The sequence below is a fragment of the Diadema setosum genome, chromosome 1 (genome assembly GCF_964275005.1).
Source record: "Diadema setosum chromosome 1, eeDiaSeto1, whole genome shotgun sequence".
Lineage (NCBI taxonomy): Eukaryota > Metazoa > Echinodermata > Echinoidea > Diadematoida > Diadematidae > Diadema > Diadema setosum.
This window is the reverse complement of record NC_092685.1, coordinates 10151913-10205175: the sequence shown is the minus strand read 5'-3', so window position 1 is coordinate 10205175 and position 53263 is coordinate 10151913. Positions and strand designations below refer to the sequence as shown.

At 37.5% G+C, this 53263-nt stretch overlaps 3 protein-coding genes across 3 annotated transcripts in view; 1 reads left to right on the top strand and 2 right to left on the bottom strand.

The window, feature by feature from the left end:
* The first annotated feature begins 1204 nt into the window (after positions 1 to 1204).
* Positions 1205 to 10418, top strand: LOC140235854 (vitamin D 25-hydroxylase-like). Its single transcript, XM_072315854.1, has 5 exons — positions 1205 to 1308; positions 5929 to 6182; positions 6905 to 7764; positions 8740 to 8986; positions 10231 to 10418. The coding sequence occupies exons 1-5, from the start codon at positions 1205 to 1207 to the stop codon at positions 10416 to 10418; spliced, it is 1653 nt and encodes a 550-aa protein (XP_072171955.1).
* Positions 9476 to 31281, bottom strand: LOC140226677 (WD repeat-containing protein 27-like). Its single transcript, XM_072307120.1, has 23 exons — positions 31141 to 31281; positions 29936 to 30077; positions 29136 to 29260; positions 28054 to 28167; positions 27188 to 27239; positions 26581 to 26651; positions 25758 to 25875; positions 24685 to 24925; positions 23960 to 24063; positions 23379 to 23473; positions 22719 to 22915; positions 21890 to 22090; positions 21319 to 21411; positions 20792 to 20898; positions 20056 to 20145; positions 19243 to 19421; positions 18614 to 18747; positions 17793 to 17890; positions 16854 to 16975; positions 16264 to 16361; positions 14407 to 14509; positions 13283 to 13381; positions 9476 to 12665 (listed from the first exon to the last, which is right to left on the bottom strand). Exons 1-23 carry the CDS (start codon positions 31279 to 31281, stop codon positions 12615 to 12617), a joined length of 2775 nt encoding a protein of 924 aa, XP_072163221.1. The 3' UTR covers positions 9476 to 12614.
* A 12654-nt stretch (positions 31282 to 43935) lies between these two features.
* The window catches only part of LOC140232364 (alpha-(1,6)-fucosyltransferase-like), an 18761-nt gene continuing 9433 nt past the window's right edge, over positions 43936 to 53263 (bottom strand). Inside the window, exons 4-7 of the mRNA XM_072312493.1 lie at positions 47812 to 48058; positions 46472 to 46648; positions 45706 to 45856; positions 43936 to 44904 (exon numbers count right to left, since the gene is read on the bottom strand). Of these exons, the coding sequence (XP_072168594.1) occupies positions 44572 to 44904; positions 45706 to 45856; positions 46472 to 46648; positions 47812 to 48058 (908 nt within the window). The 3' untranslated portion in view covers positions 43936 to 44571. The remainder of the gene's footprint in view (positions 44905 to 45705; positions 45857 to 46471; positions 46649 to 47811; positions 48059 to 53263) is intronic.

Here is a 53263-nt window from a genome sequence, read left to right as displayed (position 1 = left end):
AAAAGAATAAACAAATAAACAAACAAACAAACAAAAACGGTAAAAAGAAGAAGGGGGGAGATTCGGATCACGTTTGCGGCGGTCACATAAAATGTAGATCTCTATAGGACCTATATCTTTGTTATTGAACCACTGCAGCAAGGTCTGCAAGTGGTCATTTTTTTTCCTGCAAGCATAGAGTGCAGGGGTCAAAGCCATGACTCTTGCTTCCGCGGTAATATATCACATAATACAGCCTTGTATGGGCGATGAAAAGTATAACACCTTGGCCTCATATGAAATATATAAACAAAACGTTATATTGGCCCGTAAATTTCCATGAAAGCCCTAGGAGACTGGATGATATTAGTGGGTCGCTCTGCATTTATGGTGTCACGATTCGTGTGAAGAGACGAAGAAAGCTCTATTATGAAAGGTCACATGTGCTATGAGACGATAGCTTCTTTCTGTGTGTGTATAATTTTTTTATATTATGTCTGAAAATGTGTTAAAAATGTGTGATGGGGCAAGATGTTTGTACGCTACGGCAGATTATCTTTGCCATATCAATTTAAAAAGGAATACATTATTTTATACTTTGCCTAAGATGTGACAAATTTTGCTTGAACGTTATTATCAACCATAATTGATTATACTGGCAATAATACATCCATACCCGAGGTTCGATATCAGAAAGACGAAGAAAATCTGTATCAGCTGTGATATTGTGAGGCTTACGGAAACGTGTCCATTTCTGCATCTAATGTAAAGAGAAAAAGAATAGTGTGTGTGTGTGTGTGTGTATGTGTGTGTGTCTGTGCGTGTGTGTGTGTGTGTGTATGTGTCTGTCTGTGTGTGTGTAACAAGCACAATATCACTTTCTGCTTGAGACTTGGTGTCTTGTTCATCCCACCAACGGAGAATGTCAAATTTTCTCCTCGCCTCAGTTAAAGAGGCTCCGATGGTCACGCATGCTCTAAATTTTATGAACGTTAAAAAATGAGGTCAGCTGTGCAGGCAGTAACTCTCAGCCAAAAGGGAATTAGAACTTCTTGGCATTACGACTGTCTTGTTTCGTCACACTGGTATTCAAACACATGTGAAGCGACTACAGAATAATTTTCTTCCGTAGCTACATCCAATCTCAGACAGCTAGCCTTTTGCCTTTTCATCTGATCAGAAATCGTGGTCAGCCCGATGACTATCGACTAAATTACTAGTCAACATGTCACTGATCTTTTCACTTTGCTTCAAGACGATCAACTTCTCGCCAGTGGTGCTAATTCTTCTCCTGTGCCTTCTCGTTGTGTTAGGCCTCCATGCTTACAGGTATGGTTTAATCATTTCGCATCCCTCCACGTTCATGAACTTTGCATTGCGGCTGCACGATATAAAGATTGACGTCTAGTCGACTAATTAAACTATTAAAGGTCATGCACAAACTGTATCTATGAGAATAATATTGGCCTCTGGCAAAAACAAAAAATTACACTATAGAAACACTGGTTTTGTTATTGTATTTTATTGCTTTTGAAAACTATCGGTAATAAATTATGATGTTCGCTAAAGAATTAATCTAATGCATAAGCAAGTCTTCCTTTGCCCTTCGATTTTGTCTATGATAGGTGAATTTGATATTACGCCCGAAAAAAAGTGTGATTAGTGTTATCGACAAATTTATGCCACCGTACCTTTTTATTCAATTATCTTTTATCAAGACGTCTTCCAAAGCGTATTGACATGACGGTTCTGTTTAATCAGATGTTGCACATTACAGGTAGCATGAGTTAAAGGGTTTGGTATTTCTATCACAGTTGGTCGATTCTTGTGGCGCAATATAGAATCGTTGTCCTGGCTTCCAGACAAGAAACTGAATGTTTTAAGTGAGGTGAATTATTCCTGTATTTATCAACCAATATTATACTAATGAATGCATCGAACTAATCACTGTTAATTATTTCTTGTCTAATGTGTGTGTGTTGGATGGGACAAGTAATTTAATGACTCAGCCAGTGCTCACGGTCGCTGTACTTTAGTTCGACATTTACTGTTAGTCTTTGTACGTACATTGTACTTGTAAACACACAAGTCACTGTAAGCCAGTGGCGGATCTACGGGGGGGGGGGGGGGGGGGGGTCGGCTCCTTGGGCTGCCAAGTAACAAACAAAAACAAACAAATAATCAATCAATTATTTTATGACCAAAATGAAGATAAAGGCACTTTTCTTGTCTAAATGTTGTCAATTTCATAACCAAAAATGCAAAATTTTCGTCCCTAACGGAGCGAAAATTATAATACACTAACAATATACATTGTTATTACACTAATATTTACTTATGAGTAAATTTAGCGTATATCAAGATGGTAGCCTCGCGTCCTCTAGTGTGCCCCGTGGAACATAACTTTAGTAAACCCTACATTTTTCCTTTTCTTCTATGCTTTCTAGTGATATAAGAATAATTGTTATTGCTCGAACAATGCGATTACGTTTTAGCTTTTATGAATACATTTCAGACGAATGGCAAAGTGAGAGTGGCTCGCTCGCTCTGTCCGCACTTAAAGTAAAATGAATAGTTTGCATAAGTTATGATCATAGTCCTTCGCAGTGATTTTTTTACTATGTTTAATTCCTTAGAAATTTGATTTAAATGCTCTATAAACGCGACTTTTATACTCTGTTTTTACAAAAAGTCCCTACCGTGGGAAGGGGTATTCCCCTCCCACTTCCTCCCCCGCTCGGTCATTTCGCTCCCTCGCCGAGGATCTCACACCGTTACATAAAATAACGTACCCCGTATGTTATAATCATAGTCCTTCGCAATGATTCTTTCCACTGTGTAATTCCCTAGAAAATTGCTTTTAAATGCTCTATAAACGCGATTTTTGTACTCCGTTTTTACAAAAAGACCCTATACCGTGGGAGGGGGTGTTACCCCTCCCACACCCCCCCCCCCCCCCCCGGCTCGGTCTCTTCGCTCCCTCGCCGAGGATCTCACACCGTCAAATGAATGTGCCCCCCGTCGAGATTTTGCCCCCCCCCCAAAAAAAAAAAAACAACAACAACAACAAACAAACAAACAACAACAACGAAACAAAACAGAAGTGTTCCAGTGTGCAGCCCCCCCCCCCCCCCCAAATTATTTGGGGAAAAAAAAACAGAAAAAAGGGGCATGCAAGTATGCTTAAAATCGCAAGCCGGCAACCCTAAAAATGAAAAATCTCCCTACTGTGGGAGGAGGGATACCCCCTCCTATGGATACACCCTCCCCCCCCCCCCCCCCCCCGCTCGCTTCGCTCGCTCGGGCTCGGTCGCTACGCTCCCTCGCAATACCCAGCTCAGCCCCTGAAACCCCCTCCTTGGAAAAAAGGTTATAGATCCGCCCCTGTAAGCATATAAACATGATCATATTGTCGTGTATGAACTTCAATTTTGCATATTATAGTCATTATTTTATGATATCTAATGATGTATTGAAGAGATGGTTTTGTTTGAGATCAGAAGCGGCGATTTTGTGTAACGAGTTGGGGGCGGGGGGTTATAAGGGATGCACGTCAAGACTTTGACATACATCCCACGAGTCATACAGCCCATTAGTCATGCAGCCTATATGAGTCATGCAGCCCCCTAGTTATACAGCCCACGAGTCACATGGCCCATGACTTTGACACTAAGCAAAGAAGGCACATGAATCCAGACCTAGGCAAACAAGGCACACGAGGTCGACAATAAGCAATCAAGGCCCACGAGTTCGACACTATAGGCAAACAAGGCCAACGAGACCGACACCCGTGATATAATGTCGAACTCGTGGACCTTTTTTGTTTTTGTTTTTCTTTGTGTCGAATTCATGGGCCTTGTTTGCTTAGAGTCGAACTCGTTGACCTTATTTGCCTTGTGTCGAAATCGTGGGTCGTATGACTCGTGGTTGTCGGTCTCGTGGAATGACCCCGATCGACGGAAATAATGAAGGCGAAATTATTAGTGTATACTCTTGTGCTGGAAAAAAAAAAAAAAAAGAATGACTTCACGCAAGCGAGGGAGCGCAGCGATCGACCGAGCAAGGGATGTGTGTTGGTCGGGTCATCCACTCGGGGATATCCACCTGCCATCATTAGATGAGGGGGCTTTTGCCTTTTTAGAATCGAAATGCAACGATCTGGTGCACAATTTTGGTGGAAAAAAATTGCAATTTTTTTTTCAGTCAACAGTAAGAAAACTGAATTTTCAGGGGAAATGTAAATGGCTATCGTGGTATTATATATGACTTGTGACCTCTTGATCCTTGTGTGCGTCTTCACTGCGTAGGGCCCCAAAGTTTTATGGAGGTACAGGCCCTAAGGGTGCGGGGAGGGTGTGTCCCCCTCCCACACGTGGAAGCTTTTCCATTTTTAGAATTGAAATTCGAACGATCTGGTGCACACTTTGGTGGAATATTAGCATATTTTGAATCCAAAGAGTAAGAGAAATATGAGTATAGGAACAATGCACGTGTTGTATGAATGGCTATGTGCAATAGTAGTATATATGTCACTGCTCGATCCGCTCTTACATCTTCACTGTGTATCATATTGTACTACGTATTGTAAGTTTGTGAATGTGTCCCTCCCCCCCCCCCACACACACACACACCACACACGAGAAGGCTTTTGCGTATGATATTTATAATCGAAATGAATCAACGGTCTGATGTACACTAATAAGTGGAATATTTGCCAATTTTTCAGTCCATGAAGTAAAAAAGAAAACTGAGTACATCGTATGTACCAGAGTCATGTATCTGTCACCTCGACCCGCGTGTGCGTCTTATGGAGGTGGAACGAAGGTGATTCCCCTTCCATAACAGTATAGGGGGTTTATGTATTTAAGTATTGAAATATTCATGTTCTCATAATGTTCTCATAATAAAAACGAATGTTAGCTGCATGTGCATGTAGTACTGTATTCACGACCACCAACCTGGCCAACTTGAACTACAGAGCTCTATCATTATACCTACAAGATTGATTTCTAGCTAAGACAGATTGCCGATCTTATAGACAATGTTGTAATAACAAGAATTATTCACAAAAGGTACTATTCAATTATCCACTACCGTTTGGTCCGTGGAAATCATGCTGCTGCAAGCAAAGTATTTGCAATAATTACCTGCTGTTTATAACATATTAACAGATATTTTTATCACGACAACACTTCATGTTCAGACTTAATATTTCTGCTTGTGGAGTTATATTTTTGATCTCCGTGACATCATGACTGTGATCCTTGCGGAAGGTTGCATCTCGATAGTGACGCCACCCGTTTGTGTTACGTGCCTGCGAAAACTGTCGAGATGCGAATTCAACCTGAACAGAATGAGAAATATGCAATGTGGTTATACGTTATTAGGCCGGTTTTAATCTTATTTTCTTTGACAAAATTAGTTCTGAGTTTTGGTAGAATATTGATTGGATATAATATACCATGTTGATGATAATGATTTACTGTTATAATCAGTTGTTTTCCTAACTCTCTAAAGGTCGTATATCCCTTTTTTTTTCTTTTTTTTTTTTTGTTGCAAACGTCATGAAAGTTTGCATGGTTGAAGAATGTCCCCCAATATCGTGCATGAAATCTAATGGTAACATACCTCAAAGTTAAAAAAAAAAAGAAAAAAAAAGAAATGAAAAACTAACCCCATGGCACTCGAGAATCCGATCCCCTTTTTTACTGAGAATAACGGATTGTTTATTTTTATTTATTTTTTTTTTTTGCGGGTCAGAATAAATTCACTGGAAATATTGTTTTCTCCTTTATACCAGTAATAATTTTCCAGAAGTTTCCAGTTTTATTATTTTGAGGAAAGGTCTGACTTAGGACAACCCACCTATCTCTACAATATAGCCGCTTATGAAAGGAATCATGCTGGTTTTAACGATAGTAAATCCTCCATATCAAAATACTCCAAAAGGAGACGCCGTTTTCCCTGGGGTCCAACTGGCGTGCCAGTTCTGGGATATCTTCCATTCCTCGATTGTCGGCGGCTCCATCAAAGTCTGTTGAACCTCGGGACCCGCTTTGGGGACGTGTTCTCCTTGAAGATTGGTGGACAGACCCTGGTCGTTCTCAACGGCGCCGACGTGATCAGAGAAGCCTTCGTCAACAAGGCTGCGAGTTTCGACGGCCGACCCATATGGATGCTGAACAAGGTCAACGATGGTCGAGGTTGCTCCATGCTCTTTTTTCTATCAATTTATTACTTCCGATCGGGAAAACCAACTTACTCTTTAGAAGATTAGAGAATGAAGCAAAACAATTAATGCTCTATTTGATCAATATTTCTGCTTCTTTTCCATGAGGAAGAAGTGGTTTATAACCAGGGCTCGACATTAGCGGTGTCCCGATGGTCCGGAACCACTAAAAATTGATGTCGGGCTACCAAATTTCCATAACGGCTTTCTTTCAGTAGTCCGATGGGGTATGCCAGATAAAATTCAAAATAGATTTTCATATACACTGTACAATCCTTCTCTTGCGGGCCACCAAAATTTCATACGTAAAGATTTTATTGGCCCAAACGGGCCACTAGAGACAAAAAAAAAAGTTAATGTCGAGCCCTGTCATAACTGCACAATTATGGCAAAATCATGTTACAATCCCTTGCACAATGTTGCACGAAAAGCAAAGTTGTGCGTGGATGTGTTTAGAATGCCTTCTGGATCCTTATTGCTTGAAAATGAACGGTTCCGATGATAACAGTACACGTAATGTAGGCCTACTCAGAGCAATAATAACAATAAAGATAACAATAATGGCAATGGTGAAAATAATTATGAATCAACTTTGTCTTATCATATGTATAATTATGTCGAGAAGGTCAAGCATTACTCGCAAGATAGCCAATGCTTATTATCCTATCTGATATTGTTCATCCCCCTTTGCCAAAGGTATCGCCAACGAACAGCCGGGTCAACAATGGCGGCTTCATCGAAAAGTGTGGCAGAAAATGATGCGGCATCTCATGCAATCTGATGCGGGCATCGAGTCCATGATCACACGAGACATCGCAAACGTTATATCGCTTCTGGGAGCAAGCTGCGGTCGTCCAGTCAACATTTCAAGAGTTGTTCAGATGGCTCTCTGCAATGTTATCTGTTCTATATGCTTCGGGAAGAGTTACTCCTACGATGATCAAGACTTCCGTCATCTACTCCAAATGGCCGACAGATTCTTTCACTACCTCTCAAGCGCTAGTGCCGTGAACTTCTTTCCAATACTCTGGCACCTGCCCCTTAAGTCACAAAAAGCAGTTCTCGAGGGCTTCGCTGGCATCTTCGAATTTGTCAGGGCACTGGTTCGGGAGAGGCAGAGGGGGATTGGTAGAAAGACCCAGGGATTTGTCGATTTTTGTCTCATCGCTGAAGGCGGAAAATCATCAGGTGCGTCGCAGGCAGATGATATCAAACCTAAATGCATGGCAGAATGCGACGACAAGAACGAGATGAACCACTCTGTGGACAATCACGGGGAAAGGGAACATAGGGCGTTGTCTGAACTCGATGTACAGTGTGTGACCGAAGACGACGATGGTAATGATGATGATGATATCTGTGAGAGTGTGACGTATGTAGCCACAGACCTGTTCATCGGCGGGGCGGAGACGACACACGCCGGTGTCATGTGGGGCGTGGTGTTCATGGTTCGTCATCCAGAGATACAGGCGATGGTGCAGGAGGAAATGGACGCGCAGGTGGGGATCGATCGCCTGCCATCTTGGGGAGACCGACATCGTCTGCCGTACACACAGGTATTATGTATTCTACGATCATTACCAAAATGTAATTGTGCTGCAGCATGAGTGTACATATAACACAAAGAAAACGTGCAAAAGTGAATAATATGAAAAAAGCACTAAATTTCGCGGTAATCTGCGAAGACCTGCAAAAATCGCAGGAGGTACGATGGTAACTTTGATAATATAATAACAAACACATACATGGGAATAATAAAAACGATTTCTGCTAAGCTTTAAAGGAGACCGATGCTAGGAACCATGGAAGGTGGGATGATTGAAGGGAGCTCTTTGAATGAGATTCTCGTACACTCTCCTATCTCATCGAGGAGATAATGACAACAGTAATGAGTATCATATAGCATATGTATTGTGATAACAATTCAAACAACTATAGTGGCTATGGTGACATTGAAAAAAAAAATCGGCGCGTGCTTCATTTGCCGGCCGTGGAACGCCGGGGGTGGAACGTTCAAACTAGAAAAGAACTCGGACAGCGCAGACCTCCGCTAAGCACCTCATTTTCAAGAACATTCAGTTTTCCATTCCATACTGTAATCCTATACAACGCTGTGCATTCATAACCTCTGCAATATTAGATTCCTTGACCATAAAAATATACTCTTATGATTTGGAACCACATTGATACTGTTACATTTAAAGATATTCATAAAAGCCTTCACACACACAAAAAAAAAATACATAAATAAATAAATAAATCCTCGAGCCAGACGGTGATCCGGATCATGCTAAAAGTTAATCGTCTGCTCCTGGTGTCATCCACTTTTCCTTATGATTTCATCCAAATCCGTTCAAAAATGTTTGAGTTATTAAAATTGATATGACAGAACTTATAAAGCCTGTTGTATTTGTTACGCAACCAGCGTGACTGATTGTTAAAATGTCATGAGGATGAAATTGACAGTAGCATCAATAATGAATCCGTTTTGCATCAAATAAATACACGCTTTGATTTTCTATCGCTCAAAGGCAGTTCTTCAGGAGATTCTCCGTCTGGGAAACGTCATTCCCGTGGCCATTCCTCATGCAACCACCTGTGACGTCACTTTGTCCAACGGTAGCCGCCTACCGCTGGGGACCACGGTCATGGCTAATATATACGCATCGCACATGGATCCAGAAGCATGGAGCGATCCAGAGACATTTCAGCCCGAACGGTTCCTAGACAACGACGGGAAACTGAAGCGACTCGACGCCTTCATGCCATTTTCAATTGGTAAGCATCATAGGATTAAATGAATCTGTTGTAGAATTTGATGTACCTACGCAATTTCCTATGGACTAGATAACCTTTATTCAGAAGAGAAACAGAAAAAGAATGAATGCGGCATCTTTGAAGGCTTCCGTGGCGGTAGAACGTTGGGTTCGACAGGAAAAAAAAAATCACCTGAAAGAATTTTACTTCTGAAAGTCACAATTTAAGATGGTCTTTAATCCTTAAATTTGCAACTACAATGTCAATGAAGTCGAGATATTCTCAGATGTTTATATACCGTGTAAGTGTGTGTGTGTGTGTGTATTCAGATTCTGTATAAAAAGAGATTAAAAACACGATCGATCAGGATTATTTGCTGTGGCCTCTTCTTTGAATAGGTATACACTCGCAGAGGTAGTTAAAAAAAAAAAAATCACGACACTCGTTGCTCTGTTTCTTTTAACAACTGAATAAACAAATAAAGGAATGCAATAACAAGAGTGTTTCCCATAAGGAGATTTTACCATGCGTTTATTCATCGCCATTCCCACAGGCACGATGTTGATGCCAAGTTAGTTGCCCTCTCATAGAATAAGTCTCACATCAGTATTATTCCTCTTCCAGCATTGACTATCATAACTCTGTACACTAACTCGGTTCTTCGACGTGGCTGCATCAAGACGCAAAATTTGGTCACATATTAAGGCAGAAACTAAAAAGTAACCATAATACAGTAATACTTTTGATTGGCGAGTACGGAACTAAGACTGGAAGAAGAAAAAAAAAAAAGATCGCAGAAACGGCAGCCACTGTTACAGTCATTTCGAGGAAGAATTTGTTGATTTTGCATGGAATCGCAGACATTTTCATATCGCTTTCATATCATTAATCCTGGAAACGAATCCATTGAAACAAAATGCAATAAGACACTGGGGGGAAATATTGGTGTTGGTCAATTTGAAGCCTCGCAGATTAAAGGGGGTCTTGGAATCAATGGTGCTCCTATATTATGCTCAAAATGTTGTATTTTGTAATTGTATGGTTTTTACTTCACGGACTCACAGAAGAACAGCCATTGGCTGAAGTGAGTGACCCGTGGTGAAGTAAAATAAACTCAAACTCAAACTATATCTAATACGACTTCTAGCATTTTTAACTCTCTCACCCCTGTCTGTAACATGATTAATAAGTTTGATTGAAGCATTTTACGATAGCTGTTCTGAGAAGGTCAACATATTCTGTGAAACTCCTCTGTTGTTTATCAGGTCACCGGGTTTGCGTTGGGGAGCAGCTTGCACGTATGGAGCTGTATTTGGCCTTCACTCACATTTTCCACCGCTTTAGGATCTCCTTGGCGCCAGGCGAGCGGCCTCTTGGCAGGTGGGGTCGGCCCGGCATTACTCACAGTCCCTACCCTTTCAAAATCTGCGCAGAGGCGAGGCACTCCGAATGAAGAAGCGAATAGTAATCAACTTGTAGCCATATAGCTTACAAACAGTTACCATTATTCACAGATAGCCAGTTGCAACGCAGTGTTTAGTAAGCTCTGCCTTTCACATTTTGAAACATTGTCATTACTCTCTGTATTACAGGCTTGCAAATGTGTAAAGTACAATATAAAATCATGCTACATTTTACGAGGGAGTAAAAGAAAAGTATTTCAGCATAATCATAAACATTCTGACCATTACAGTAGTAAGTACCAATAGAAGGAACTGTTAAGGCCTAGTAAAAGTAGATAAAAATCTACAGGTACTCATCTCTATCTTGAAATCTTTGGTTCAAATTCAATGACATGTCAAATATGCACGATAGGCAGGGCATATTACTTGCTTGCTTGCCTAACTCTCTGAAAGGGACTTGTCCTAGGTACTTGATTGTTCCCTGTACATTATGTTCCTATATTCTGTATATGGCAGTCAATTTACTGGTAATTTCATCACGAATATATATGTAATAGATGCATCACAGGCAAGTCTTCTGCACAAAGCAGTGTACAATTCAAATTACCTCAAAATACAACAGTGCATCCTCAAATCAGTTGGTATCAAGAATTTATATCAATCACTTCCTTCTACAACTGTACTATTTGCCCTTCCTGAGATATAGACATTATTACTGTACTATATTTGGGATAGCACTTGTGAATATCCAAGGTTTTGTATTAAAGGGAATGTACAGTACTGGTTGAGTTAAGGGATTCATGTTTTGAACATGTCTAAGTGAGATAATGAGAAACCTCTTATGAAATTTGAAAGAGCATGTAATTTTAAGAAGGATTCAACATGTATTTGATGAAAATTGGTTTTGAATTGGCTGAGATATCAACAAAGTGATAATAATAAAAGGCGACAGGCCACAACTTTATTAGGATCTCTTTGTTTCACCTTGTTTTTGGATATCTCAGCCATTTCAAAACCGATTTTCATCAAATAAACTTTTGATACCCTTTAGAATTGCATGCTCTTTGACATCTCATAGAGTGGTTTCTGAATATCTCGCAAAACGTTAAAAGCTAAATCCTCACCTCGACCAGAACTGTACACACCCTTTAAAACAAATACAATCATGTAGTAAATGGTCTTTATTCCTGAAATGGCAGAAGATTTACCATTCAGCGAGAGATTGCACCATGATTTGTTTTTGTTTTGATAATACTATATGCTGGACCATGCGAGGTAATTAAACCAAATATTTCATCAGTAGAGTCTTGCAGTTTACAGCTGCAACCAATTAGCAGTTACAAGAATTCAAATGATCAAGCTGTTCTACTCTTTCATTTGCAAATAAGGCACATATATGATGGCAATGATACCTTAAATCGGCTTATCTCTCTGCAAAACAGAACAGAGTCAATGAAGTTGCAATGATGATAGTTGATCTGTGATGAGTTGATGGTGGAAACCCATGCCATTCATTCCCCAGTTAGACTACAGAGTTTGCATCAATAACATGTGGATATGAATAAGCCATATGGATGTATAGCATAAAGTGAGACACTTCACAACACTGCCAGAGTGTGAGTCAGAATTATCATATTTTAGCAGGGTTGTAGGAGTGCATCATCTTAAATGAAAATGAAATTGTAATCATTGTTTTAGTGTACAACATTTAATCTTGCCATTTTGTTATGTTTCTAAATGGTCTCACATTTGTACAATGATTTAATGGGTGGGGCTATTTTGCAGACCCTAGTGAGCTGATTAATGAGGGTCTAATATTCCAAGATTATCAAGATGGTGTGTGGTTGGTTGCAATGCTAATAATACTTAACAGTAGTCATGCTACGTGGTGGTGTGTCTGGGAGAGTTGTCATATGGCACAATTTAGCCACAATTCAATAACAACAACCATATGAACAGCACTGCAAGTGTCATCTGGGAGCTCCATCGTTTGAATTCATGTCACACAAGTGCCAAGGAATGAAAGATTAGACGTCTGTCAAAACATTGAACCATCTTCTCTTTTCCTCTCCGCCTCCTCCTCCTCCTCCTTGCTCTTCTTCCCTCCTCCTCTGCCTCTCACTCTTCTTCCTCCTCCTGTTCTGCTTCCCTCTTGCTCTTTCCCCTGATTATGATTATGACGACTATTTTCTGCTCGGTGCTACATGATTGATGAGCTCAGTTCTGGTGCTCCTTTGATGCTCCTGTCATCTGTCGCTGTAGAGTCGCAGTTTGCCATCCAAGGTGGCTGTTACAATCTATGGGCAGGTTCAAAATAAAGTTGCAAGGTAACTAATCTCAGCTTTTGCTCTGATCCTTTTTATAAGTTCTACTACTAAATTTCTGTTTCATCGTAAACCTGCTTTCCTTTGATCCAGAATCATTTGTTTCTGTGATGTTCACAAACAAATATCTCAATGAGGAGTTTCCAAGAACAATGCAATGAAACAAAAAAATCACAGAAATGAAGGTTATCAAGTCATCCGATTATTCAAAAGAATACTTTGCAAAATATGAATGACATCTTAAACTCAGGCAAGTTCCCTTCTTTCAATTTATCTGAGAGAAATAAATTCATATCAAACAATATTCTGCTAAGATAGTGAGGAAGATGCTATCAATATCAAACTCTATGAATTTGTACAACACCTTCAAAACTTATTCTTCACAAGAGAATTTTGAGTGATGATTGCATGCATTCATTCCTGAAGCCATTTACTACATTGTGTAGGCAAACACTTTTGTGTGCATTTCACTTTCCTGAAACTTTGCTCCTCATGAAATATGCAAAATTTTCATGCATACAAAAATTTATTTATTCATTTTACTTTATTTATTTATTTATTTATTTTTTAAACAGTATCAATATTCTTACCTCTGGGTATAGAGGATGAAAAGCCACATCAGACACAACCTCTGTGTGACCTGACAGCTTCCTGATGTATGTTCCTCCTCTAATGTCATACACATAGGCCTATAGTCAATGATAAAAGGTGGATGCCATGTATCACAAGGAAGTCTTTACAGAGACATCAGTAACTGATTCATGCTGTGTTGATCTCACTTACTGCCCTTAATGCAGTTTGAGATTCAACACGACAGGGGCTTACAAATAGGCATATGCATACTGTATCATGGTATACGCATAGAGGCAATTTTTGTAATTAAGTATTGGCCAGAAATCCTACTGAAAATGTGGTGCTTAATTACATTTCTGAATTTATACGAAAAACATGGGAACGTTTGATATCCTACAATTAATCTTCATGCCTCTACAGCTCATGCTATACTTAGCAAATGTACTGTACTCAGTAGTTGTATGCCATATTCAAATCCCATGTGAAATCTGGTCTGGTAAGTAATGAAAAAATGACACATGACAGGTGACAATTTTTAAGTGTTCTTTGAATGTTTGCAAGGCCGCCCATGGAGTGAATTTTTCTCTTGGATAAATGTTGGCCCTAAAATGGACCTCCTCATTCTCATAATGTCCATTCACTTTTACATGCATTGTATATCAACCTTTTTAATCAACCTAAGCACATGGAAGGAATTAGGTGTAAGAATGGTAATATAAACAAAGCTGAATCCATTTAATTTGGACCAAAGTTTCCTTCTGAAATGTCATTCATCCTATAACTCTATAATTTCCTTTGGTCCCTAGCAGGGTTTGTAATTCTAGGCTTTTCATGTTTCCCACTGACATTAAATAAGAAATTTATGGAAATCTGCATTTGTCGTGAATTATGACATCTTTTGTGATCTCCGTGCATTTGTCTATGAGATATGTTCTGCTAAATTAATCTATGTCATACTTCCAAGATCTCAGATGTAGGAATGCCAGCCTTTGGTCAAGGCAACTTGGGAATCATTATGATAACAGCAAGAAACAATTTCTTTACAGAATCCATGCCTTCATCTTAGCTTGAAATAAAGGTTGTAAAGGCTTGTATTTTATACAGTGTTTTGGTTCTGAAGACAGCTGAATACATAGCTTACCGATCTATCCTCTGCCCCAGTGGTGATGTACTTGCCACAGGGACTAAAGCACAAGCCACAGTGATGGGATCTGTTCATATGTCCCTCAAAGTGCTTCACACATCTGTAAAACAACATCAAACATATGCTGCAATCATTTGGGTTCACTATTGGATATGTGTCAGTGAATGCAATGTATCATTCATATTTGCAGAGTCAAAATTTGCATAAAAAGATATAGAAAAAGATATATAAACTAGAAATGTCGCTACGGCGACTGGTGTATGCCTCCGCCATAATGCATGCTTCTCCTAATAGGTCTATAGTACAATGTCTTGACAATGTGTGATGAAAGTTTCACACAATTGGCAAAATACTGAAATGACAGGTTTGCCACAAATGTGCTGAATGTTCACTTTCCTAGAACTAGGTTCAATTGGATGAATGATTAAAATGTCAGAGTGCAGGTATTTGGGGGAACTGATGATTTTTACTTGACTTTTGATCCTTTTATAAGTTTATGCATTGAGTAAATTTCAAGGTATTGAGAAAAAGTATAATTTCAGTATCAAATGGTAAAATAGTATTATCTAAACCTGGCCTTTGACCTTTGACCTCACAGTTCCAAAGAGAATCACTGTTAGGTAGAACATGCATAAATATGTAAGTTTCATGATAATACCTTGAGTTACTTTTGAGATATGGAGGAAGAAGTGCAATTTAGCACTTTCACTTGACCTTTGGCCTTTTGACCTTTGACCTTTTGGCAAGAAACTTCCCACAGAATATATATTGGGTTATACATGCATACATCAAGTTAAAAAAAAATCCTTCAGGCATTGCATATATATATATATATAAGGAAAGCAGTGATATTTTGAGGAGTTGACCTTGACCTTTGACCCCCTGACCTTTGACCCATGACCCCCAACTTCCCTAGATAATCACTGCCCATCGGTACATGCATATATACTAAGTTCCATGAAGATACCTTGAACCATTTGCGAGATATGGAGAAAAAACATGAAATTTCAACCTTTTTTTCACAAAATAACCTGTGACCTTTGACCTTTGACCCCGTGACCCTAAAATCCAAACAAAGTATTATCCCCCCAGGATATACCCTCATACCAAGTTTGATGCAAAACCACCTCACGGTTCTTGAGATATCGACAAAAACAAAACGGGACGGACGTACAGACGGACGGACGAACGGACGGACGACCCGAAAACATAATGCCTCCGGCCACTTCGTTGGCGGAGGCATAAAAACAACATTTGCAGCTGATTTTCGACCCACGAAATTACACAAGAGATAACTTGATATGTAGTCACAAAGAAAAATGTCATCAACCAGAAATTAGTCTCCCAGCATCAGCATCATCGAGGAAGGCCTTGAGCCTTGGTGATTAAGTTTGCTTTTTCCTTCCTTGGCAACCAGCGGTATGCACCTAGAGTCACCTCATTCTTTATATCATGTAAATACATGATTTTCTGTTTGCATTTTATGTTGAAATGCCAAATAAATAATGATAATAATAGAAATAGTAGTAGTAATGATGATGATGATGATAATAATAATAATAATAATAATAATAATAATAATAATAATAATAATAATAATAATAATAATGATAATAATAATAATAATAATAATAATAATAATAATAATAATAATGATAATAATAATAATAATAATGATAATAATAATAATAATGATAATGATAATAATAATAATGATAATAATAATAATAATAATGATAATAATAATAATGATAAAAATAATAATAATAATAATGATAATAATAATAATAATAATGATAATAATAATGATAATTATCATCATCATTATTATTATTATCATCATCATAATCTTACCTTTGAGTTCTCACGTCCCAGACCTTAATGCCACTAGTCACAGCTGCTGTGGCAAAGAGATCATAGTTGCTTGCTGCATGGCTGGCATAAATAGATCCCTGTAAGTCAAGGAGGGAAAGTAGAGCATGCACCATCAGAGTAAATCTTCACAATCCTTTGGTTTTAGTTCTGTATTTTGCATTTCCAGACTTTTTGATTCATGAGATTTAGATCATAAAGCACTATCATGTTTGTTTTAGAATAAAAGGCTACTCTTTATTAACAGAGAGGAATTCCGATGCATCAGTGTAATTCTCTCTTCTTCTTTACCTCTGCCAAGGAAGTTATGTTTTTTGTCCCAATTGGTTTGTTTGTTTCCAAAATAACTCAAAAAGTTATGTATGGATTTGGATGAAATTTTCAGGAAAAGTTCATAATGACACAAGGAACAGACGACCAAGTTTTGGCAGTGATGTGGATCACTATCTGGATCCAGGACTTTTTGTGATTTTTTTTTTTAAAATGGAAATCACAATATGGGTGGAAATGAGCTGCTTGGTGGAGATCTGTGCTCCTCTTCAAATGTTTTTCAAGTACTTTCTTCTTCTTACCTGATTCTGAGCTATGGCATGCACTGCCCGGGAATGTACCTCTGGGATTTGTGCAACCGTATTTCCCACATTGAGGTCAATGACTTCCAGAGACTTGTCTGAACCAGCGCACAGTACAATGTCTGATGAAGGTCGAGTGAAAGTTAAGTGAAACTATCCAGACAGATGTTTGCCTTTAACATATCAATCATGCAATGCACATATGACGGCAGCAACTTGTGACCGTACCCTATGCTATACGGTGATAACATGCAATGCGAAATGTAGGACTGTAGGTTGAAGACAAGTCATGTAAAGCATTGGAGTGTGTACTCTTGCCTAACAAAGCTCCTGTCTGAGTAGATCAGTAACACTCCTTGGTTAAAGCAGAGAGGTGGAAGAGAGTTTCTGTCACACAAGTTCATACACTGCTCTCATATGTATTTCACAAAATATGAAATACAGATATCAAATATATACAAAATAATTTCAGCAAATATAAAATATTGGTAACATAAAAAAAAAGATTTTATTGAATTTGAAATATGAACTTCATCAAATACAGAAATTTTTTTCATAAGGAATATGAAATTATGTATTTAATAAGATATGGATTTCATGAAGTATAAAATATTGATGTCTTGAAATATATTTCCTATTAGCAATGGCAATTTCTTATATTAAAAATTGGATACAATTCCAAAATAAATGGGATCTTTAAGTTTTAAAATGCTTCGTATGATTACACATCTTGTAAAAGAATACAAACAAAATGCCAGTACCTGGTCTAAAAGACAAAGCATAATTTCATTCAAAAGAGAATACCACATTCTTCGAAAAATAGTCATCATTGCTGCCACATTCAATCAAAACAAAAACAAACTTTTCGTAAAAATCTGTAATGAATATTGCCTTCGGACACAATCAGATGAAGCGGTGGTGCTTGAAAGAAAAGGATACATGAGTTGAAGGCATTGATGGCTGACACTGATGTAATCTGCTGGGCCTTTTGTAACTGGAATTTCTTGACAAGCTTGTAACGAGAATGGCTTTGATATCTGCAAAAACAGGAATGCGGAATTCACAGTTAGTTTTAAACAAAGGAAATAAAAGATGTCATACATAATATTGCCTTTCAACAATCACTTCAGTAATTTGTTTTCTTAGTTGAAAATATGGATGTGCTTGCCCCTGGCTGTGTTGAGCCAGATGAAATGGATCACAGACTTTAAATATACACAATTAAAATATGCATCTGCTTCTGGTTGTAATTGATGTGACAAAACTAGTCTCTGGTCTTTGATAACAAAGAGTTTAAATTACTTCTACGAAAAATAGATGGGATTACCATTCCTGTCTTTGCAAAAGTATGTGGATTCCAAGCTGATCTAGCACAAAGAATTACTTGATTGACAGAGAATTTGTCTTTCTCATGGAGCACATTAGAAAATGATGAACATCATACTTTTGTAAAGAATATACATAGCTGTGTATTTTTCATGCATTTGTGGTATTCATAATCAATATTGATGCCAGATGCATTTATGCCTTAAACATCATGGTGGCTCAGAAGATACCATTATAAAAAGCACATATTGCCATTGAAAAAAAAAATGTTGGAATTCACAGTGCGAGAATGAATGAGACTAACACATGTGCTCATGCTATTAGAGGTTTGAATTTGTAGCCTGTCCTAGAGAGATTGGACCCATGATATATGAGCTGTCCAACATGCAGCAAGCTGTAATCAAACATGAAACACACGAGACCGAAGTTCTCACCTCTTAATGTCATCAACCTTGGTGTCAAGATGATACTTATAGAGGAAGAGGGAGTCACCTGACGTCAAGAGAATGAAACGATCCACATAGTAGAACTGTGCATGGTGGATCTCTTTCCCATACTGCGCATTGCTCTAGAGTGGTACACAGCGAAAGAACTAGTCTCAATATTCACACTTCTGTAAACTTAATGTCTACATGATAAGACTAGTCAATGAGCCAACATAGGAATTAAAAATACTTTGTAATGATACATTCTAACAGATAAGAAATGGCTTTTCTACATGTACAGATTCAAGAAAATGCAAATGTTTTGTTCTTGGTTGAGAATGAAATACTATCTTCAGTACTGGTACGAAATCTGGAGAAAAGGAGTCATTGTCACAGATATGAACACAAGAATGAATGAGACAAAAGTGATACAGTTCTGCCATAATGTACAAAAATGAACAGTTCTGATGATAATACTTAAGACATTTCTATGAGTTTGGTTGCAATTGGGACTCTAAGGATAACGACATGACTTATAGGACATGCTTGACTTGCTTTACTTTACATAAAAATCCTAAAGCAATTAATAATTGTTTTTTGTTACTACAAAAATATCAGATAAGGAACATTAATCTCACCTTATCTGTTGTAGCTGGCTTTTCTTTGTCTGCCGTAAAGTTGTGTGTGACCCTGTCCAAGGTCATGACAGGCTCAGACATTCCTCTGGTCCAGACTTTGGCCGTTCTGTCTACTGAGGCTGTGATAACCCACTGACCACTGTGACTCCAGCGGGCACTCTTGACCACTCCGTTGTGACCTTAAAGAGATCAGAGAGGGTCAAGGGGAAGAAAAAAATATCTGTATCAGCATCTCTGTCAAATCACTGATATTGATCTCTCATCATAAATTACTTAGATTATCAAGAATCATTAGAACTTTGGTTTTGTTTAGCAAAGTTTGTTTGTCGTTTTTTTATTTCTTTGTTGATGTGTTGGAGAAACATCTCTTTCACATTTCACATTTGAGGCACCAACATCTTTGCAGAAAGTTCCAGGTTTAGCAGAAACTGTAGGTACCTGCAAAAATGAAGAAATTTACCTTGTGTTTTCCAGGGTAAAGCAAAAGAATTTTTCCACTGAAGCTCTGGGGCCTGTTTCATAAAGAGTGATCATAAGATTGATCTTACAATTGATGCAATTCAAAAAAGTTACACTTGATTTGCTATAAAATATGTGCTTTAAATCAAGCATACAATGTAAGTATCTTTATTGAAACAGAGTTACAATTAGTATTGGTCGTATAATAAATCAAGCGCAAAGTCAACCAGAACTCCTCTGGTTATTCAAGCCTCTAAATTGCTAGATTTATGAAAATTGATGGGTCAACTATACGTTGAAAATGATGATAACTCAAAGCACCAAAAAGTTTAATGATTTCCTGTATGTGGTTACCTGAAAATGCTGCTCCTTTGCCCGTCAGTGGCATTTTGAAGAGTTGTGCAGATCTGTCTGCCATACCACAGACGAGACTTTGGCCATCGTCTAGGAGGATATCATGCACATAGGAGTCAAATATTTAGATATCTCATAAATGTATGTCAGAGGTAGACACTTTTTAAAAAATACATTTCAGAGAAAGCAAAAGCACTATGGACAGTACAAATACAATTTTCTCGTTACTTTCTCTTTTGTATTACTATGTATCCATTATTGACATGCCGACCATACATCTTACCCGTCTGTCTATTCATTTAGTTTACACCTATCTACTGCATCGATCTCTCTATCTATCTACTGAAATCAATAAGTTGTCTTTCTCTACCATTAAATTCACTTTAAGAACAATTTATCATGAATGATGAATATTCTTTTGACAGTAATGTGAAAGAGACATCACTCCTAGAGTGCAAAAGCAAAGCATTACTGCAAACTAAAGAAAATTATATTGCAACATTATATTTTTCTACTGCATGTATATGATACAAGCAATATCACACAGCATGTATTCATATGAAGCCATAGGATAGCATGAACATTGCAGTAACAATTTAAGAATTCAAATGCAAATCTTTTGATTTGTTTATGTTTTTTATCATTCTTATCATTAAACAATGTTACCATGGAATGAAAATTATAGAATTTGGACTCCTGCTGAGGAGATGGAGGAGAAAGAGAATGATCCTCTGACCTGAGAACTGGACGGAGTTGATGGGAGAACCCTGCTCACTAACCACTAGTTTAGTCTGGAGGGTTTCAGGAGGCTCAGCATCACGTGGATACTCTCTCAACATTGAGCTTTGAAGTGGAATAAACACAAAAACAAAAATCTAATATGAGGGAACACATATCGCAGTGTATTAAGTTACTGAACTCAGTGACAGACATGAAACTACCCAAGTTATCATTCTGTCATAGATTTTCCCCATTCTGCAATAATCTTTAACTATCTACTTCATTTACACAACAGCTGTCATTCAACTTAACTTTGCTTTAGGGAAATTTATGCCTTCAGAGGTAAGCATCAAGATCCTCTTTGCCAAAATGATCGTGTAACCAAAGCAGGGGAGGGGGGAATGGAGATAGGATGGTATTTTTCTTTCTAACTTCCAAGAACATTAACAGATTCCTCTAAACTGAACGTGCAAACTGATCTCCTTGTGATTAGCACCCTCAGCTAACAAGTTACTAGTAGTTTTCAGATTACTCCATGAATACCTCATTCCAGGACCTGATCCTGCTATTTTGGACTTGTTGCTGCCCATTTTGGCTGCTGCAGGCTGCTTGGTTTGGGGAGAAAACATCTTGGCCCTGAAAAGAATGAAGAATCATGGACAGAAAGATTAGCATTTTTTTCACGAGAATCTTGCAAGATGTGACACACGGTAAGTCTTGCAGAGGCAAACTTTAAAAATAGAAATAAATGAAAACTATCAAAAAGGATATTTGTGTGTGATATCTACTTCACATGCTACCACAATCTCACACCATTTTATTTTGGCTGTACTGTGGTCTCACTCTTCAGTCACACAATTTTGCTCACTTCATCTTGACATGTAAAAGAATCAAAATATTAATTGAACTGTGGACAAACAATTACATTGTGACATGATAATTTTCTGCTTCACTGGCTGGTCTTGCCGTATCAAGGCTGATAATGCACAATTATTCACAAGGCAATCAAATGACAAACTCTAAAATGAATTAACACTCTGTCTGTGAAAAAACTTCCAAAAGTCTCACGATCATGAGATAAGTCAATCCATGAGAAAATGACAAATTTTCTCACCTTGGTGCAGATGAATAGCCAGAGGAATGGACTTTAGACTTGAAGGTGAGAGGTTGGTCCTTGATTCCCTTTGACCTCTCATGACCTTTGGCCCCAGCTGACCTCGGTTTCCTGCTCTTGTTGGCTGACAGCGACGCTGGCTGTTGGCTTGACTTCAGCACCATTTCAGCACGCAGTAATGAATGCTCTGTCAGTGGAGCGCTTTATGAATTTATGAGGCATACAGCCATTAGGAATGAGGTTTTTGCTTTTAGTTCATATTAATGTCACGCCAGTTTTTGTTTGTTTATACACTACTGACAGGAAGAGAAAATTTGAGCAATTCAATACCTGCACTGTGTGTAATGACACTGTTTAATTTTTCATGCCACACTATTCCACTTAACACCACAACAAAAGTCATGAACAAATCTTTAAAATTGTTAATGTTTTTTGATTGACATACACAAAGACAATGAGATTTTGCTGACCTTAAACATAAATATATAAATTTGTCATTGTACTGAAAAAGTGTAAATTTTCGTGGTGTGGAAATTTTTGTGCATTTCATGTGACCAGAAACTAACGCAAAAATAAAAGCACTCAAAAATTTTTGCTTGTTATGTGTACCACTATGAAATGTCTTGATTCTGCAGCATGAAAAAACACACAAAATTCATCTTTCTTGGCAGAAGGCAAAAATTACTCGCACGAAAATATCCACTTTTACAGTATTAGTTCTTCATCTGACACTTGCTGAACTAAAGTGATAAAACACACATCATAATTCATCATCATGATTTGGACAAAATAAAGTAGATGGGCGAAAAATCAGTCAAAATCCTCTTACTCTGGGACAACAGAAATGACTGCTCTGTTTTCCCCATCAGTGACTGAGGAGGGCGCAGAGATGGCCAGTGAAGCTTCCATGTGTTTGGACAGGCTGCCATCAGTGTCTCCACTGGAATGAACTTTCCTGCTGTCTTTACACGAAACATTCAGAATATTGACTGAGTTGTGAAAGAGGCCACCCACCAGGCATATCATCTGAAAAGTAAATGACAGTTGACACATAAACATGAATGATATTCCCACCATAATGATAACTGTTTTAAAATAATACTCCATTACAATAAACAAAAGTACAGTGTCATAATCTCTACTTTCTCAATATGTATGGTGCCCATTGAAGCACATCAAAGTTTGGGTGTTTGAAAAGTGAAAGGCATTTCTCAATTCAAATCAGCTTGCCATTAAACCATCATTAACCATAACATGACTTCATGAAAGAGGATTAATGCTAATATGAAGGGGCCTTACATTTTTATTTATTTTTTTTTACTTACACAAAAGTCATATCAAAGGAGACTCATAGTCATCCCCCAAAAAAGAAGATATTATTGAGTGTGATTCTGCATGTCACTTAGTCACTGGCAATTGACAAGAGTTTGATACAGACAACAACAACAGTGAGAATAAACACGAGAAAGCACTGCTGCATATCAACTACCTGTGATGGTGTAGGGCTTGGTGAAAATGCATAGTTCCCAGCCACTCCGATCTGTTTGCTCTCCTGGTCTAGGTGCTCTTCAGACTGTATATCATCTAAGGGATATAATATAGAATTGAACATTGCTCGACTGACCCTGGACATTTTCTCTATACTCCCTGTTCAATTACTTTATAACAGTGGAGGTAATTCATTCCACAAGGTTTTGCAGCAGACCAGCAGGTTAATCAGACCAATCATACACTGAGTCCTGTATAACCCTTTCAAATTTCATGTGAAGAGGTTAGGTCCTTGCATGCAGCTACTAGCGCAACTTCGCCAAACATGCAATAGCTGGTTACATTTCCCCCGAGGTCTTCAATTTAGGATTGCCACTACCTCACATTCCAATCTCTATCTTTGATCATTCTGATTATGAATCTGTCATTAGCATATAAGCAATCACTGTTATTTTTCATTCTTAATGATACCAACAAAAAGAGTCACATATATATATTTTTTTTCTCTCTCTCTGTTGCAAAGAGCACTATGCCAACTCCTGCCTCCAATATCAAGTGAGGAAGAATACATAACCAACTTACCTTGAAAGTCTATATATTGTTCAACGGTGCAGCTGGAAGCATTAAGCTGGAGTAAGGCCCCTGGTGTGCCTACCAGCAAGTGGGATGAGCTCTCTTGCAACTCACTGTTAATAGGAAGATGGTAGACACAATTTTGCTTTCACAAATATCATTAAGAGTTTGTCTCTCCATTTACCCAACTCGATTATCAATTATCATCAGCTCTTCAGAATGTCAGGTCAGACAGCCCCCTTTATCTATTTGACATAAAAATGTCCCCAAACTTTAGAACCTTTGCCACAGATTGCTCACGTATCCTATTCCCCCATGATAAGAAGAAGAAGAACCTTGGTAGGATTGACAATCACTTAAGCTCAAGGCCAATCCACAGTTGCAATATTTGTGCTGTCCCTCATATGTATGTCATTCACTATATTGAGTAAAACAAAGCAAATGAAGTAACCACCCCATGAATGATCCCATTCTTTCCCAACAAAGATATAGACAGAAAGTACATCCTGCCTGTAAGGCTTACTATTTCTGTTCTGCATCCATCCCCCATACTCTTCCCATATATGCACAGTTATGTGTCAGATGCAAGTGTACATAAAAAGCTCTACTAATGTAGAATCATTGGTACCACATTATGGTCATTATTTGTTTTATAACTTTACTTAACAAATTAGAATCATAACTGCCTGAGACAGCGAGTCTGATAATGATGCTGAATCTCCTACATAGCTTACTCTACAAGTGAAGTGTCTGGTAGGAGGAAGCTGGGCACACTGCGATGCTCCTCCCTCTTCCCTCTGGCCCCGCCAGGTAGCGTCGAGGGAATCACTGCAGGTTGGGAGAAAGCCACGCCCAGTATGCTCTCCCCTGATTCTGACTGGACGTCTTCATCCTCGACCTCATCCGGGGGAGAGGATGAGCTGTTGTTGTTGCTTTGAGTCTGCCACGACGGGCGACTGCTGATGGTAGCAGGGCCTTTATGGGTATAGGAAGTAGATAGAAACCAGGTGGAGACTGTTGATACTTAGAATTCTCATCATGCAAAGTTTTCATGTATGAACACTGAAAAGATTATTTTTCATTAAAAAGATGAGAGGACTATTCATGAATAATAAAAAAACAACAACAACAACCTAACAATCTGCACCTGCTAGGGAAAGTGTTGAAGGCTCTGCCAAAATTTTTGTTGATAGATATGCTTTCACTTTCCCTTCTTCATTTCAATCCACTTATTTGGGACTGCCTGACTGGCACTTCCTTTATTTTTCTACTTTGACAGCTGAGTTTTGGAAATACTTTACTGTAATTCAATATCTCATCTCATTCAATAGAGCGATTAAGCTTCAACATCTGAAAGGTAATTTTTTTTTTCTTTCAAGATCTTTATAGTTTATTTTCATACAAACCGTAATTACAGACCTTGACCTTTAAAAAGTAACCTAACCCAAATAATCACACTAAAATTATGGGAATGACTTGCCATTATTACCAAGTGACTGCATTCTATATGTATGTTATATTTCACTGAGAAACAAATATGTCATTTCATAAATATGATTCAAGGTAATGATGACAATAAGAGGCAATACATTTGCATAATGCACAACAAAGTCAGGCGAGGTAAATTCAGAGGTGTTTTATAGAAGAATCTAAAAAGAAGAGATTTAATACAGCACAAAATAATGCTCGTTAATACGATGAAAATTGAGATTGTGACCCAGCATGACACACATACAACAAAACTCATTTGTCTCAAACAATCTGGGCAGTATGTCATTTAAAGATGGATCACATTTACACACTGTACCTTGATAAGTGGCACTCTGTTCAGTCTTCAGTACGGTTTGCTTTCTGACATGTTTTGCAATGTCGATGTGGTGGAGACAACGGAAGCCCTTTCCTTCCTCCAAGTCATATATCCTGAGCTGGAATTAGCGAGAAATTAGAATATCTTTAAAATCTCTAAGTGACATAGTCAGCATAAAGCTATAGTAATCTCACATTACATCCCAAACTGCTGCTTGGCTGTTAGGGGATACTTTCCATGGGTCCAACCTTTCATTAGGGCCAGTTTGTTTTGCTTTGTTCAAAAACGATTTTCATGAAATAAACTCTTAATTCCTTGTAGAATTGTATGCTCTTTATTATTTCATATAAGTGGTTTCTAATTATCTCACAAAAAGTTAAAATTTGAATCTCCACCTCAACCAAAACCACACAATCCCTTTAAATGATGGATTAAACTGTCTTTTGCCACATTGGATCATAATTTCACACGAATATTGATTGCAAGAAGAAATAAAGTTCATAGTTTGAGTCAGCGCACCTTGCCATAGGCAGTATTATGCCACATTGAGAATCTTCTGACATGTTCAGGATACCATCTCTGCGTTGCTCTTGCAATATCACGATCTTAGTCAACAATTCAGCTCCATCCATAAATACTCAGTTTTGCTGCCCTGCATCAAACACACTATACTTTGATCCCTTTTCTTTCACACAATCTGATTTCTGTTTGGTTTTTAAGCTACATACACTACCAGTATAATTTGCTATCCAGTTAGCTATATGACGAGTTGAAAAAAGAAAATATCTGAAGGATCTGCTAATGATTTGCTACCATAAATCACCTGTCCATCTGTGGTTCCCACAGCAACACATTGATGTATTGGATCCACAGCAAGACACAGAAAGGGCGAGGCTGTGAGGTTGAAGAATGAAGACCAATGAACCAAACAATTTATTTACAGAACAAAATTTTGTTCATTTTAAGGTTCCGAAATCACAGAATACATATTCCATGTGTGAAATTTGTGTAAAGTATTTCATCTCGCTGGTATCATTTCATAATTTTCTCGCAAGGCTGCATTAATCCAAAGTGATATAGGAAAGTTGTGTACAATAGCTACAAAAAAGGCAAACATTAGAATGTTGGTGGGTATTTTTCTACCACTTTCCTTGTATATATCCCATCCCACCCAAAACACTGCCTTACCATGTTCTGCCAAATCTTATATCCTCTCCATAACATGCCTTGTTACATTCTATTAAATTGAAATGGTGTCAAATGCATCTCAAGCTTTACTATTCACTGATAATATTTGAACTTGTACCATGAGTATGAACCACAAACAACACTGCTCCAAATCTAAAAAGTGATTTATTCTCTCATATTTACACCAATCTTGATAAAATTGAGGTCATCATAAGAATGGATAGATTTTTCTGAAATCTTACCAGAGACAATACTTGACTGATATATAAGACACTGGTTTGCAATGTCCCATACCTGCATTCAGAAATAAAATGGAAATTTCTTCATACTGCACAAATCATACTTCATACAGTAAAAACAGTTTCTTGCATAAACATGAGTACTGAGACTTGCGTTCTACCAATTTGAAAATACAACAACAACTTGTAACTTGTAAGACCCCCCGCTGATTATCTACAAAATGAAAGTAATAATAGTAGTAGTTTCAGAGCACTAGTAAAATTTGTGATCTGAAACACAAAATTGTAAAACAATAGAAACACACAAGCGCAACAGAATTTCCCTGTGATACTGGAAATCTAATGACAGCAGTATACAATTTATAATCAACTCAGCACAATGAAAAAAAAAAAAGAGTTATTGCAACATACAAGACAAAAATGAGAGAATAGAATTTTCAGACATGCTTTCCAAACTGTAAATCTTTTCACTATTATAATTTCATTGCCATCAACAGTCAATAGATTTTAACACACAACACAATGATTTTAAAAACTACTAGTAGTACTTGAACTTGAGAAAAAAAATGACTGATACGATAGCAAAGATATTGAAAATAATGAATGTCTAATTCCCCATGTACACTTCTATTTATAACAGACTAAGTTGTAATTGCCACTGATAAAAGGCAATTTTTATAATGTGCATATCAATCTCATGCACTAGTCACTGCAAGTGTAGTAAATTTCAAAACATTTGGGGTCAGCATTGTGACTTTGACAGGTGATAGCACTTGATTAATTGGTTCAAAATGTGATACCTTTTTCTCCTTGTTTTACAATACCATAATAGGGTCAAGGTAACTGGCATTGCCATCCACTGCTCTTACTTTGAATGTTCTGTCTTCTGAGGCAGAGACGACCATATCAGGTGAATGGACACAGAACTCCGCACACATCACCTGGCCTGAGTGGCCCTCTAGTCTTGTGTCCAGCCTCTCCTCCTATAGCAAACAAAATATGACAGTGCCTGGTTTTATTTATATACAATTCAATCAAAGCAAATCTAACCCACCTATGGGAGCAAGTTTCCAAAATAAACAAAATACACTGTTTTGTTTTTTTGTTATCAATCTATCTATGCATTCATCCATTTACTTTTCTACTTTACTAAATCTATACACTCATCTGTTGAGAATGAGAAGGGCGTTAAGTGGTCGTGAACACTATGGGTTTAGTGGCAACTTAACGCCCTTATCATTCTCAGCCGACTTACTTATGCACTGCAGTACTGAGACAGCACATATTATTTTTTTTTTCTTTTGTAACTTCATTACATGATGCATGGAGTAAGTACACTAGGAATAACTCATTTTTACAAAAGAATGCATGGTATGCAATCGCATTCCTCGACCCTGACAAAATACATCCATATGCATATATTTTGTCTCCCTGGCTCTCACATTCCAAGATATCAAAGACACCACAGTCAACAATTCAACTAAACATTCATTATGAATGTTGTGAATTCACATGAAACTTCAACTGATGAACAAAGTCTGGTGCAATGATAGCTTGTCTGCTTTGTCTGTAGGTTAGGGGCAGCCATATTTGTCAGCACATTATGGAAATTATACACCATGGTGTACATATACAGTATATGTATGGATAAATAATGAGTCACATATCTCTATTCAGAGCAGCTCTACTGAACGACCTTCCTGTGCATCACCTGAGCCATCTTTTGCCGATGGACCCAGGTAATAGGTTGTGTCAAGTAATGACTGCAAAATAACAAGAACAGTAGAAATATATGTTTCAACATTGGAAAATGGGGTATGTACATTATGACTACCGGTACGATTTCAACCCATCACAGATATTCATGTAGAAGCATTAAAAGACTCAAGAGTTATGAGAATTTTCTTTAGTCAAAGACTAAAAAGAAGACACTGCTAAAATCTCATATTACCTTGGCATCGAGGACCAAGACCTCATTCTCGACACAGACAGCGAGTAGACTGTCATCCGCATTAAAGCTCAGGTACTGTGGCTCCTGGTAGCTGGTTCCCACTATAACCCCTCTGATCTGTTGCCCTACAGTTAAAAATAAAAATGCATTGCATGTGACATACCTGGAATATATATACAAATATTTTACACATATCATCTATTTACAGCTAAACAAATTAAACATGTATATTTGTTATTCTTGATTTTAGATTAATTTGCAGGGAAAATTTGGAAAAATTAATACCACACAAAGCCAGCAAAGAAAGCATTTCAAGAGCCAAACGTAGAAAAATCAGATTATAAAGAAAAAAACAAAACAAAACACACAAACACACACAATTTTTGGAAAACATTCCTAGGTACTTTAAATGTGAAATATCTTGTTGTTTTTCAGGACAGGGCCTGAATTAGACCATATTTCACAGGTTAGGCAGTTTTATGATTTTGTTTTGATTGGTTTAACTAAGCAACGAGTTACAAGCGTCATAACTTTGGCACTCCACCCTAGTTTGATGGAGATAACTTGCCAATGGGTTGCACAATACCGTTATAACCTTGCCATAGCTGCTTCAGATGCCATTTGCTAAGTCAAATGTCAGAGCTCTGTCTAGACATCTGACACGTTTGGGAGAAACAAGAGTGCTTTCGCTTATGTTGCTCAACTTAAGTGCGTTCGTGTGAGCAGCACTTGAGGCAAGGGTGAAATGAAGAATTCCAAAGACAAAGACGTGACTGCTCCTCCTCTTAACTCTGACTTACCAATCTCATACGTTGCCCTTGCTTGTTCAACATTCCAAACAATGATGTAGTCAGATCCTGCAGTGCAGAGGAGGGTGGGGTTGTGCTGTTTGCCAAACGCAATCGCCGATACTTTCTTCTTGTGTGCCACCAATTCTAGGGGCTGCAAATAAATGTACAAAAAAAATGAACATTTTACTTCATGGAATATGGTGACCTAGTAAGACTAAAAGCCAAGATAAGACTGTCAAGTGTGTCAAGAACGTGGAGGAAGGAAAGAATGACCATCTCATCTCATCAAAAGATATGACTTCACTTCTCCTACCTCTTTTGAACCTGTTTGAGATACCTGTGAGCTTCCTAGCCACAAGTTTTTAGTTAAATGATGTTAAGTTAAATGATGATGATGATGATTTTTAGTGAAATGATGAGCTTTATCAAGTTCATCCCCTTGATCTGTAACCTTTCACTTCTGAGATAGCCATCCTAAAATCTAACAAGTGGTAAATTCACTTTTAGGATCCAGCCTTTCATCACATTTGATTGTAATTTTACATTAGCATTCATAAACTCATATTTAGGAAAATCATGAAACTTGGTCCTTGTCTGTCAGTACATAAATGTCTAAGGTATCTTGCTAAATAGGGTGGTCATAGTGAAACCTTTCACAAAAACCTGTTTTCTTTTGCATTCCCATAAAAAAAATCAAACTTGGAAAGAATGTCTTTTTCACACAGAGCAGCAAAAGAACGGAATACTTTACCATATAAAGGTAGAATAGGCCCCAACCAAAGAAATATTCACCTCCAAATTCAGAACAGCAAATACTGGTATAGTCTAGAAATAACATGAATGCAAAGAACTAGGCAAAGGCTACATAGGGTGTAGGTATGCAGTGTTGCACTAGTGAGCATCTTGATTGTATCTCTGTTGTGTATTTTAAATCTGAAGCTATGTGATGTGGTATCAATGTCTCATACTTCTGTCATATTGTAAAACACGGTTCCCAAAGGAAAATTGTGTATGACCACTGACGGGCTAACCTGTTTAAAAGACAAATAATTAAAAAATCCTGCTTTACTTCATTCATCATATAATGTAATCTAAGACATGACCCCTGAGCCAAGATTGTAAAAAGTGACTACCGTGGAGTATTACTAGATTTTAAGCCTGTCACTGTTTAGTGTATGAAATGAAGTCCATTAAGCTGAGCACTACATTCTGACCTTTGACTGCAAACTCTGAAGGCTCCACACTCCGATGGATGATTTGTTGAACGGTAATGCCACATACGTATCATTGCAGCCAAACTGGGTAAGTGACGTTGGGTATGGGGTACGGATTGTGTATCTGTGAACAACAGACATGTTTGCTGCATGGCCTTCTAACTCTGTATCATAAACAAATGCAAAGAAAAGAAATACTCATACGTATCTATTATTATTATTGTCCAAACTAACACATAATGTTGCAAGAATCCCAAGTGAATTCGACATAAGTTTTTAAAATTTCCTGCAGATCAGCGATGTTAAAGAGCTGTCATCATAGAGCATCAAAATAACCTAACTCACTTGCAGTACATATTTTTTTTTAGCCCTATCTCACAAGGATTTCTTATATGTTTTTTTTTTTTTTTTTTTTTTCTGCGTGGCAGAAATCAGCCCTACTGCTGTTTTGCATTGCCATTGGCCATTGGGGCATTGCTTTAATCAGTTGAGTTATGAAAAAATCATGGAAATATACAAGGCACTTTCATACTGAACTCTTCATCACTAATCAACGTTTGTAATACCAGCATTAGTAATATCTAGCAGTGCAGTAGATGTCTAAAATTATCCGTAATTGTAGTATCTAGAAACTAGATACTACAAACTATATCTACCGGTATTCGGTAAACGTTTACTCAATGCTATTTAGAAATGCTATCAGCGGGAGACACAAAAAGAAGCACACGGGACTAAGCTGATATGTCTGGAATGACCATACTCTTTTTTTTTTTTTTTACTTTCAGGTAATGGCTTTGTCTGGAGAAAACATTTAAAAGTCATGCGTCATTATCTAAGGAGCATCCATAGTGCGTGCTATCAAAATTTCCATTACATCCTTTACTCACGTTTCTCTAGCGACTTCTCAGAAATCAAGACGAAAATGTCCGTTGCCACTCGTAGCCAGGTGACAACAATCGCTCTGATAACACCAACCCGCCCCTCACTCCCCCTCATACTCTACATGACCCAACATTTGAAATTTCTCAAGGTCATCCACTGAGGGCGCTATTTACCAAAATATACAGAAATACATAGGAAATACGCTAAAATCATATATTTTTCTTTTTATTTCTTTATCCCAGTATATATTTCATATCAATCATTTTCATATTCACCAAAAAGGAAAAGCAAGTCAACCTTCACTATTTGTTATGGTTGAAATTTCTCAAGGTCAACACGTGGGGGCGCTACTCGTTACAATATAAAGAAATATATGAAACCTATGATGTATTGCTTGGAATGGGTACATATATTGGTATCACATTTCATATTTCCAAAATATTGAAATTTTGAGTTTGCAGATTGATAATATGATAAAAAAAAATGATATTACAGGCAAAGCTTGTGTGAAGATAACACAAAATAAAAGGGTAGTCTTGGGAAAATGCTGTATTTTCGATTATTTCTATTATATCTATTGTTTGATGCCTATGTCATATAAAAAATAAAGGAAATAATAAGAAGACCATTTCAGAGTAATTCACAACCATAATTAATTCACATTTTGGTCCTTCAGCAAATTACAGCCAAGAAAACCCCCATTTCATCCATTATCATATTGTTAAGTGAAATTGGAACAGAAAATCATTCAAAATCTGACTGACATGGTTGTCAGTTTACGGTTGCCATGGCAACCAGCAATATTGGACATAGCTAAATTATATATCAAAATGTTCGCAGTAAGATTTTAGGAAAAGTCACCAAATTTGGTTGAAATCGAGTAAAGGGTGTAGGAGTGGCAAACGAAAATATGGTAGGGGGGGCACAATGTGCCCCCCCCCCCTTGGGCTTTATACGGTTAAAGGGTAGGTGATGCCGATTTCTTTTCGTTTTTATTTTTTTTTTTTATTTGGCTGATTCATAAATCGGATAATAAGAGTAAATTTAATAATGATGATATCGTTTCCTGTTCACTCGAGCGGTTTCTACGCCATCTAATCATTATACCCCGATTTTGGAAAAAAAAATCCTGCCATTTGACTTTTGAATTTTAGAACAAGGAGTGGAGTTATCCTTTTGCTAAATTAAAAGGAAGAAAAGAACACTATAGGCCTATAGGGGCCTATATGCAGGAAAACACCCGTGACAAGTCGAAGTCTGGAGAGTGACCTACAATGGTCTCTAGCTCATCTGGGCTATAACAAACACAGCAACGACCGTGCATGGAGACTGCTATATAATTTTATAGGCCTATGATAATTAAACCTTTTTATAAGATTCAACTACAAATCTAAGAATTCACTAATTTGATAAGGAAAGCTCATACGCTTCCGCGTAAACTAACAAATTTGGCACGTCGATTCTGCCTATAAATAGCAGGGTAGGTTAAAGGAATACAACGGGTTGTGTAGAGGGGAAAGAGGTCATATTCTCGTAACAGTGTATCATTGTCGAAAAGAAAGTTGAAGAACTAGTTGAGTGCGGTTATGTCATTTTTTTATTTTATTCTTTTTTTTTTGTGTGACTGATGCACATACATGCTTATGTGATAACGACGTTGTAGGCCAAGACAGTGGTTGCAACAGCTGATTGACAATTTCATGAATTTGAAGACAGCATGGCTGTTTTGCGAAAATATGATAAACATTGAAAGTCCATTCTCCCTCTTGTGTATGACTGATGTTCATGAAACTGCTACCTTTCTGCTTTGTCGACTTTTCTTTTGTTTCCATTGTCAATGATCAGAACACCTGTGGACAGTGAAATTTTTAAAGGGAGATTTGAAAGCTGAGCAAGCGAACGCACTCCAGCTATCCCCATCGACGCTTTAGGAGTGCATTGTGTCCACATAATATCGTGTGTGCTCCGATGCTTTGCCGACAGTAGCCTATTCCACAGACAATAGACAGAAACAAGAGTCGAATCTAAATTATATGCCTCCCCAAGAAGCTAATCGGACTTCCCGTATTGATAACTTCAAAATAATTTAAAACAGTGCCAAATGCTATTTCAGGGTGTCAAATTATACCTTGCTACCTAAATTAAAACCTCATGCAATGTGGATCTTTGTACAGCATGTTATGATTCCATTTCTCCCAAGTTTGGCACTCTTAATGCTCTTTGCATAAGTATAAATGAAAATATTTTGCTCGCAACTGACAGGGCAACCTTGGAGGCGACTTATGGAGAAGAAATAAATATCTCTCCTTTGTAGTACCCATGGCGTGTTGAGAGGTAAATTCTTGTTCCTTCTCCTTCACCAACCCCTCCCTGGTTGCCTGGCTAATTGTGAGCAAAATGCTTTCATTCATAATATTGATGCAAAGAGCATCCGAGTGCTAAACTTTGAAGAAACAGAGATTCTTTTTACTCGTTACCACTAATTAAATTGAGCGGGATTTTCCATTTTTTATCTATTCATTTTTTCTTGCAGGATGTATAGGTATAGCAAGCTATAGTTTCATACCATGAAAAATCATTTAGATTATTCAATTGTTTTTAAAGTTTTCAATGCGGAAAGTCTGATGGTTATTGATTTGGGACACATTAGTTACGTTCAGACGGTGATCCTTAACTTTCAGGATAAGATCATAGTTAAGTATCGAGCGCCATGGTCTCTTTCGTCACGAAATTTTTTATTTCGTCGACGACATGACAATTTCGTTAAGAAGTTGTAATTTTGTTAAAAATCATTGTTATTTCTTCAACAAAACTGACGTTGTCAGTTGTGTCAACGAAAAAAAAAACAAAAAAAAAAAAAAACACAAACCCAATTTCGTCACGAAAGAGACCACGCATGCGATATTTGGCGCCCCATACTTAACTACGAGTTCATCCTCGAAATTACCTATCCTCGAAAGTTATGAACGTAGCTACTGATGCATTTCCACAAACTTCGGCGATTTAGAGGATCCAACTGATGAGAAATGGAAATTGCTTCAGTATTTAGGGCCTACTGATACCGCTTACTATATAGGCCTATACAATCATGGGAGGTGATATTTTGTGCACTATTTTATGCTTATATAGGTTCTATTTCATGATAATTTAATGCTTAGCATTCCATTGGTTATTATGTTCCGAGTGTGTACATATTGATGGGATTGTACTCTTGCCAGAATGTGATGACTATCGCCGATCATCCCTTCCCCCTACTCCTCGGTATACGGATTTAGTCCCGTGAATAAGAGCTTCCATAAATGAAATTGATCGGATTCTGAATTTGAATGCCCCAACATTTTCGCGTGCTTGTGACAAAAATTCATGAAATTGACGGGGAAAACCTATATCAAACTGAGTAAGAAATTAGGCCTACTTCTGGCCTCGGAAGATTGATTTAAACAATCCATTCCATTACTGAATATAAAATGAGGCTGTTGAAAAGCATTCAACAGAAATAGTGAATTATATATTCACAAAAATGTATACCAGGGAAAAGTTTGGTTTGCTGTGTCCTTTTTTTGTGTGTGATGATATACCTTGAGAAAACGTAGCACTAAACATAATGAATATTATGATTACCAGGTGCAGCATCAAACCACAGGAGTGTTGCGTCTGGGATTGGTTGGTTTAAATTAAGGAAGAAACAAAGTGACTCTTACCCCACCACTCAGTTTATTAGATAATTCTTTAGTTAAATATTAAAGGGATGGTATAGTTTTGGTTGAGATGGGGCTTCAGGTTTCCAACTCTTTTTTTGAGATAACGAAAAACAATATTAAAGAGTAAACATTTCATTCTAAGAGTAATTCAAAGCTTATTGATGAAAGCTGGTTTTAAAATGGCTGAAATATCTAAAAACATAGAGGTCCTAATAAAAGGTGGGAGCCACCTTTTATTAGGACCTTTTTGTTTCCCTTTGCTTTCTTTTAATAGTTCAGCTATTTCAAAACCGATTTTCATCAACTAAACTTTGAATTCCTCTTAGAATCGCATGTTCTTGGATATTTTACAAGTGATTATCAATTATCTTGCAAAAAGTTAAAGTCTAAATCCCCCATCTCAACCAAAACTACACCATCCCTTTAATTGTAGATATAATGTGAGAACTATTGAATGTAAGTGTACACTATTCCCTTTGCCAGAACCTTGCCGTCCCCAAAATTTTGTCAGTGGACTGCAGTTCCTCCAGTCATTCAAAGAAGCACTTCATTACCTGCAATAAGGCCTATTTCAATGGAGATACACGCTTTACCTTGTATATCAATACATTGAATTTAATGATTGTTAGGCGGTTTGTGTGTAGAGGTGTGTGTTTTGGAGTGTCTAAGCTTGTAATAATTTGCTGAATATGAGATTTTTTAAAAAGATTTGTCAAACACTATATTGATGACATGATTCATGAAAATATCTGTTTAAATGTATATATATATATATATATATATATATATATATATATATATATATATATATATATATATATATATATATATATATATATATATATATATATATATATATATATATAGATATATATACATATATACATGTATATATCTGTTATCTGTTTTCATGGAAGTATTAATCAAACCTCGACTCAATTCAACTCGGCTCATTTCACACACCTTAAAATCTAAAGGACCCATGAAATGCAAATGCACTTTGACTTGTATCAATTCATAATACCCTGGTCAATACTTACATGGTCAAAAGAAAATCTAAATAATATCTGCTATATATTTGTAACAACTTTCAAGTACATGTATTTTTCTTCAGATTACAAATGTACTTTGATATGCTCACACACAAACACACACACACACACACACACAAATCCAATCTGAGATTCTGCCAGAGAAATCATCTGTCAATCATTGCTGAAGACTTATCATTAAACAGAATTAGACATTGGAATGCACCTTCACCTAGACCGATCATAACTTGCTTTTTTTCCCCTGCAATGTCTTCTATTAATCATATGAGTAATATGGAAATTTCTATCATTTATTTGAAAATGTATACAATGTATTTCGATATTCATTTTGCCACAAAAGTGATGTTGAGTGGGATATCAGAAATCAACACAAGTCAACACGCACTGGCATTGCATAGTTCCCTTACACAGCCTGCAAAATTACAACTGGTCTGAGATTTATGACTGGTTTGCTGGTTAGTATAAGCCTAGCTCAGTCTCAGCAACAGTCAGAAGGGAAATATATACACATAAAATGAAAATAACACGTAAGAAATTGATACATGCACAACATTAAGATTACTTTTCACTGACCAGGTGCTTTATTACCTCCAGACATCACAACACACACTAAATTTGACATAACAGCTATCATATGATACAATGAATTAAGCAATTAAATGGAGGCTCGCTGAAAATCACCTTCCTCTCTCATTAAGGAAGAAGTCTCTATAAAGTACTGTCTGTTGCTGGGATGAAGAGAGCTATATTCCAAGCACGCAGTACAATCTAATATATTTACAGGGAAAAAAAACAGGAGTGTCACTACAACACAGAATCTAGATATAAATGATTATTTTATACTGTAAAAGTGGAAATTTTTGCACACTTGGCTGGATATGAAATGAGCGTGAAAAAGAAAAGCTTGCAAATATTTTTGCTTTTAATACAAATATAGGACATTTTTTTTTTATTTTTTGATTCTACAGAATTCAAAACACAAAGAATCCATTTGACCCCAATGAGTGCAAAAAAAGAAGCTTTCAGCACAAAAATGTCCACTTTTACAGTACAATGTTGAAACTAGTGTTTCCTTTTATTTTTTAAAACTTTCACTCAAATAGTACATCTCATGCCAGTCATTGTTCTATCAGAGTGAGTAGTACACTGCTTGAATGACCTTTGCAGAATGTTCAATGACAGCTGTTCACACCAATTCCTCTTACATCACCTCATAAAACACACACAAAGTGTAAAATTAAAAAAATAAAATGTTTCCATTCATGCATCATTGATAGTCTGGAAATTTGGTTCACACGCAAGTGTATCAAGAAAACTCCATTAAAAGGTAGTTCAAAGCACATTACTCCCTGCAGCTAAATAAACAAAGTTATAAATCATAATACATCATGAACGCGGTAACCATCATTAAACGACAAAGGCAACATTTTCCATGAAACCACAGTCAGATATTGCATAACACGCAAGTATTAAAAGTGCTGCAAAGTGGTCATGAAACATTTGGATCAAAATTGAGCACATATTTCACTAAATCATTATGACTCAACACATCACTAAATCCCTACAGACACATCTGAATGTGTTAAATTCATATCTACTACAAATGAATACAAAGTTTTTAATTTACAAATGTTATTTGCAAGACCAATAAAAAGCCACAAATAAGTTTCAGAATTTCTGGCCATAACCACAGCAAACTCCTATAATGTCCAATTACAGGGAAATTATATGGAACATTGCTGGCGGCTTGGTAGATCTACCCCCCCCCCCAAAAAAAAAAAAAAAAAAATGGAGCAAAGGGGAGAGAAAAAAGATAGGAGAGAGAGAGAGAGAGAGAGAGAAAAAAAAAAAAGGCAAGCAAGTGAACTTGTGAGGGCAAGGTCATGTGTGTGCATATCATTGTGCATGTGACCTTGAGGAAAATATGGGAATTCATTACCCACACACAATTATAATCATAGTTACTGAGAACATGGTAGCGACACTCAAAATTCACACCAACCTCACTTTTAGCCATGGAATAACTTCCATGGCAGTATGAATTACGCCACTGAAAGATGGTCCTTTTTCCTGGAAGCACTACAATGCAGGTGGTTTGTGTCTATTCGAAGGATAACTATAACATCAAGTAAAAATACCAGGTACATTTGACTGGTATATTCTTCATATTCATATTTTGTCTCTGCTTCAAAAGATTCCACACTCAAAAAGTAACACATTTACCCTTCTTTTAAAGCATATACAATGTAATTCTTTTGAGAGATTAATTTCGATGACTTGATGACATTCTCATGCTATATTTGATGCCTCACTTAACCCGTTGAGGACGGACTGATTTTGTTACAACACGCATTTCCCATAGACACCTGCCCGAGTATACTCGGGACTCGTCCTCAACGGGTTAAAGGGAAACCTCGCTCAGTTTTCAAGTTCTAATGTCATCACCTCACAACCATCACATTGTTTTGCAAATTAAAGTATTGCAGATATGTTGCTGGTTAACCATGTAGCTACTGTGGTCTCCCTCTGGAAAAAGAAACAAAACACTATAATTATATTGACAACTGTAGTGCAATATAAAGAATTTGTTGTCTTTGAATTGATCAAAAATAAGGAAATTTAGAGAGAGGTGATGCAATGAACTTGTGACTTCATGTTGTGTGTCCCAGACAGGTATCAATACTCCATATAAACATAAACATTCCATTGTCCCATCACTTTCCTTATTCTTTGTCCAGTTTCAATGAATTTTTCACTGTATGTTTTCACTTCAATGCTCCTCTTTCAGCTAAAGTCAAGATAGACAAGAGGCAGACTTCAAACACTCATACAGTATGCACCATCTAGCAGAGATACATCACTACATACCTGCTTTTATTCATACGAACAGATATATGTACCCAAGGCGGCAAACACATTAATGACCTTCCACTAGATACTTCTGAATGTTTGGACTAGTGAGGTATATAAATAAACCAACAAAGACAATAGTCGATTACATATCTACTGATAATTGCACAGATGCACTTCAAATAAACTGTTTCTCTCAAAAGAACTTTTATAAATTTAAAGTGTGCTTTCAAATCTTACGGAAAACAAGCAAAGCTACATAAGCCTTGGGAATCTTTAGATAAAATGCTAAATCCAAATATATTTTGACAATCTGGTCACATAACAAGAATACCATTATTTAGAAATTTCAATGTAAGTTTCATTTCACATGAAAGAAACTGCAATTACATGATTTTATCTTCATGAGGTTGTACAACAACAACAAAAATCCTCCACATGAATCAAACTATGGTAAGCAAAGAGTGCATTTGCCTGATTAGGGGTTACATGGAAATCTTGTCTCATTTTCAAGCTTGACATGATGGTCATTAACAGTTTCACTGTTTTTCCTTCTATTTTCCATGTTTATCTGTACACATGCTGTAAGCTTGTCGGAAAAAAAGAAGAAGGAGAAGTCTACATCCTTAGCATATCATCGTATGTCTGTAAAGTAGCATCCATACATCAAATGAGCACATGCTCCTTCAAATATTTCCTTATCATCGTTTGTTTCATCTGTGCATTATGTCGCCCAATTCAATCAAACTGACATCTTCACTCATGTGCAATAAAGTGCATTTAGGCACCAACATGTTTTGTCTACATTAACACAACTGATAATTCATGGAAAAAAAAACCCAAAAAACAATGAGTGTCAATGTGTTCCATCCCAGAATGCATAAAATCTATTCACAGAAGAAAAAATGATAAAGCAGGAAGAGCGTGATGGTAAGGAAGGTGTCTCGGAGGGCAGACAATATGAATTTGACTTAATCTCAGTAATCCACCACTGCCGAAATTTGGAATAGACCGTTTCTGTAATGTATTACAATGCATGGATGTTTCTTTCCTACAGCCTACTTATAATGCATTTTTATTCACTAGCTCCCTCCAATGAAGTTCCATAGGTAGGAATTCAGTTAGTTGTTGCTAGGAATGGCAAGCCTTGGGCACGCTCTGTGGTTGTTAAGGGCAACTTTTGTGACAAAGCATGCATATAATTTGAATACATTTCAGAACTGGTCTATTGAGTATATACTAGCATTTACAATGCAAAGAGATAAATGCAAACTACTAGTAATGTACTAATGCTATCATTAAAGGGATGGTATAGTATTAGTTCAGATGAGGATACAGCTTTTAATTTTTTGTGAGATATTCAGAAACTACTTTACTTCTACTACTAAATTACAAAAAATGTATGATTCTAAGGAATTAAAAGTTCATTTGATGAAAATTGGTTGTAAAATGGTTGAAATATCAAAAGAAAGAAAGAAAGAAAAAAAAAGCAATACTAGTAGAAGGTAGTCCCACCCTTAAAGGTAGGGGATACCTTTTACAGACCTCCCAAAATGCAGCAAAACATTAAATATGAACCTCAGGGGAATTGTTTAGGCCACTGCAGAGAAATTTGGAAGTCAACAGTTATCTACAATTTGATAATGCACAAAACTCAACTACTCAGTAGTTCTGTCTGTCAGCCACACTTAAGCCTTTTTGTTGCAGTCTTCTGTATTTTTTATCTATATAAACTCAAATCTAAAAGTATAAGAGCTGATGTAATAACATATAGAGTGTGTGGCAAGAATGTATATGGAAATGTTTGTAAGTTTTGATGAACTTTCTCCACAAAATATACATGATGGACACACATGCAGTGCATGGGTCTGCAAAGGTAGCTTAGTGATGTACGGGAATTTACGGTGAGCCCCGAAAAAAATTCAATTCAAAATCTAACGGTCAATAAAAATGTACTAAATGTTACCTTCCACTTTCAAAACTTTATGGGAGTTTCTAAAATGATACTCTCTTCAACATACCACTGTATTTATACAACTCTTCATTTAAGGCATGCAAATGGGATTCCCTACCTTTAATTAGAATCACTTTGTTGTGGATATCTCAGCCATTTCAAAAAACAGTTTTCATCAAATAACTTTTGAATTCCTCTTAAAACTGTATGCTTTTTAATATTTTGTATGAGGTTTCTCATCATCTCACAGAAAAAGCTGGAAACCTGAAGCCCCATCTCGGCCAAAACCATACCATCCCTTTAAAACTGCATGATTATTGTAGTCAAGTTAGCACCAACTTCACTGGGAAAAATATGTTCCTGCAAAAAAAATAATGAATTATATCGTAAATACAAAGAATAATTTGCGCCATCATTCTTGATTTGGTCAAATGACTGATCTCCAAACATGATCTATGAAAAATACACTATTTTCTTTTCTTTCTTTCTTTCTTTTTTTTTTTGTTACAGAATAGCTACCACATAATTTCACATAATCATTTCAAATGATCAAAGAAACATTCATGATTATAGATGCAAAGACCCCTGATGGACATTGGGGATAATATTGTGGTTAAGGGTTAAGAATGAAAGAAAAAAAAAAATTTCTTTGTAATCCACGATTCAATAAATAGTATTAGTAAATTGCCACTACATAATAATGCTCCATACTGCTTTGGCACAGTCAGCTTTTTTTGAACACGGTCATCCTTGCGAACATGATTTCAGTTACTCATAGGTTTCTAATACATATAATATGTATTTTGTGTCAAATATCATACTTAAATGTATAAGTAAAACACAATGTACACTTACTTCTTCCATTTACTCTAAAGCATATCAAAAACAGTCTTGCAACTGTTGTGCAGTCCCTAGAGTGACACATATTCATGAATTTATGGCCAATTAATTTAGCCAGAATGAGTGTGTGTGTGTTTATACATATCTAGTGTACCTCAAGAAGCTTTTTGCATTGAGTTATGCACTCTGTCAGTTGCTTATGTTGAAGGTTCACAGCACACACAACTGCGAGTGTATCATTCTACTAGTTGTTCTACAGTACACTTACTGTTCTACCTTTGAGTGCAAGCCACTATGGCAGGCCAAATGTGCAGCAAATGTGGGCAAATTGTTCTGTTACACTACACAATGCATTGTCCAGAAAAAAAAAATGCAGCTATGGTTGAGTATTTCTTCATACACCTACAAGTTTCTCTAACTGGGTATAGAATCTTGTCACCATGGTTTGATTTAATCCTACATTCATTAAATTCTCCTCCCCTCTTACAATGAGTTTTATACAAAGTTTCCATTTTGTTTTACTGATGTCTCTTCTAGTTTAAGCAGTGAAAATAACATGCCTTGTGCTGCCACAGCAAAGTTTTCATTCATCCAAATCAGAATTAAATGGGTGCTGAATGTATGTATAATATATTTTGGTATTGATATATATATACACACATATATCAAAACTCACAACTCATTGTCACAAGGTGGAAAGTAAATGAAGTCCGCAGTCCCGATAAAATATCTCGGTATGTTTGAAGTCCAACAAGGAGTGAATCTTTCACAGTGAATCTTTCAAGATCAGACAAGACATACACTTGAATCTTAAAAAAAAAAGTATTCACACTTTTGTATGAATCTCCATGAATAAAGAGTGACATATTCTTTGTTCAAACATTTGCCATCTTCCTTGCTACACATTTGAACAAATATTTCATCACCAAATCATGATTGACGCAGTCAGCATAAAAGAAGCAATTGTCTTCCATCATAATCTAGGTCATATAGTAGTACATTTATCTATATATAATCACTCTCTGCATAATTTCTATGATACAGATAGTACAAAAATTTTGGTATTCACAATTCCATCATTTTGATTATAAAAAAATCACTTTACATCCCTGTTTACACATTACAAACCATTATCTATAGTAATTAGAAAATCAGGCACAATTCTGATACAATGACACAGACATGATCACAAATACATATAATACTGAATCATTTTCATTTACAATGCTCTCTGCTATATTTTTTTTTGAAGGAAATTGTATTTTTTTGCACGTATTTCCTCTTTCACTCAAATGAAACATGAGCTGGCTCACATTACAATGTCAGCTGCAAAATCTTGCAAACATGAGATGTATTTGTGGATGTAACTGATACTTCCACCTGTAATATTCACATCTGAACGCCATTTTGACTTCCACAGTAATAAAGGAAAGTTCTTGTATGTGTGTTGTATGTGTTTGTGTCTGTTGTTGAGTGTGTTTGTGTTGTTGTTGTTGATGATGTTGTGTGCGTGTGTGTGTGTGTGTGTATACATTCTATGTCTTCTTTATTGCCATCATTATAAAACAAAATATAAAAGAATGTTTCTTTCCTTCTTGTTTTCCATCCCTTCACACAAAATACTATATTCAAACATGTCAAGAGAACACTGTCGTATATCAAAGAGGATTAACGCAACCTACAGGTTGGTAAAATGGCAAGTAACACGGATATTGTGCACAACCAAGAATGAGATGTTTTTTTCAGTGCACTGAGTGCACATTTAACAGTGTCTCTTAAATACACACACAATTGAGCTGTTTTCCTGTGCAACCTGTTCAGATATGTGCACCAGTAATGCAATGAACATGACTAGTTTTCTGTGAAAAGTTCTCGTCTCTGAGCAAATTCTCATGACGGCAAACGAAACACACAAGAGAGTTTAATGTGTGCCCTTCAATTCCTGACAATACAATCTGTGTTTGCTCATAAAATATTAGACGTGCAAAGAAGACAAGAACTCTGGCGACTTGGATCTTGCAGCTCTAACACTTTCATCAATATGATTGTAGCATTGTACAACAAATAGGCAACTCATGCTAATGTCCAAATTCAAATTTACATGGAATCCCCACCTAACACCGCCTCCCTCCCCTGTACAAGCAATTCTGGGTTATAAATTGAAGTCCTTGGCTGCCTCGTACACTGGCATCCTAACAATATCGGTTTTATCCTCTACTTTGTAGGAAGGGTAGAGTCCAGCACGCCGTGGCGTTATGCGGTGGTTGGTCCCCTTTGAATACCCATCCCAGTGGTTGCCTGCTACCCCGATCACATCCCCCGGCTGCAGCTCAATCTCGTCCGCTCCGCGTGGCTTGTGGGGGTACAGTGCTATCTGCTCGTGGGCATTCTGACCGCCAAAGTAGTAGATGTCATCAAGGGAGCGGAAGTTGGAGGCAGCATTTGGGTGCAAGTACTGCATCATCTCATAGGCTACGCGACAGACCTGGAATATGTTAAAGCAAATAAAATTGTGCAAAAAGAGACATAAGCGATGAGAAAAAAATGGACCTAAAACTTGAGGAGATCATACACAGTTTGTGCACTAAAACTGACATCGCATCCACTTCTACTAGCAAATGACCAATCAATCATTTCTGATAGGTCATAAACATTACATGGGGAACCCGTTTCAAGTTCATGGTACTTTAATCGGGGGGGTTGTCATGGTCTACTGAATGTGTAAGTGGTGCTGCATTATTTATGAGACCCTGCCATAGCACTTGCACACTTTTCCTGCACTACTTCTCTTCGCCTAGGTGTGTAAATGCGCACCCGGTACGAAGATGTTAATGACGTTGGAATTAAAAAGTGATGAGACAGTCAGGCTGGAATACTCCCAAGGGAAGTTGAGTGAATGCACTGTACATGTTGGTTTCCTTCCATTCCATTACATTATGATGATAATGCTAATAAGAGTGGCTACTTATGTAGTGCACAGGTTCACCTTCTGGTGCTGCTCACAGCACTTCAAGAAAAGTATGTGCACAAAACATAAGAGAGCGGGGAAAAAATAACAAACAAGCAAGCCAGCAAAAAAAAAAAAAAAAAGGAAAATTGTAAAAAACACTGTTTAAGATTGTTAATCATTCAAATGCAAATGACAACTAGCTGTAAAAAGAGTAAATAGCAATTTTTAAAAAAGATTATGTGTTGCCTTCATGCCATATTCACAAAACAAACACCAAAACATCTCTTGACCTAAAGAAATTTGGAGGTGATATTTTCTTTCTTCTCTTTAACAAACCTGGGAGGAAAACGTGCAAACAAGAAAATCACATCTGGACAAGAAGTGGATGTCAATGATCACACCGCGAAGAGAGTCCTCCGAGTATCTTGAAGAAAGGCCAGCTGATTTGGAGATGTCGTTGTCGCTCACAAACACATAACTGGGAAATCTGTTTGGGTTGGAAAATCCAAAATGAAAATTCAGGGTACTCAATTGATGCAGGATTCTAATCAACATAGCTGGAGACTGAATTATTTTTGTCAAGCTAACTCATTACTAGTTTCATCCTTGATATGATAATCCATGCCACCTACATGACAATAATCCAATTCACAGAATATGCATCTGATTAATTCAAGTTGATCAAAAATCAATTGGTTCATTTCACAATGACAAATTACTCAAGCAACAGTATCATCCTTGCTATGGTAGTAGATATGCTTACTTTGCTACATTAGGTGCAAGTGTGACATGACACTGTAACTGCTGATCTACTTCAATATCAATTGTATCATTTACCACAGAAAAATACCATGAATAAAATCAGGCTTCCATCAAAACGTGACGAACATGCCAGTGTTCCCTGTTTTCTGTTCAAGCGAATGCTGAGATACATCCAGCTGGCTATTTAACCATGACATGCACGCACTGTTTAACAGAAGCATGTGCGAATTTATCCACTAGAAGGCGTCACAAGGAAGGATGGCTATCTCAGAATCTCTGATTAAATGATAAGCATCCATCCATCCATCCATCCACCCATCATTGCGAGAGATGCACTCACTTCCTCTTTGCTTCCTTGAGCAGGCTGGCATCGTCTGTGGCAAGGTAGATTCTCCTCGTAGGCACCTCCTGTATCCTCTCCAGCCTCTGGTAGTATTCCTCTGCATGGAACATGTATTCCTCGATGCCATGGAAGGCTGCCTCCGTGCCCACCTTGTCGGTACGCCTTACATGGAGTCTGCGAGGAGGAGAGCAGTGTTGTAGGATAAGATGAACCAATGTCTTCATTTCTTGTGCAATACGTGTATTTCATTGGGGGCTCACATAGTACACTTTGTCATGATAGTGATTGGGATAACATTAGTTGCAACAAAATGAAAGGGAGTAGTTTTATTACTATAAACCAGAAGCATTTGGAGAGTGCAAACCTCCAAAAAAGCCATTAGTTCACCAATGCCATAAAACTCTGCACGCAGCTCTTAAAACAACAACAACAAACAAACAAACACAACTTGGACTAGATCATGACCTGGACTACCATCAAAAGCTAATCACCTGTTCCTTTACCCAAACAAACCTATCTTGAATACTCCATCAAAATCTGTTCATTTGTTTTTGAGTAACATTGCTAACAGACAAACAAAGAAACAAAGAAACAAACAAAAAACAAACAAAAACAAATGCTACTGAAAAAACAAACAAAAACAAACAAACAAACAAACAAAAAAACTCCTTGGCAGAGGTAACAACAATTTAAGGTGTAAAGGTAGCCGGAAAGCAGAAGTGATTGTTCATCATAATGGATAGGAGAAGCAGTACTATTCGTAGTATAGTTGTATTAGAGTATTAGCTTTAGTAGCAGTTTTAAAGGTATTAGCCCACATTTGTAAACCTGCAGCAATTGGTCTCATAGCTAGCATGGAGTTTGGGTATGATTGCAGGAACACCTGTGCAAAATTTCGTTCCAATTAGTCCATTACTTTCATAAAAATAAATGAAAATGCACCGTAATCCGTATGCATGCATATAACGCTCGCTAGCTCCGGTCCACGTACGTGTTACATGTACAATGTACGTAGCTATAGCCCGCGCTCACAATTCGATTTTGGGTCGGGTTGACCCGGTTTGAAAATTGATTTTAAAACGATGATTTTCTCTCTTTTATCGAATGGTATAGACAAAGAGCGACAGGTGAGGTATGTTACTGTTATAACTTGTACTTGAAGTCACATTGGACCTGTTTTACGCAGTTTTGATTTTCGTGGGTTTGCAAATGTGGGCTAGTACCTTTAATACAAGTTCTAGGTGAAGTAGTATATTATGCTGCAGGAGCAGTAGCATCTGCAATACATGACATAATGTGTGAGGGAGCAGACATTGACTCTATCTGGAAGAACTGACCCAACGATGGGACTCTCAAATCCCAACAGCCCCGTCATCTTCTGGATATCCTCCTCCAGAGCCGGCTGGGGTCGCTGGATGTACGTCATGATCTGACCCATCCACCAGACGATGGGATGGCTGTGTAGCCTCATCAGCCTGGCGGACAGGTCCTCCGGAATGGCCAGGGGGAGGAAGTCTGGCCTCGGGTGAAGACCATCGACGATGGGTAGCTCGATCACTTGGATATGCTCAATTGTACCAGGAGCTGTAGAATCAAACAAAAAGTGATATATGGCGATTACATATTGGCATGGTGCATACAATTCTGTACGTAATGATGCTTTATAACTAATACAGTCTTATCACTGTCTATCTTTGTCAGAGCCAGTAAAGACTTGCCAAATATCAAGCCTGATGATACTCTCAATGTTAAGGTATGTAGCCAACAGATGATAATCTTGCATGACGTCAATAGAGACAACCAAGCTATATTTCCTTTAAACTCATCGATCAGCATTATCTCTGCACTCATTCCACATTTGGAAAGACGAATATCTTTGGATAGTTTTACCTCCAAAACTATTTGTCATTTCAAAGGAAAAAAAAGTTAAATGCTACAAACTGCTTGAACTCTTCAGTATTCTACATAGCCATGTCATTATGATTGTAAGTTTGAATACAAAAATCAAATGGACACAAAAATACAGAGTGGATCATCAACATATTGAAATAGAAGTTATAGCTGTCTTTCCTAATCTGTGAGATGCAACATAAATCACCCAGTGAGACATCAAGACAATGACTATGCTGGATCTTTAACCCTCTATTTCACTTTTCACTGGGCATTCTGGAGCAGATTCAAGGATGAGACCTCATTTGATTAATTAGCCACCCTGGCTGAAAATCTGCCTAGGGTAGATGAGCCCAGTCAATATGAATATCACAGCATGGTGAACAAATTTATGTGGCACGTTGACAGGTAACTGGCGTAATATCAAACAGATTAAACAGTGGATGTTTCCTTTCAAATACACACAAAACAATAAAGCTGTAGACTTTGACAATTTCACATGCTTCTGTGCAGCAGTGATATCATCCCATGCAGTCCAGTCATACCCCTCTTTCCCCAGCTCTTTCCTCAAAACACCCCCCTCAAATTAAATACATCCTGCCACACACACAGTTTGTTAGAAAAAACAGTGGCAATACAAAGCAAATGTAACATATACTATGCAAACCGACACATCTGCACCAAACACATACTTTCATACTATGAGCACACACACGCACACAAACACACACACACACACCCTGGTAACAATGAAACTGAATATAGTGCACATATAAAAGGATCTGAACATCTGATACCTTGATGATGCCCTTGTAACTTATTAAGTAAAGTAGCTGTACTTGGAGGCAGAGTGCCAAGAGATCCATTTCCATCTCAGACAAACATCTCTCAATCTCTATCTTCTATCAACCTTTTCCCACAAACTCCTCCTGGGGAAGAGTTGCACCTCTCAAAATAAAATGTAGGGAAAAAACTATAACTGAAAAACTGCATTAAACTGCCTTTAAATTCCCAGGCAACATTCAAGTCCCCCCCCCCATGTATATTTCAAGTTCTATCACTTAAAATACAGTCAAAACTGTCTATAGCACCCACCCAAGGGAGAAGAAAAAGTGGCTGCTATATGCAGGTGGCCACTATTTACAGGGTCTCAACCATGTCTTTTCTCAGGGGGGGTGGTTGTTTGTAGTGGCCATATACGAGACAGGTGGCCGCTATAGACTGGTGGCCGCTGAGACAGGTTTAGTCATATTTCAATCGATCTTTGCCACATAGGTTTGACGTTCATGAATGCATATATCTACAACGTAGACACTGAATAGATTCTGCTCTTTGTTTATTGAGGTGGTACATACACTTGTCAATGCAACTGGACTGCAACAGATGCTCTCTTGTGCACATAACTCAAATAGGTTCCTCTCACTGGAAGTCCTTATATAGCCTCTCATTTGATACCTCTCAGACATGCCCGTCAATGTTTTGAAGCCTTTTCATAACTAATGTAATTGTGAGTATGATGTCCTAATAATGGGTACACACAATATACTTTTATGTGTTTTCACTTTCAGGAATATCTCTCAGCTTGTGAAATTTGCAAAATGAACAAACAAATGTATTTATAACACAAATGTGTAGTATCTTAACTCTAACACTCTAAGGTAAGAAATAGTTAACTTTTCTTTTGAAAAGTTATAAGAACTCATGTGTCTTTCAACTGCCAATTCAACCAATCACAAAATTGTCTTACATGTCCAAACTTGTGAAACATTATACTCCCACAGCATATGGTATAATCATCCCTGGGGTAACAAGACCTCATATCTCCATTGTCCTTGGATACATATACATTGTAAGTCTAGTTTTTTATCATTCATTGCTGGTATTTCATTTGATTAAAAAACTTCTCTTTCATTCACTCCCTATCTCGGTTTGATACACCAAGTTGTTTAAATGTCAACTACAAAATCATCAAAAGTCTCAAAATTTGCTAAATATATATCTGCTTCTTATATTGGCAACACATTTCAGACAATCTTAAAGGGAAGATAAACCCCAACAGCAATGTGGATTGAGTGAAAGCAGCAGCATTAGTAGAACACATCAGTGAAAGTTTGAGGGAAATCGGACAATCGATGCAAAAGTTATGAACTTTTAAAGTTTTGGTGTTGGAACCGCTGGATGAGGAGACTACTAGAGGTTATGACGTATGAGTGGACAACAATACCAAGAAAATACAAGAGACCCGCGGGTCTAGCGCTCACCTGAGTATCGCAAGTTCACCTTTCATGCAGTCACTAATCTAGATTATTCACAGCTCTACTAAAATTTGACCAGGCATTTTCAAGTAGAAGATGAAAATGTACAATAAGGGCCCAAATTTTTTAAGATTCCTTAATTTGGGGGGATTGGGGCCCCCTGGGGCCCTCTGGGTGGGGCATGGTGCCCATTTTGATAAATTGAGATCCTGACCCCCTAGGGATGCTACCTGCCAAGTTTGACGAAAATCCATCATGAGGTTTTCAGGAAGAAGATAAAAATGTACAATTCAGGCCCCCATTTGGACCTTCCCAACCCCCCCCCCCCTGCCCCCAAGAGGGGCACCCCTGCATCTGCTATGAACAAACTACAGTCATTAATGTACTCACTCATAGTATTATCTTAGCTCTATAACTTTTTTTTTAAAAGATTTTTAAAGATTCCTTCATTTTGGGGGGTTTGCCCCCCCCCCCCCCCCCCCCCCCCTGGGGCCCCTGGGTGAGGCATGGTGCCCATTTTAACAAATTGAGATCCTAACCCCCTAGAGATGCTACCTGGCAAGTTTGGTGAAAATTGGTCATGGGGTTCTCAAGAAGAAGATGAAAATGTACAATTTAGGCCCCATTAGGACCCCTCCCAACCCCCCTCCCCTGGGTCCCAAGGGGGGCACCCCTGATTCTGCCATGAACAAACTTGAAACTACAGTCATCAATGTACTAACTCATAGTATTAACTTAGCTCTATCACTTCTGGTTCTGGAGAAGAAGATTTTTTACAGATTCCTTAATTTTGGGGGGTTTGGGCCCCTGGGGGCCCCCTGGGTGGGGCACAGTGCCCATTTTAACAAATTGAATTCCTAACCCCCTAGGGATGCTACCTGCCAAGTTTGATGAAAATCGGTCTTGGGGTTTTCAAGAAGAAGATGAAAATGTAAAAAGTTTACGCACGACGGACGACGGACGACGGACGACGGACGACGCACGACGGACGAAGGGCGATTGCAATAGCTCACTTGAGCCTTTGGCTCAGGTGAGCTAATAAAGAAAATACTACAAAAATCCATTTTTCATGAAAATTACAAATTTCATCAACTTGATATTTACATATGTTAAGGGTAGCAATTATTCCCCCTGCTTTCTGAAAGCGGTTGGTCCATTGCTCTTTCATAATTCTAGAAAAGTGAATTTTGTTGAATTTCCTTTATATTTTCTTTGTATTGTTGTCCACTCATACGTCATATCCTCTAGTAGTCTCCTCATCCAGCGGTTCCAACACCAAAACTTTAAAAATTCATAACTTTTGCATCGATTGTCCGATTTTCCTCAAACTTTCACTGATGTGTTCTACTAATTTGCTGCTTTCACTCAATCCACATTGCTCTTTGGGTTTGCCTTCCCTTTAAATTCCTGCTCCTCTTTTGACAATACCAAATTTTTGTACATTTCTTTTTTATTTTGTGCAGATTTAATTAATTAACTGGTTTCATTTGATCTCTAATTATAGAATATGCAGTAAAATTCAGGGATGCCAATTCAGTGAAGATGACGTGATAAGTCCTGCAGAAAAATCCATGAGGACTTGACAGTTTTTAAGGCTTCTGAGGAAAATACTGCTGCTCCGTGCAGAGACACCACCTTGCCCTGATTTCCTGGAGGTTACAATGGATTTGAGGGAAAGGGGTTAAGATATAAATGGGGGGGGGGGGGGGGGGGGGGAGGGGTAAGATACTATCGAATAAGTGAGTAACAGCAAGCTTTGTTCCCTTTGTTTCCCATGGATGGAAGGGGTTAGGATTTTCACTTGAATTATGTCTAGTTAGCCTTGACAGGCAAGGAAGAGCAACATCCTCTCTATTATACGCTAACCATTCCTGTTGCATCATACCAATCTTTCTAACAGAGGGTACACTGTGGAGTAAGTTATGAGGTACTTGGCAAATTCCAATGGACACAGTTACAATGGGTAAGAACAGAGTAGTGCACTAATCGTTTCACAAACTATACCTTGACTTTCAAAAAACAAAATAAAAACAAAGTGGTCCTTTTAAAAGGAGGGTCCCCACCTTCTATAATATGGATATCTCAGCCATTTCAAAACCATTTTCATCAAATAGACTTTTAAATCCTCTTAGAATGGTATGCTCTTTAATATTCCATATATTACATGGTTTCTATTATCTTGCAAAAAGTCAAAAGCTGAATCTCCAACTCAACCAGAACTGTATCATCCCTTTAAGAAATTTAAGTGTTCCTATTAAACAAGAATAGCTGGCAGTTATTAACCTGAAACCATGTAATATTTATTTATAGCATCAATTTACCACTTGTCTCCTCTGTCTTACAGGGAATAGCAAAGTGTTTTTAGGTGTATTGAAGCAGGTATAAGTATTGAACAAGGAAAAGTAGAAATTACGCGTGCGTAAAATATGTCCCCGCCGGAAGTAGCATTTAGTAGCAAAATGTACAATATAGGTAAAAAGATCAAGGTCAAAGGTGAAAGAAGTCAAGGGTCAAAATTCTATGTAGAAGTTTTGAAGCCCTCACCTAGTGCCATCACATAAAGCAAACGGAATCGAAATCGGGTTAGAAATGACGAAGGAGTAGCATTTTGTAGCCAATGTACAATATAGGTAAAAAAAAATCA

Excerpts from the sequence above, each read along its gene's own strand:
- LOC140235854 (XM_072315854.1), top strand. The coding sequence starts at position 1,205 with ATGTCACTGATCTTTTCACTTTGCTTCAAGACGATCAACTTCTCGCCA. Across the intron at positions 6,183-6,904 it reads CAAGGTCAACGATGGTCGAG|GTATCGCCAACGAACAGCCG; the intron begins GTTGCTCCATGC and ends CCTTTGCCAAAG. Across the intron at positions 7,765-8,739 it reads ATCGTCTGCCGTACACACAG|GCAGTTCTTCAGGAGATTCT; the intron begins GTATTATGTATT and ends TATCGCTCAAAG.
- LOC140226677 (XM_072307120.1), bottom strand. The coding sequence starts at position 31,281 with ATGTCTGTTGTTCACAGATACACAATCCGTACCCCATACCCAACGTCA. Across the intron at positions 26,652-27,187 it reads TCAGTCAAGTATTGTCTCTG|CCTCGCCCTTTCTGTGTCTT; the intron begins GTAAGATTTCAG and ends TCAACCTCACAG. Across the intron at positions 25,876-26,580 it reads TGGGAACCACAGATGGACAG|CTCAGGATATATGACTTGGA; the intron begins GTGATTTATGGT and ends CGCTAATTCCAG.